Source organism: Lycium ferocissimum, chromosome 12, assembly GCF_029784015.1.
Source record: "Lycium ferocissimum isolate CSIRO_LF1 chromosome 12, AGI_CSIRO_Lferr_CH_V1, whole genome shotgun sequence".
In the NCBI taxonomy this organism is placed as follows: Eukaryota; Viridiplantae; Streptophyta; class Magnoliopsida; order Solanales; family Solanaceae; genus Lycium; species Lycium ferocissimum.
Window position 1 is genome coordinate 63,018,956 of NC_081353.1, and position 72,089 is coordinate 63,091,044.

Sequence of the window (72,089 nt, forward strand, 5' to 3'; positions counted from 1 at the left end):
TCTAAATTTCCATATAGATAAAAAGAGACAACACAAAGAGAGATGGAGACAGAGAGAAACAGGCAAGAAACGCGAAAAAATGAAAAAATGGTGAAATAGAAAAGGTTCAATCAGGTAAGGGTAATTTCGTCCGAAAAGTTCCATTAAAATAGGCGGAAGGGTAAAATTAAAAGCCACGTATAAGAGAGGAAAAAATTAAAGACCATCGCGTTCGAAGGGCAATCCGAGCAACAAAAAAAAAACCCTAGCTCTCCAAGCTTGTAAGAATGGTCAAAGATGAAAATAATATCCTCCAAGTCTTGCTTTTATAGGTCCTCAACTTTTCCAAATCAAAACATGACTAAATAGACTCACATTTTTGGAATTTAAGATCTGGCCAGTTTTTGGCGGCTATGGCCAATTTTGCCATTTTCTTCATTTTAGCTCTTTTTTTACTTGTTTTCATTTGGTTTTTTTCTCGATCATTTCTAAATCACATAAACCTGTAAAATGAGGGTGAACCAAAGTAAATGCACTATATTCTCAATTTAATATAGCAAAAATCTAAGATTAAAGAAGAGATAAGTGGATAAAATACCAACTCATTGTATTCTCACTGGGTATAACTGAGAGACATGAATTAGAGGGGAAAAAGAAAGCCGCATGGAACAATACAATATTAGTATTTTCAAGAATCACTGGTTGGATATGATACAAAATCTAGCATGTTGATCCTTTTTTGCCACCCTTTATTTCAACTACTCTAGGTATGTGCCTTAACTTTTCTGGTTACTCATATTATTGATATATGACTCGAAGATTTGAATAGAAATGAGTCTGAAACTCTTCTCTCAGATCTTTCAGAAAACAGATGGTGGCAGGTGTTTGATAAATCAAACTTAAATATTTCTAAAATGGGAAAGAGAAGAAACGGGTTGAGCTTTGTCAAGAGTCTTCTCATTCTGAGACAGAACCAACCGCTGAAAAGGTTGAATTTCAAGATTAATCTGTTGCTTACTTGTGAGTTATCTAAACTGGAAATTATAAAAAAATCTTTGAGAAAGAAAAGAGATGGAAAAGTTTTTTTTTTTTTTTTTTTTAAGATGGAAATATTGCTTTTTGACGTTGAGGAACTGTCCTGCCATAGCAATAGCATCAGCAGCTTAGCAACCATTAACGGAGGCGAAGAAGAGCAGAGGAAATGCTGTCAATGCTGCTGCTGCTCCTGCTATCCGCTTAATGAATGCTCCAACTTAACTCTAACAAGCATCCATTACAATCCAAACTGCTTATCACGCTCACTTCTTAAGCATTTCTCTTCAATTTTTCCATTATCATAGTTTTTTGACTCATACAATTTCATTTAAATGCAGCATGTTGGAAACTTACTTAGTGATTCATCACAAACTTAAAGGGTAATAAGGAAAAATCTGCAGTCATTGCTCTAAGAGTCATGAAGATCTTCATGCACCCAATTATTTATAAGACTAATAAGTTTCAAGATTATTCAAATATTTTGTTGAGAATTTAACTAGTACTTAATCTTGTAACTATTTTAAAGGCCAAAGAGTCATCTTGAAGGTTATTGCAGATCCTTGTTTATAGTAGAGTGCGAGGTAGATTTGGCTATAGCGGGTAAGGCCTGTGATATGTTAAACTAATAGCCTAGTGCTCTACCAACTTAGCTACACACCTAAAAAACAAAAAAAGATAATCTAGTAAATAAGGATAAGTACGGAAAAGTGGCTAGCTCCTTTCTTCTCATCATATTATAGGAGCGCGACTATGTATGAGGCATGTGCACTCTCTTTTTGCCCTTTGGCTGTTAACCATATCAGCTGTAAGGTGGTCTATCACCTCGGTAGGGGAGAGAAGCTTATTCATCCGGGGCAGAACTACAATATTAGGTACGGGTGCAGAGGTACAAGTGGCTTTTGATTAGACCCTATATTTGTATTAGGAATTTCATTAAATACGTATCAATATTTAATTATGAAATTCAATAACTAAAATGAGGTATGGGTTTAGAAGCAAGTTCAGAACCCATAAACTTCATATCCTGGCTTCACCTCTATTTTTGTTACACCTCGAAAAAATTACATGTCGTCGTGTGGTAGATAGACTAACGCAGGGTAAGATGGATATGATGTCCCTAAAAGTAAGAGGGGTACTTAATGATTCTAATTAAGATTCCAAAGACATTCGAGGCAAGAGAAGGAAGTCCGTTGAAGAATGTAAAGTATAAGTTGTGTTTGAAAAGGGTTGCAAAGTACCGAGCTAATGTTGATTTAATAATGTCTTGAGGAAAAGTTATAAAGCTCCTTAGATTGTTAATGCAGTGTTAAAGAAGTGCTAAGAAGGTTCCATAAGGATTGGAGATCAAACGAAACGACGAGATTAACTTTAGAAAAATGGAGTTATACGACCAACATACGGTTCGTATAACTTTATACGGTCCGTATAAGGGTCCATATAACCTTACGTGAAAAGGGATCTCACGATGGTGAAATACAGTCACTTATACGGACCGTATAATATTGTACGGATCGTATAAGGGTCCGTATAACTCCCATCGGGCTGAGTATTTTTCAAGTATAATTATATGTTCCCACTTCTAATTTTTCATTTTTTTTCCAACTTCTCCACTTCTCTCAAGACCTCTAGAAGGTTCCACATATTTCACTAACATAATTTCAAGGGAAATCAAAGATTAAATACCAAAAACTAGTAGAATCAAGTGCAAGAATGCTAACTAGGGTTGATGGAAGCTAGAAATCTCTTTGGGATTGAAGCTAGGGTTTTCTCCAAGTGAAGCATTTCCATCCAAAACCCATTCCTTCACAATCAAAGGTGAGTTTTATGTTCATTTCATGCTATTAAGAATATTGAGTGGTTGAAAGACTTGGATTATAGAAGAAAGTAGAAAATGGGTTACAAATATGAGAATAGTGGTATTCTTGACTAGTAGTTTGACATGAATCATGATTCTTGACATGTTATGAGTATAATCTTGTTATAAATGGTATTAAGAATATTGGAGAAGCATTATATGAGGATGAATGTGGTGTTATATTATGGCTATGGTTATGAATGACTTTGGGAGGGAATTGTGAGAACTGGATAATGCCGAACTTGTTGAAGTTATTGATTATGGTATTATGAATGTTGTTATTGATGTTTAGTAGTTGTTATATTATGTGGAGAAAGTTACAGGAACAAAGGAAGTGCTGCCCAATTTTTATTAGCTTTAGCTTAAGCTTAAGTATGTTTCCGAGTATCTAATCTTAGTACGAATTCTCTTGAATGTAGAATCGTGAACATTGGAGGGAAGCATTTAATTGATAAAGTTAGAGAGACGTAAAGGTATGTAAGGCTAGTCCTTTCTTCTCTAAGGCATGATTCCTACAACATGACTTCCCTTATCTTTCCATGACTCTCTTATATTCCGGAAACTATGAGTCTATGATTATTAAGAGCTTCTCATGAAATAAAGGTTAGAGATGCGTTGTGAATATGACAATGATGATGATGAGTCTAAGTCTAGAGATTCCAGGGCTTATGATATGATATTCTTAGGAAGCTAATGATTCCGTGATGTTATTCATTGTTGCTAGACTCACCTTATAATGCTAGTTCCTTCAAGGTGAGGCATGATGATCATGACTAAACCATAATGGAATTGGGGGTTCTCGACCTTACGTCACCCCGATAGAGTTATAGTTTGTACTTGAGTTCTAATGCATGCTTTATGATAAGTATATGATAATGAGATTACACCGTGCCTATATGGCGGCGGACACCGCGCAAGGCGGGCGCATATACACCATGTCTAGATGGCATGGCGGACACCACTTTAGTGGGCGGCATGAGATGGTTACCCCCGACGCGAGCTAATGATGATCATACCGTACCTATATGATCGGGCAGCTTATATATGCATACTTGATATGATGTTGTTTATGATGTAAGTTAGCATGCATTATTCCGTCTTAAATGACATTCGATTCATGTGTTGTTTCCTTACTTGATGTTTCCTTATCTCTTCGATATGTTATTATTGTTCATGCCTTACATACTCAGTACATTGTTCGTACTGACGTCCTTTCTTTTTGGACGCTGTGTTCATGCCCACAGGTAGACAGGGAGGCAGCCCTGATTCTTAGGAGCTTACTCAGCAGATTCACAGGAGCACTCCACTATTCCGGAAGTGCCATTTGTTGATACATTCTTTTGTGTATATATTTGGGCACGACGGGGTCCTGTCCCGACCTTATGTTTCAGTACTCTAGTAGAGGCTCGTAGATACGTATGTGTGGGTAGTAGTTGTCTCATGAATACATCAGTGTATATTTTTGTATATCATTTTTGCAGCCGTGAGGGCTTATATGTGTGTGTGTGTGTGTTTGTGTGTGTGTGTGTGTTGCCTTGGAGTTGTGTCTGTTCAGGTTGGGTATGATGATTAGCATAATGAGTGGTGCTCGGTAGTCAGCTCCGAGTACCCGTCATGGCCCCCAGCCAAGTCGTGACATTTTTGTTGTCCCTCTCCGCTTATTAAACTCTTCTCTTATATAGCTAGGCATTTTTTAAAGAATTTTTGTTGTGTTTATGGCTACTTATAGTTCTCTTCCTTTTTGCTGAAATGAAGTTATGAACTGGTGGCTGATCTCTGCTCTTGTGGAATGTTGTGCAGGCCAAGAAAGCATTAAGTGCTCTAAAGGGTCTTGTGAAACTTCAAGCAGTGATTGTGAGAAAAAGACTCATTGCCAAATTGAAGTGCATGTTGCCACTTCAAAAGTCAGGAGCAAGAGTTTATCAAATTAGACTCCCTACTTTTGAAGATTATCATGACAATAATGACAAGAAACTCATCAATAGCCCAAGGGGAAAGTATAAAACCTAAAGAACAAGGTAAAAGAAATCATTCAGCTTTTCTCTAATTAAGGTTGTAAACATGGTTCAACTATTAAATCTATAAAGAGACCTACTAACGCAACTTATAATGACTTTTATGTCTGGATATTTAAATGGAAATTGGACTTGCTTATCCAAAAGATAAGATTTATCTAGTGTTTGCAGTTTGAAAGTTACAATGCCCTCTGCGTTTATATTTGTAATATGGTTCTGGTCGTTGGCAGCTTAAATGCATGAGCAACCGAACATGGGAGTTCAACTTGGCTTCAGAACAAGACCTGAAGCCTTGTGGTCAAGAAGAGAAAAATTCATTGACAAAAGAGAGCATTTGATGAAATACTCATTTTCAGATCAGGTAACTTCATTTACGCTTGCATTATCAATGTATTTGAACATGTTGTAGCAGATAACCTACTTTATTTTCTAGATTAATAATCTCACATTTTATCTATAATATCTTTTTAGATGACCTGATAGTGTAAAATTTCTCACATTGTCAATGTGTATAGCAGTTAAAATGTTTACAGTATATTGCTTCTTTTCAGGAGAGACGAAACGATCAAACTTTACAAGAACTACTAACCAGCAAGCAAAATAGAGGAAGCTGCAGGTTTAATTAGTTGGCAGAACTCGAGGCACCAAGAAACGCAGGGTTTGTTGAGAAATTAAGATTATTTACAGACTCAAATGTTTCTCTATGCGACATGAATGGAATGACACAACTTCAAGTGAGAAAAATGCATAGAGCAGATTGCATAGAGGACCTACATTCTCCTCCTTCGTTTCCACGAAGATCATTTTCTAATGTAAAACGAAAATCAAACGTTGATCTTAACGAAAATCAAACGTTGATGTTAACTCCTTACCAAGTTCTACAATATTTCCTGCTTACATGGCTGCCAGAGACTCCGCAATGGCTAAAACAAGGTCAATGAGCACACCGAAGCAGCACCTGAGGTTACACAACACATTCAGGTCAAATTCTCCTTATAACCTCAAGATTTCTTCTTGGAGATCGATTAATGGTGAAATGAATGACACTACCAGAAAAAGCAGAATTTCCAGCAGATAGCTCTGAATGTTCAAGGGATTTACCAAGGTTGAAGAACTAATCCTTTTAGATCCCATATATTTGCTATCAAAGCTTATTCTAGATTCAGGACTGCTTTGTTACAGCTTAAGAAAATGTGAGTGACTCGGGCGCAGGAAAAACTGGCTCTTGAAACATCATTGTCGGACATCGTCTTTATACATATATATTGGCAGTGTTCAAGCCATCTTGCTCTCACTCCGACTACTTCAACGATTGCTGCTACTTCCTACCGGTAGAACTACCTGGTGACCCTGTCCACCAAAGATGATTGTCGTACATTATTGACTTGTTTATCCAGTTACTTCCAACAAGGAAGCAGAAATCCCTAGACATGAAACCAATCAGAAAAGGGAGCTACAACTGGAGCTTGAAGCTGCTTGAGTAATCTATCCAAAGTTGATTGGTGAGAGCCAGTGCACATCCTTTATTACTGGTTAAACACATCCAAAGAGTTGCCACAATGTGTATTCACTTTAACCACTCTTTCCCTCTGCTTGACAGTTTTTATTTGGGTGAAACTGGAAGATACACACCCCTAAGAAGTTTATCACGTTTGTTCCTAGTGGCAGTGAATTAGTTGAAGAGCCATTACAGTGATACAGAGCAGACTCTCGCCATAGTGACAAACACTGAATGCACTTGGAAGAAAGTAGATAATTCTGCTCATTAATTACACAACATATGGAGACAAGTACTACTTGAAGGAGAGTCCACATAACTAGCACACGGGGTAGGAGCTTTTTGTACATAACAGAAAAGCGAAACTACTTACGAGTCAAATGTGCTTGCCTACAGAAAAAAGGAAGTCCTAAAGTTAGCTATTCTAGTTTTGGTCCACTAGCCGAGGGTCTATCGGAAACAGCCTCTCTACCTTCACAAGGTAGGGGTAAGGCTGCATACATACCACCATCCCCAGACCCCACTTGTGGGATTACACTGGGTATGTTGTTGTTGTTGTTGTAGTAGTTTTGGTCCACTTCTGAATCAGGCTGTTTTGAGGGAACTGTAACACCGCCATTCATTCTTGCACGAGCCTCAGCAAACATCCTCTGCTGCTCAGCTAGTGCTTCTTCTTCAGTCATTTCAGCACCATTGCTGCACTTCCCTGCTCTCACCGTGTCCTGCGGGTGAAAATACACCAGAAGGAAATGCATTAATCAGACTCTGCTTTTCTGAAAAGTTACTTCACTCGGATAAGCTACATGTTTGGGTTCATGGAGTGAGGGTGAGAATCAGAAACTGATTTGGAAAATAAAAAAGAATCAAAAAGATAACACTAAGATAACGGCTCAATGGAAATAAAAAAGAAACAGTGGCTCAATAAATACGGCTCAATGGAAATAAAAAAGAAACAGTGGCTCAATAAATGCATAAGTCTCGCTCTTTTTCGTCGATGAATAAGTCTAGCTATTCAACCGGAAATCATTGAAGCATCCTACATAACAGGTCAAACTAAAGCAAGAAGACACAAAATGAGTAGTTACCACGGTCTCTAGTCTGTGTTGTTCGTATGCAGCATAAACTTCTTCAATATATTCCCCAAAGCCAAGAACCTGAGAAATCATCAATTAATATAAGTTGTGAATGTCAATTGCAAATAATTATCAGAATGTTATGATTAGCAAATCAATTCATTCTCTCTCAATCTTAGGATACCATAAAAGCTTTTACATGCTTATGTATTAAAAGATGATGAGCCTCAAGTTATAAAAACTTATTACAGGAGGCCAAAATAAACAATTGAAAAACTTAGTAACTGTCTCATGTACTGGGGTGAAAGGGCAGGGCAGTTTCAGGGAGATATTCAGAAAAGTATTTTCAAAAAAAAAAGGGAAACCTTTTGGGAGAGTCTAGCCTCTCGAATGTCTACAAGTGTCAAATCCGTGTAATCTCATTGTTATGTACTGTATAACTGAATGTCATTCATGATATGACCCTACTAGGCACACTTCACTTGAAGGCTCACATTGAAGACCAAGGCATGGGACTCCAATCCATTCAAGCTAGGAGGATGACCAAAGGAGCATTGGAGACCCATGGAGAGGCATACAAGCCCCATAAGAAGGCCTATGAAGTGTGGAAAGTAGCTTGGAGAGGAATGGAAGAAGAAGCTACAAGAAAGAAGGCCAACACTCAAAAGTGGCTAGAGGCGCAAAGGGGTAGAAATGCAAATGTGGCTAGACGTGCAAAAGAAGGAGCATAGATGCAAAATGGTCACAATTGCAAGCTTTGAAGATTGGATGATGGCTATATGTGCAAGAAGGAGCCTTTTCGAATTCCAAGCCAACATCCAACTAGCCAAACAAGGCCCTTGCCTCATTAAGGGCAATAATGTATAGCTAGGAGTCTTCTTTTTCCTGGTAGTATAAATAGGAGGTTTGACCTCATTTACAATTAGATTATGTTGAATGATGAAACTCTTATGAGAGATTGTAGTTGATACAACAACAACAACATACCCAGTGAAATCCCACAGTGTGGGGTCTGGGGAGGGTAAAATGTACGCAGACCTTACCTCCATCTCGGAAGATAGAGAGGTTATTTCCGGAGAGATTGTAGTCGATAGCTTTAGATTAATATAGATTGCTTGGTTGGATAACCAAGTGTTGCTTCCTAGTTGTGAAGTGAATTGGTTTTTTCATCGAATTCAATGTTGCTCATTTGTGGATTCATTTGAATCGTTTGTTGATTCGAATTGCTTAGGTTCTAGGGTTTGTAAATCCAATTGGAAGGGCTAGGGTTTAATATACCCTTTCTTGTCCATAGATTTCTTGCTCTTGGGTCAAGTATCTATCCATCTACCCTTCTCCCATTTCTAACCTTCATCCATCCTTATTTTTGTTTTTGATTTTTTTTTCTTGTTCTTCAACATTTCTAGAGTTTCCTAGGTTAAATCTTATCATTTGGTATCAGAGCTAGTTTAGAAGAGTGTTCTTACATTCTTCAATCCTTGGTTCAAAGAAAATTCAAAAAAATATATATATAGAAAATCCCAAAAAAATCCATATTCTAAAAACCCAAAAATTTTGTTCTTGTTTCTCAAATTTGAAGTTATATTTGAGTTTGTTGATATCCGAAACCCCTAAACCCAAGATTTGAGTTCACTTGGTTAAGTTTGGAGTGAATCAATATTGGTGAGCTTTGAAGCTTTGAAAAAATCAAAAGTGGGTTTGGTGATTGAGTTGAAATTGAAGCTAAGTAATTAGTGGGCTTTGTTCTCCATATCAAAGGGAGCTTGGATCTGAAAATTGGAGCAAAAACGAGTTGAAATTAAGGTACTTGGAAATTTGAATGTTCTTCATGTTCTCGAAGACATTCATATCTTCATCTTGAGAAGAAGACCAAAAGGAAGGTTGAATCAAAAAAAATTCCAAGTACAAAAGAAAAGTTGTTTGTTGGGCCAAAAAGGGCAATTCCTAGGTTGTGTGGGGCCCAAAACATCACTAGATCCAAGAAATTCGGCCCAAAGTTCGAGAAATTCGTCACAGGGATTCCCGCATCCGACCTGCATCGCGCAAGGATCGCGCGAATACAGGACTCGCGATCTGTCCGCATCGCGCAAGGATCGCCTGAGATCCAGAAATTTGTTTGGTCCGCTTTTCATCCGCGAAGCGGAAGAAAAGCCTGATTTCCTGAGAGCCTAAGATCCAGAAATCTGTCTGGTCCGCTTTTCATCCGCGAAGCGGAAGAAAAGCCTGATTCCCTGAAGAAAAATTGAACCATGCCATTGTCGTAAGGAGAGCCATGGGGGCCTTGGCTAGGGAAAAAGTCGATCAAAGGGAAAATCTCTTTCATGCTAGGTGTAAAATTTTGGACAAGGTTTGTTCCTTGATTATTGATAGTGGGAGTTGCACTAACGCGGTTAGCCAATTTTTGGTTGAAAGTATGAAATTCCCAAGAAAACACCCTACCCTCAAGCTTAGCTGGTTCGACGAAAGTGAGAAATATGGGTGACCGAGCAAGCGATTATCGAACTGAGCATTGGAAGATATGAGGATGAAATCTTATGTGATGTGGTGCCAATGCAAGCATGCCATATTTTGCTTGAACGACCTTGGCAATGTGATGTGGATGCTCAACATAGTGGGCGGACCAACAAGTATTCTTTTGTGGTCAAAGGTAAAAAGTATGTCCTTGCTCCATCGACTCCACGAAGTGTGTAAAGACTATGAGTCATGAAAGAACTACGTGAAAAGATGAAAAAGGAGGAAATGGTTGTGAGTGAAAAGGAGACATTAGTTGCTCAAATAGGACAAGGTTCGACCCAAGAGAAGAGTAAGAAGTGTATGGTCGCTAGAGGAATGTTAGGAGGAGAGGAAAGGTGTGGTTAAGAGAAGGACTTGGTGCCAAGTCAAGCTAACCCCTCTAACCTTTCTATTTTCTAGTTGTTTTGTTCCTTTTGTAGGTACTTATATGGGTGATCACACCAAAGAGCAAGTGGACCCGAGTTTCCAAGTCCCTTTGGAGGGTGAAATAGTGCAACCCTCTTCCAAAGAGGAAGGTGACAAGGAACTTGACCAAATTAACAAAGGTGATATGCTTCAACAGAGAGGTAACAAAGCTAACCCTTCTACTTAAGCAAATATGGATCACTTTGTGCTTGATGAACAATTGAGTAGAGGTAAAGTTTCGCCTTGTGTGGGAATTAGTGACCCTTTGTTAATTGATAATGGCTTGGTAAAAGGTGCTTACACACTAGTTGATCCTTTTGATGACTATATTGGCTCTTCTTACAAGAGTAAATTGTGTCCATCTAGTGGTAGCACTAGTGTTAATATTGATCCTTTTGAGAGTGAACTTGCTTGTTTTGGATGTGATCTTGTGATTGAACCTACTCTCTTCAAGGATGATATTTTGCTTGATAGTGACATAGTGGATGATTGTGAAATGCATGGCTTTGTGTTTTGTGATGTTGAAAATGAAGCCCTTCTTTGGAATCACACGGTTACACAAAGTACCACTATGGTATGATGATCCATTTCTTAGTGAGAAAATCCTCTTGAGGGAATATGACTTGATTGCTAAAATGGATTATCTTGAAAGGGAGGGTAAAACTTGGCTACAAATTGCTAACAATATCTTGTGTGATATCTTTCCTTATGACCTCTTTGCTTGTAAAACCCTTTGTATGATCTTGCTTAAGCTTATGATAGGTTTGCAAGTGGAATGTGTAGACCGTGACTTGAGGCATATCTTTGTTTATGACCCCGGTGTAGTGTCCTTTTGTTGTGTCTTGGTAGTGACATCAGTGTTGAAAGAGACTAGTGTAGAGAGTTGGGCTCTAGGTTGGAATAACCTTACTTTACATCTTACACTTAGTCAAAATGAAGGTAGAACTTGCTTGGGGAGTGAGGAATTAATGTGCTTTATCTCTTTGGGGACCAATGTGGTATCCTTTGTTCCCTATTCTAATAGCATTAGTTCCTTCATATTACCCTTAATTCTTGAATCTTAGGAAAATCACCTTGTTGAAATCCCATGTATGCACTTACTATGCATGATTACTATTGATGTGTGGTTGTACCACAAATTTGTTCATCTTTGGCATGATTATGTGGATATTATTGTGTGTGCTAACCCTCAATCCTTGAGGAGTATGTTGTCTTCCATCTTCCTTTGGCTTTTTGCAGTGTTCGATTCGAGGGCGAATCCTTTTCAAGAAGGGGAGGATGATATGACCCTACTAGGCACACTTCACTTGCAGGCTCATATTGAAGACCAAGGCATGAGACTCTAATCCATTCAAGCTAGGAGGATGACCAAATTAGCATTGGAGACCCATGGAGAGGCATACAAGCCCCATAAGAAAGCCTATGAAGTATGGAAAGTAGCTTGGAGAGGAATGGAAGAAGAAACTACAAGAAAGAAGGCCAACACTAAAAGTGGCTAAAGGTGCAAAGGGGTAGAAATGCAAATGTGGCTAGACGTGCAAAAGAAGAAGCATAGATGCAAAATGGTCACAATTGCAAGCTTTGAAGATTGGATGATGGCTATATGTGCAAGAAGGAGCCTTTTCGAATTCCAAGCCAACATCCAACTAGCCAAACAAGGCCCTTGCCTCATTAAGGGCAATAAAGTAATAGCTAAGGGTCTTCTTATTTCCTAGTAGTATAAATAGGAGGTTTGACCTCATTTACAATTAGATTATGTCGAATGATGAAACTCTTATGAGAGATTGTAGTTTATAGCTTTAGATTAATATAGATTGTTTGGTTGGATAACCAAGTGTTGCTTCCTAGTTATGAAGTGAATTGTTTTTTCATCGAATTCAATGTTGTTCATTTGTGGATTCATTTGAGTCGTTTGTTGATTCGAATTGCTTAGGTTCTAGGGTTTGTAAATCCGATTGGAAGGGTTAGGGTTTAATATACCCTTTCTTGTCTATAGATTTCTTGCTCTTGGGTCAAGTATCTATCCATCTACCCTTCTCCCATTTCTAATCTTCATCCATCCTTATTTTTGTTTTTGATTTTTTTTTTTCTTGTTCTTCAACTTTTCTAGAGTTTCCTAGGTTGAATCTTATCAACTCATGTCTTAGGTTGTAATTTAAGGTGTTAGCAGCATTTGACTGGTTGTTTTCAGATTTCTTGTTGTAATATCAGTGTATCTAGTGTAAAACATTAGTAACTGTTCCTTTATTTACTGTTTTTCGCAGAAAAGTTTATCAAATTTGGTATCAGGGCGGTAACGTTCAGGCATGGTGAGTAAAATGGAGGGACGAGTTGAACAAGTGGAGACTAATTTGACAGGGGTAAGAGAAGATGTCCGAAAACTAGAAGGACGGTTTCAAGAAATGAGAGTCTCTCGCCAGAATTGAAGCACCAGGGAACACTGTGCTAGCACACGCATCACCTTCTCAAACCAGATCCGTCGGAAACCAAGAAGAGGGAAGCAACGTCAACTTGGCTGGAGAAAAAGATGGGAAAAAGTTTCGGAAACTACAATTACCAGTTTTCGAAGGAGAGGATCCTTTGGGATGGATTTTCAGAGTGGACAGATCCTTTGCCGTGAATGAAATTTCCGAAGCGGAAAGGTTACAGGCAGCAAGTGTTTGTTTGGAGGGCAAAGCCTTAAATTGGTATTATTGGATAGAGTCTCGGCAACCGATAATAACCTGGGAAGAGTTCAAAACCGAGTTGCTGAATCGGTTTCATCATTCTCAAAAGAACAACCAATATGCTATCTTAATGGGGCTGAAGCAGGTTACCACGGTTTCCGCGTTTCGTGAAGAATTTGAAAAGGTGTCAGCATCTATGAAGGATGCGTCTGACGGAATGTTATCTGGAGTGTTCTTGAATGGGCTGAAGGAGGAAATTCGGGCAGAAGTGATGCTTTTACAGGCTCACACATTGAGGGAGATAATGGATATGGCTCAAAAGGTGGAGGACCGAAATTCTGTTTTGCAGCAAGTCCAAGGTTTTAAATCTGAACCAATTAGAGGAAGTTCAAGCAATAAATCAGTTGGGTTAGACCCGATTATCCTCGAGTCACAAACATACTTGAAACACGTGACTCAAGAGCTGGAGCAGCAGGTCGTACCACTGATTCTCCATTGCATACTGCCGCAAAGTCTACTGGCTTCAACGAGACTTTAGTAGCAAAATCCGAGGGACAATTTAGAAGGTTGTCTGATTCAGAACTAGCTCGAAAAAGAGAGCTAGGGTTATTTTTCAGATGTGATGACAGTCTCAATCATTGATGTATTAGATTCAATATAGGAGTAGGACATCAGTAAGTAGGAGTAAGTAGGAATACCTCTGTAAATATGGTTCAGTACAACCCATGTACTGTTTTGCTCATGATGAAATATAGATACAGTTACCAATTTCCAAAAAAAAAAAAAAAAATGGCCCGAAACGTCACTGTAAATATAGGCAGCTTAACCTATTGATTATTTCAGAGGCACCCAACACAGATGAAGATGATACAGAAGAATTCTTTGAGCCTACATGAGACGTAGTTGAAGGGGAAACCAAGGCTACTATGATGGTGTTGAATATGAATTCAGTTGTGGGCCCTACAGGGGGTAGAACAACGAAACTCGTGGGAAAGGTTCATGGGCACAACGTGATAGTTTTGGTGGATAGTGGAGCTACCCATAATTTTATATCTTCCACCCTTGCTCATCATCTGCAATTACCTATTCAGAAGACCAACAGATTTGAAGTAATGATTGGTAATGGTCACCAGGTTGGCGGGAGTGAAATATTCAAAGGGGTAAGGTTGGACGCGCAAGGGGTCCAAATTAACCAACAGTATTTTCTACTTGAATTGAGTGGAACTGATGTGGTACTGGGGATGGAATGGTTAGCCACATTAGGTGAGATGAGGGTAAAATGGAAACTTCTTACCATGAAATTCAAAGATGCGAAGATCGGTGTGGCTTCGAGGGGATCCAGCTATGGTTCGAACAGTGGTGCCACTCAAAGCCATGACCAATTTGTTAAAGAAGGGGAACCAGGGATTCTTGGTCAAGTTGAATCAGGCAGCAAAAACTGAAGATGAAGCAGCTTTATCATCAATGGAGATTCAAAAATTATTATCTGATTACCCAGAAGTAGGTGAGCAAGCCTCAGGCCTACCACCACGTTCTTGGGATCATGCTATTACTTTTCAATCTGGAGCACAACAACCGAACATTCGTCCGTATCAATATCCTCATTCTCAAAAAGCTGAATCGAGCGTCTGGTCAAAGAGATGCTGGCTACTGGAATAATTAGGGCTAATACTAGTCCAGTATTACTAGTTAAGGAGGATGGAAGTTGGCGTTTTTGCGTAGATTATCGGGCTCTTAATGATATCACAATCCCCGACAAATTTCCAATACCATGCATTGATGAGCTACTTGATGAGTTAGGGGGGGCCACCATATTTACCAAGTAGGATCTCAAGTCAGGTTATCATCAAATTCGCATTCAAGCTGGAGATGAACAAAAAACAGCTTTCCGCACCCACAAGGGGCATTATGAGTTTATGGTCATGCCATTTGGCTTGACCAATGCACCCTCGACTTTTCAATCACTGATGAATGATATTTTCAGGGATCATTTGCGAAAATTTATTTTACTATTCTTTGATGATATTTTGATTTACAGTAGACTATGCTTCACATCTTGAGCATTTGAAGGTTGCCTTGGATATTCTCAAACAGAATCAGCTAGTAATCAACAAGAAAAAGTGTGTTTGGTCAGCTTAAACTTGAATATCTGGGCCATATTATCTCCTCTGAAGGAGTGCAAGCCGACGTCTCCAAGATTGAGAGCATGATATCTTGGCCAGTTCCTAGAGATATCAAGTCTTTGCGGGGATTTTTGGGACTCACTGGATATTGCAGAAAATTTGTCAAAGATTATGGAAAGATTGCTACCCCTTTAACTGATTTACTGAAAAAGGATGCTTTTTCATGGGGAGAACAAGCTCAACAAGCATTTGAGGCATTGAAGTTGGCTATGACTCAAGTGCCCGTTTTAGCAATGCCGGACTTTTCTTAGCCCATTGTAATTGAAGCTGCTGCTTCGGGATTTGGTGTTGGTGCAGTTTTAATGCAAAATGGTGAACCTACTGCCTATTTCAGTCGAATGCTTTCTTCTAGAGCAAGGCAATGCTCGGTATATGAACGGGAGCTAATGGCTATTGTGTTAGCCTTCAAGAGATGGAATCACTACTTGATGGGTCATCGTTTTCTCTCCTCAGATATGAACCAGATTTTATATCCTAGCATCCAGAACCTTCTCCAAATCTCTCTCTTCGTTCCATTCTGATCCAGTAACTTTTCCGGCCACCCAGAACTCTTTCCTCTCTTCTCTCCCTCTCTATAAGCTTTTCCGACCTCACTCCCCACACCTGCGAGTTCTGGTACCCACAATTCTATCCATTTCATCATCTCTCCCAGCTACCACACTCTATGGTAGCTCTCTTCCTCTTTTCTTCTTGAGTTTTAATCCTTCTATTCTCTGCTTGGTTGAGTTTGAGTTTGTCTGGCATGGGAGAAAACAGAATATATTTCAACGCGGGCTTCAAGTCTTTTGACATTACTAGATGGTCAGTTGGCAGAGACACCTGGTTCGAATGGGTTGAAAGAAGCCGTAATATAATGAGAAGATCCACCATGAGTATGTTGATTATGAAGTGGTTCTGTAACATCCTCAAAGAAGCCTCCAAGGATGGGAAGAATACAATCAGGAGGTGGAAAACTAAGGAAAAACTAACAGAACTTTTCTGTACTAGAAAATACAATGATCATGGCAGATATAGTATTCTCTCACTTCATGGAATGGAAAGATCTGTTATTATAATCCCTGAGCTGGACTTAAATGCAGGGTGGAGAGAGATAGCACTTAAGATAGAAAGGTTCATTAAATGCTCCAAACAAGTGATGATTAAAGAGCCTCCTAGAGCATTTAAGGAGGACTATCCTTTCGTCAAAGCAGTCCAAGAAAGTAAATGGCAATCCAATACCCTTCGAGAATCAACAGTCACATCGAACAGAGGAGATATTCGAATCACAGAGCCGCAGGGGGTAAAGGATAATGGCCTGTTCAAAAGGTGTATTGTTGGAGCTGTTGGAGAAGAGGAGACAGAGACTCCCACTCTATCAGACATCAGGAAGTGGTCCTCTATCACATGGAAGGCAGTGATTGGGATCAATATCTACGAGATGACCGGGAATATGTTGTTGTTCGAGTTCCCAAACAGAAACATGGCGGAACAGATCATTCAGAAGGAGTGGCAGTAGAACCACAAAACCTCAATATTCAGGAGGTCTTTCCAGTGACGATGACAGAGGTGAGGGACTTGACACATGCAGGATTCAATAATTATGGGGAAAGAGTATCAGCCGAAGAAGGCATGCAAAATAACATGTCTACATCTTAGACTGTAGTGAATTCTGCAGAAGGGGCACAAAATCCTGAGGAGCAGCACATCACGGTGATTGATCAAGATGTAGTAGGAACTAAGAATGGGTGGTGGAAGATGCAGAACCAATCCAAGATGATCAGAGTTTAATTCTTCAAAAAGAGAAGGCTACATCAACATGGGTGCGACAAAACATGACTAAAATGGGAAAATTTTTTGGGGCCGACTTCCAGAGGCATGAGGAGGAATCACAGGAATTATTGATGCAAATAGATAGCTGCAGACAAGCAAGGCTCATGGAGACAGAGGCATCCATCAAGAGGCCTAGATACAAAGGGATACAAGAATTAAAGGGGCTCATCTCTTTTGATGTTAATTTCAAAAGTGATGGGAAAAGAGTCAGGGGAAAAGATGGAAACTTTTTACTATGAATCTCAAATTGGTATCATGGAATGTAAGGGGATTAAACAACAGGGATAAAAGAAGAATTGTGCAGAGTCTTTTGTATAATTGGAATGCTGATATCATATGTCTTCAGGAGTCTAAACTGGAGGGGGATGTAAAAGAGATTGTCAAAGAATTATGGGGAGGGAGATGGGTGAAATTTGCACTAGAGGGGGAATTTTGATGTTGTGGGATAGTAGAGCTTGGAGAGGGGATATTCTGGAAATTGGATCATATACTCTAACCTGCAAGTTTGTGGCACTTCTTCAAGATTTTGAGTGCCACATAACTGGAGTATATGCTCCAAATTGCAGATTTGAGAGGGAGCATGTGTGGGAGGAAGTAGGAGCTGTTAGGGGTATGTTTGAGGGTCCATGGGCTGTCTGTGGTGACTTTAATGTCACAAGATTTCCATCGGAGAAGAGGAATTGCAGAAGAAGAACCCCTGCAATGGAGGAATTTTCAGATATTATAGAAGACATGGAACTTTTGGATCTTCAACTAGGAGGAGGATGTTTTACTTGGCTAAAGGGAGATAATAGTAGAATTGCTTCTAGAATTGACAGGATTCTAATCTCTCAAGAGTGGGATGACAGGTTCAGGAATATCAAGCAATCTGTATTGCAGAGACTGGAGTCTGATCATTTCCCTATATATATCACTTCAATGTGGAATCTGGGAGCATAACAAGTCATATTTTAAATTTGAAAATTGGTGGCTGAATACAGAAGGATTTGTGGAAAGAATCAGACATTGGTGGAATTCTTTTATTTTCACAGGCAAACCCGATTATATTTTAGCTTGCAAAGTTAAAGCATTAAAAGTCAAGCTAAAAGAATGGAGCAAAACTTGTCAAGGAAATCTGGGAATGCAAAAGGCTCAACTTTTGAGTCAATTGGCTACCTTTGATGCAATACAAGAGAATAGAATTTTATCAGAAGAGGAATCAGTTTTGAAAGCTTCTCTTTTGATGGAATATGATGAACACATTAAAAATGAGGAAATCTCATGGAGACAACGATCTAGTGCTTTATGGCTCAAAGAGGGGGACAAAAATACCAGTTTCTTCCACAAGGTGGCCAATGCACACAAGAGAAGTAACAATATTGACCAGCTTGTGATCCAAGATGAAGTTGTGGAAGATCCAGTAAGAATCAAGGAGGAAATTGTTGATTTCTACCGGAAACTGTACTCTGAAACTTATGAATGGAGGCCATCATTGACTTTGAACAATTGTCCTGTCATCACTGAAGAGGAAAATGCCGTTTTACAAGGTGAATTTAGTGAACAAGAGGTGTTGTCATGTCTAAAGATGTGTGCCATGGACAAAGCCCCTGGCCCAGATGGCTTCACAATGGGCTTTCTCATCAAATGTTGGGATGTTTTGAAGCATGATATCATGGAAACTTTCAAAAACTTTCACACTCATGGAGTTTTTGAGAAAAGCTATAATGCAACCTATATAAGCTTGATCCCAAAAAAGAATGGAGCTAAGGAGTTGAGAGACTAGAGACCCATTAGCCTTATAGGCAGTGTCTACAAGTAGATCTCAAAGGTGTTAACAGAGAGGCTGAAAAGAGTAATAAGCAAGCTGGTGGATGTCCAACAGATGGCTTTTATTAAAGAGAGACAAATAATGGATGCTATTTTAATTGCTAATGAAGCTGTGGATTCCAAAATCAAACAAGGAAAGCCAGGAATTCTTTGCAAATTAGACATTGAAAAAGCATATGATCATGTCAATTGGGGTTTTCTATTGAAGATTCTGTCATGTATGGGCTTTGGAGAAAAACGGATAAAATGGATAAGATTTTGCATCTCAACTGTCAAGTTTTCCATCCTAATCAATGGCTCATCTGAAGGTTTTTTCTCATCTCAAAGAGGATTGAGGCAGGGTGACCCTTTGTCTCCTTTCTTGTTCATTCTAGTCATGGAGGGCCTGAACAATATGATTAAGGTGGCAAGAAACAATGAATTGATCAGAGGTTTTGAGGTGGCCACAAATTCAAATTCAATTGCCAACATGGAAGTCACACATCTCCAATATGCAGATGATACCTTAATTTTCTGTGATGCTGATGAAGATCATCTGAAGATATTGAGATTAATCCTGGTGCTATTTGAAGGAGTTTCTGGCTTACACATTAATTGGAGAAAGAGTCACATGTATCCAATCAATGTAGTGTCTAATATGGAGGAGTTGACTGGGATTTTAGGTGGAGAAGTTGGATCATTGCCGACCACTTATTTGGAATGCCCTTAGGTGCTAAATCAAAATCTATGAGTATTTGGAATTCTGTGATTGAAAAGTGTGAAAAGAAGTTGATTAGATGGAAATCACAATATATTTCTCTAGGAGGCAGAGTCACTCTCATCAACTCCGTGTTGGATGCACTGCCAACTTACATGATGTCCTTATTTCCCATTCCAGTGGAGATCATCCAAAGGCTTGACAAGATTAGGAGGGATTTTCTGTGGCAAGGTAATCAAGACAAAAAGGTATTCCATCTAGTCAAATGGTGTGATGTTATGTTGGGGAAGAAACAAAGTGGATTAGGCATCAGGAATCTCAAATTGCAGAGTAAAGCTCTTAAACCAAAGTGGTTGTGGAGGTATGCTCAAGATAATCAATCTTACTGGGGAAGCATCATCAAGACAAAGTATGGTGAAGAAAGCAAATGGATGACCAAAGAGGTGAACACTCCTTATGGAGTTAGTTTGTGGAGATCCATAAGAGTATTATGGCCTTTCCTGAGGAATCATGCAACAGTACAGGTAAACAGTGGAGATAAAACATCATTTTGGGAGGATAAATGGTTGGGCAATAGAAGTTTAAAGGACCTCTTTGCTGACATTTATGGGCTAGCTGTACATCAACAAAAAACTGTAGCTGAAACATGGACTCCTCAAGGATGGAACACTCAGTTTAGGAGGAATTTTAATGACTGGGAAATTGATCCACTGACTGAATTCTTTAGAAAGCTGGAAGAATTCAAAGGCATTCATGATGGAGTAGATAAACTATGGTGGAAAGAAGACAGTAAAGGCATATTTAAAGTGAACTCAGCATACACATTTTTGAACCAAGGTAATCAACAGGTGCAACATGGCCTTGGAAGCATATATGGAAAGTGAAAATACCATACAAAGTAGCTTGTTTCACTTGGTTGTTGGCAAGGGAAGCTGTTTTGACCCAAGAAAACCTTAAAAAGAGGAAGTTCTCTCTTTGTTCCAGATGCTATCTATGTGGAGAAGAGGCTGAAACAGTCAGCCATCAGTTTTTACAATGAAAGATAACAGATCAGCTTTGGAGGATTTTTGTTAACCTTAGGGGCTTGGCTTGGGTAATGCCTAACAAGATTACTCAAGTACTATATACCTGGGAGGAAGCAGGATTAGGAGCTGCAGACAGAGATAGATGGAGGGTTGTTCCAGCCTGTATATGGTGGACAATTTGGAAAGAGAGGAATTCAAGGTGTTTTGAGGACATCAGTAATGAAGCACAAAAGATCAAACTGAACTGCATTAGACTTTTTTGTTTTGGGCGTAAGCAGATATATCCAGAAGATACTGAGTCCATTGTAGATATTCTAGGATCTTGTTAGAATGTTGGATCAGTTGTTTTCTTTTGCCTGATGTAAATATGGTTTTCAGCACAACCTATGTGCTGGTTTACTCTATACATACAACTGTTACTTTCTCGAAAAAAAAAAAATTGATGGGTCATCATTTAAACTGACCAAAAAGCCCTTAAATTCTTGCTGGAACAGCGAGTTATGGATCAGAATCAGCAGAAATGGGTTTCCAAACTCATGGGTTATAAATTTGAGATCAAGTACAAATTGGGTGCTGAAAATAAAGTGGCTGATACGTTGTCCAGACACGGGGAACCTGCAAAGTTATCTGCCTTTTCGGTTTGGAAGGATGAAGATAAGGGAAAATGGGACCAAGAAGTAGAACGAGACAGCAAAATGACATCTATATTGCAAAAGTTAATCTCAGGACAGCAAACAGATGAGAAATACAGCTTGAAGAATGGATATCTACTATTCAAGGGACGTTTGATTTTTCCAAAAGGATCATCTAGAATACTAGGGCTCCGAAAGGAGTTCCATTCTTCTCCAATAGGAGGTTATTCGGGGTATCTTTGCACATATAAGAGGCTATCCGAGAATATCTACTGGGAAGGTATGAAGAGGGATGTGCAAGGCTTTGTTGCCAAGTGTGAAATTTGTCAAAAGAACAAGTCTCAAACTTTGAGTCCGGCCGGATTACTTCAACCTTTACCTATACCTCATCATGTGTGGGAGGATGTAAGCATGGATTTCATTATCGGCCTTCCTAAATCCCATAGGTTTGATAGTACATTGGTTGTGGTGGAGCATCTTACTAAGTACGCACATTTTTCTCCACTTTCACACCCTTTTAATGCTAAAGCTATGGCTACTGTTTTCATTAAGGAAGTGGTTAAATTGCATGGATTTCCTAAATCTATCGTGTCTGATCGTGACCCTGTGTTCATAAGCCAATTTTGGAGGGAATTGTTCAAAATAGCAGGTACTATCTTACGTTATAGCTCTTCCTACCATCCGGAGACCGATGGGCAAACAAAAGTGGTGAATAGGAGTTTCAAGACATATCTTCGTCGTATGGCAGGAGAAAATCCTAAACAATGGTCCCACTGGTTGTCTTGGGCTGAGTATTGGTTTAATACATCTTTTAATAGATCTGCAGGTATGACATCCTTTAAAGCATTATACGGGACGGATCCACCATCAATTTTTCACATGGATGACACTACTTCAGCAGTGGAAGAAGTAAATGAGCAGGTGCGCACTAGAAATTTGATCTTAACTGAATTCAAAGATCATCTAGTACAAGCACAACAAAGAATGAAGTGTCAAGCTGATCAACATCGTAGAGAAGTGAATTTTGAGGTCGGCGAAATGGTGTATCTCAAACTTCGGCCCTAGAAACTACGTTCTTTGGCTAAGAAGATTAATGAAAAACTCAGTCCCCACTTTTATGGTCCTTTCAAGATTCTAGATAAGATTGGTCCCGTAGCTTATCGATTGGAGTTACCTGTTGGTGCATGCATTCACTCAGCGTCTCATGTTTCACAACTGAGACAATGCTTACTACCAACTACTCCTATTCAAGACTTACCTCCATTTCTTGCAACAGATTTGGAGCTTCAAGTTGAACCTGAAGCAGTTAGGGAGACCAGGAAGCTAATCAATGGTAAATGGGAAGTGTTAATCAAGTGGAAGAACTTGCCAGAATTTGAGAACACTTGGGAGGACTATGCAATCATCGATCTACAATTTCCAGACTTTCACCTTGAGGACAAGGTGACTCGTATAGGGGTGGGTAATGATGAGCCTCAAGTTATAAAAACTTATTCCAAGAGGCCAAATTAAATAATTGAAAAACTTAGTAACTGTCTCATGACAGTTACTCATGTACTGGGATGGTTTTTTCTGTAGAAAAAAGGGCAGGGCAGTTTCAGGGAGATATTCAAAGAAGTATTTTCAGAAAAAAAAAAAAAAAAGGAAAATCTTTAGGAGAGTCTAGCCTCTCGTATGTCTAGAAGTGTCAAATCCGCGTAATCTCATTGTTATGTACTGTATAACTGAATAGCATTCATGTCTTAGGTTGTAATTTAAGGTGTTAGCAGTGTTTGACCGGTTCTTTTCACATTTCTTGTTGTAATATCAGTGTATCTAGTGTAAAACATCAGTATTTGTTCCTGTATTTACTGTTTTTTGCAGAAAAGTCTATCAAATTACAGTTACTCATGTACTGGGCTGGTTTTTTCTGTAGAAAAAAGGGCAGGGCAGTTTCAGGGAGATATTCAGAAAAGTATTTTCAGGAAAAAAAAAAAAAAAAAAAAGGAAACCCTTTGGAGAGTCTAGCCTCTCGAATGTCTAGAAGTGTCAAATCCACGTAATCTCATTGTTATGTACTGTATAACTGAATGTCATTCATGTCTTAGGTTGTAATTTAAGACATTAGCAGCGTTTGACTGGTTGTTTTCAGATTTCTTGTTGTAATATTAGTGTATCTAGTGTAAAACATCAGTATTTGTTCCTTTATTTACTGTTTTTCACAGAAACTATCAAAGATAACCTAAAAGGATATAAATTGATTAAAAGTTCTTGTTTGTCAATGAAAATAACTGTGAAAATACTATAAAACTTAAAACTGTTTCAGTTGGTCTCCATGGTGAATATCTATTCCTTTTCTAAGGTGGTGAATATTTATTCCGTGAGAACTAGATAAAACAAAACAATATTTCCACATAAATGTGGACATCAGTCTAAATCATGAAGCCCATTTGCATTTGATGATCATATATGTGGCCCAATGTCACCTCAGAGGAAAACCAGATTTTAAAGGTGTGGGCAAATTTACATTTTGTGTCCTCCCCACTCTATTGTCACCTCAAAGGTAAAAACTAGGTTTGGAATTCCTTATATTCCTCAAACTAAACTCATACATAGCACACTATAAAAGTGATAGGCTGCAGAAAATTGTAAAACATCACCAACATGAAGAAGATGGCACGAAAGAAGAATTGCAAGATCAAGTGTAGTACCTCCAAAGCCTTCAGTACATGTTCTGGTGCAATTGTCCGTCTCTCTTCTCTATTACAAACTTCATTTGATTCTGATGAGATTAGATTAATGAACTCTGCAGAAGTACAGAACATACCAAAAATTATTGCAAATTAAAAAGAGCACCACAGTACAAAGATTGAATCAATTGTTTTGTCATCTAATCATGGTTTGTGAATAGATAACACTCAATTATATATAGAGGGAAGAACAGAAGAAGGGACTTTAATCCTGTTCAAGCAGCAGAGACATGTTACAAGTCAAAACATCTATGAAAATGACAGCCAAGAGACAGCAAGTTTTTACATAATGTTTCCATCCATCCCAAAATAGACCTTGAATAAACAAGGAGAACAGCGAAAACTGACAGGTTAGTATAACTGAGTACGTTCAATTTTATTGAACTAACTTTCCCTCTCGCCTTTGGCGAGAGGCGAGCGCCTTCTCGCCTTGGCGAGAGGCGAGGCAAGGCGTGGCTGCTGCGCCTTTCATGGCCATGGCGAGCAGACCTTCAAAAGGCGCGCCAATGGCGAGAAAGGCGAGGATGGCGCCATGGCGAGGCGAGCAGCTAGGGTTTTAAAAAAAAACAAATAAAAAAAGTGGAGGACTAAATAAAAATAGCAGCTAGGGTTTTTTGTTTGCCTCCTCCTCTTTCTCCTTCAAGGTTTCAGGTATGTCTCTTTCTCCTTCTTCTTTTTCTTCAGTTCTTCTTCTTTTCTTCTTTCTTCCTCCTGTATTTTCGACTTCTGCTTCTTCATCTGTTCTTCTTCTTTCTTCTTCTTTTTTTCCGGCGACAACTGCCCTATTTCCGGCCACCTCTGGTTTTTTTTTTTTTTTGACTGATTCTATTCTCTTCTTCGTTTTCTGGTTTTTCTCCTCTGTTTTTTTACCCTCAGTTTTTTTCACCTCTGTTAATTGCTGTTTTTTTTCTCCTCTGTTTCTTCCTCTGTTTTTTTTTTCTCTGTTTGGACCAGTGAGGCATTGGTTGTTTTGCTCCTATTTTTTCTGTTCAATAATTGTTTAAATTTTGTTACACAGTTATAAACTGTAGGTTCAAATTCAATGGAATCGTCGGACGCTAGCAAAAAAGACATAGGTTGGAATTATGGAATTTTGAATTGAAATATTTGCTAATATGTTATTGCTAGTGAGATTTTGATTATTTACATATGCAATTAAATATTTTAATTTTTTGGTATTTATTGGCGCCGCACTTCAAAAAGGCGAGCGCCTCGCCGCGCGCCGCGCCTTAAGGCGAGGCAGGCCCTTGTCGCCGCGCGCCGTCCAAAACACTGCTCTGACCATCACGAGTTCTCTTAGAATAAGCTCCAAATGTGTCAAATCAGCTTCTTTTAATATATAAACCTACATAATATCTTATACAAGTTTTGTGCTCATTAGTCACTACCATGCACTTGTACCATACTATTCTTTCATTTCTTCTTTTTTTTTTTTTTTTGGTTGATAAGGTAAAAGCTTGTACCATACTCTTCTTACACCATAAAATATCTGACTAGACGACAACTTTAGACTCACTTTCCCTTTCAATTCATAATCCTTCACCAGAAATATTGATTCTTAGTCATGATACTTATTCCCTTAAAACTATACAGAAAACCAGTTGCTATTATACGAGAACACCACTAACAACAGCAAAGCCAGATAACAAAACTTAAAATTGAACCCATAAACTATATCATCCGTTTCAAAATCAACTCACCTACACAACATTCAATCAAAAGATCTTGAGTATCTCGAGCAACACGGACATCTGGGGGCAACATTTCTTTAATAATTTTTGTCATAGTTGCTGAAAAGAAATAACACCAGTATCAGCCAGCCAAAGAATATATCATTATATAAAGCATCAAACAAACTCATTCATCCAACTTTATAACGAACTTCTGCCAAAAACTAATAAGCTTTTAGAGTATAAGGTGAACCCAGAAGCAATAATAATTCCAATAATACCATTGTTCGCAATTGAGATCATCAATCTCATCTGCCTACCGAAATTTGAAGAGAACATACTATATTGTAGGATACACAAGAGAGAGAGAATGACAAGTAATACTCTATTATCTCTCTCTGAGGAAACAAAACTTCAGAAATTTTGCTTATCATATATAAGCAAAAATAGAGAAAGTTAAAACATATAAGAAATAATTTAGAAAGTGTTAACTGCTCAACCAATTTCTCGACTCTGCCTTCAACCATGACACGGAAACCCCAACCGCTGGAGAAACGTTATACAATGTTCTTGCAACCATTCAGCTGAGAAGGTTGTCTTCGACAATCTTTAGGGAAACATGGCTAAACCCTCTACTCTAGCTTGAACACTCGTCCACATCAGGAGTAGGACTGCTCACTGTATGTTCCAATATCTCAAGAGAGCTAATGTTATCCTCGAGGAAATATAGGAAGGTCCAGCTATTATACAATACCTCTATTTTTTGGTCAAATGAAATTCAATAAATTTTGTGCAAACAAATCTGAGCAAAAGCATTGACATCCACATGTGCTGTTTCAAGTTTTTTAAATTTACTTGCCCCCAGCGGTTCACAGGGAGGCCGTACATCTTAATTACTTCAGTCAATGCAAGTCAATACCCTCTTCATAATGAAGTAAATGCATCTCTCAGATTTCACAGGGTATGATGTTGTTGTTGTTGTTTTTGCATCTCTCAGATTGCACAAAAAAATAAAAAAAATATAAACCTCTCTGCCTCATAAAATTCGCAAAGGCGCGCAAGTCATCCTAATACCTTCCACTCAAACACTTAATCATCAACCTCAGCTTACACCATATTCGTCCACTCAAAAGCTCTTCAATTACAAACTATGCTAAATCCCAAACTAGTTTGGGCGAATCCTCAATATACATTTCCCTCCATTTGACGCCGTTTCATTTTAATAGTCAATGATTGTCCTTTCTTCAGATCAGGTATACAAAATATGAAACAGAAACAACAGGAATATTCATCAGCAAAATCCTTGAAAGCAGAACCACGATTAAACAATGTAATCAGAGGGCGTGTAAATCAATTCTGAAACACAATTATGCAAAAGCAAAATAGATCACGGAACAGGAAGGAGGAAAAATAACCTTTGGGAAGTGAAGCGTCCTCCTTCGTTTTACCGACAATATCCATAGGTTCCATACTAACCCTACAAAACAAAACACAAAACCTCGAATTCAATATACAACAACAATAACAACATACCCAGTGAATCCCACAACGTGGGGTCCGGGGAGGGTAGAGATGTACGTAGACCTTACCCTACCTTAGGGAGGGAGGTCGTTTCCTAAGACCCTCGCAAGAAAAGCATAGGAAAGGCCAGACACGGCAAACAATTCAAAGCAATTATGAAAATGAAAACAATGAAAGTAAATAAGCCATGATAAACCAACAAATACTCGCAGAAATCAAGGGACAAGAAACTATAAAGCAATACAACTACTCGTAAGAAAGGATAAACGCGATTACCTACTAGCCTTCTACCCTAATGTGAGTCCTCCATACCCTCTTATCTAAGGTCATGTCCTGGTAAAGGAATGCGCCATGTCCCGTCTAATCACCTCTCCCCAATACTTTTTCGCCTACCTCTACCTCTTCTGAAACCGTCACTAGCCAGCCTCTGGCACCTCCGCACTGGGGCATTTGCATCTCTCCGCATCACATGCCCAAACCATCTCAGCCTCATTTTCCGCATCTTGTCTTCCACCGAGGCTACTCCAACTTTGTCTCGGATGACTTCATTCCTAATCCTATCGCTCCTAGTGTGCCCACACATCCATCACAGCATTCTCATTTCCGCCACTTTCATCTTCTGAACATGAGATTTCTTGACTGGCCAACACTCCGCCCCATACAGCATAGTTGGTCTAACCACCACTTTGTAGAACTTGCCTTTAAGTTTTGGTGGCACCTTCTTGTCACACAACACTCCGAGGCAAGCCTCCAGTTCATCCACCCTGCACCAATACTGTGACGTCATCATCAATCTCCCCATTTCCTTGTATAATAGACCCAAGATACTTGAAACTATCTTTCTTCTCGTATGACACCGGGTGCCAAGCTTCACTTCCTCGTCACCTACGCACTATATCACTGAACTTGCACTCTTAAGTACTCTGTCTTGGTCCTACTCAACTTGAACCCTTTAGACTCCAGAGTTTGTCTCCAAACTTGCAGCTTAGCGTTAACTCCGCTGCGAGACTCATCAATCAGGACTATGTCATCCACAAGTAACATACACCATGGCACCTCACCTTGAATTTGTTGCGTCAACATCCACAAGTAACATACACCATGGCACCTCACCTTGAATTTGCCGCGTCAATCCATCCATCACCAAGGAAAATAAACGGGCAAGAGTCGATCCCTAGCGCAACCCCATCACCACCGGTGCTTTTTCGAGTCTCCTCCCATATTCCTTACCCCGGTCTTGCCCCATCATACATGTCCTCGATCGCCCTAATGTACGCCACAGGTACACCTCTAACCTCCAAGCATCTCCATAGAACCTCTCTCGGCACTTTGTCGTATGCCTTTTCTAGGTCGATGAATACTATGTGCAAGTCCTTCTTCCTCTCCCTACACTGCTCCACCAGTCTCCGTACAGGATAAATAGGTTCTATAGTTGAGCGCCCCCGCATGAATCCGAACTGGTTCTCTAAGATAGACACGCCTCTCCTCACCCTCATCTCCACCACCCTTTCCCACACTTTCATAGTGTGGCTTAGCAGCTTGATCTCTCTGTAGTTGTTGCAACTTTGAATGTCATCCTTGCTCTTGTACAATGGAATCATTGTACTGCATCGCCATTCTTCGAGCAACTTAGCCGACTTAAAGATGACATTAAATAACCGAGTCAACCACTCCAAACCTGGCCTCGCTCAGCCTTCAAAACTCCCCAGAATCTCACCGGCCCCGCCGCTCCGCCCGACTCATCCTACGAACAAAGACCCTTAACTTCCTCAACCTTTATACTCCTACAATATCCAAAATCACGACACCTCTGAGTACTCTAAATCTCCCAACACAATGTCTCCGTCCCCTTCGTCGTTCAAGAGCTTTGTGGAAGTATGACCGCCATCTCCGTCTAACGAGAGCCGTCCTCCACCGCACCTTTGTCATCCTCGTCCTTAATGCACTTCACCTGATCCAAGTCACGCACCCTCCTCTCCCTCGCCTTGGCTAGTCGATACAACTTCTTATCCCCGTCTTTGTCCTCTAATTCTTCATACAGGCGTTCAAAAGCTGATGTCTTTGCCGCCGTAACCGCTAACTTTGCCTCCTTCCTCGCTATCTTATACAATTCCCTATTCATCCGCTTCTCCTCATCATCCTTGCTGTCTACCAACTTCGCATACGCCACCTTCTTTGCTTCCACCTTCTCTTAAACTTCTCCATTCCACCACCAAGCCCCCGCCGACCATGGCTACCCTTCGAGACCCCCGACCTCTCTAGTCGCTTTTCCCACGAACCGGTCGTCCTATCCCACATGTCGGTCGCCTCCCCACTACTCTCCCAAGCTCCCATAGCCCTCAACTTCTCCCCCATCTCCAGGGCACCCGTCATGGTCAAACTCCCCCGTTTGATGCTAGGCCTATCATCCACGACCCTCTTTCTCTTCCTCATCTTGATTTCCAAATCTATCACCAAGAGCTTATGCTGGGTCGTTAGGTTCTCACTCGGAATCACCTTGCAGTCTTTACAAAGACCTTTATCATCCTTCCTAAGGAGTAAAAAGTCTATCTGCGTGTTAGCCACCGAACTATGAAAGGTTACCAAGTTGCTCCTCCTTCTTCGAAACTCGAATTGGCTACCACCACCCAAAGGCTTTTGCGAAATCCAACAAAGGCAACTCCTCCTCCGTTCCCCGTCCCCGAAACCACAACCTCCACGCACATCATCATATCCCCGAAATCGACCCAACGTGCCCATTGAAATCTCCTTCGATGAATAGCTTCTCAAAAGGGCGGTATACCTCCCATCATCTCGTCCAAATCCTCCCAAAAATGTCTTTTCTCCTCCTCGCCTGCTCCCGCATGCGCGTAAAGACTAATAATGTGCAAAATAAACCCTCCAACGACCAGCTTAATCGTTATCATCCTATCACTGACCCTCTTAACCCCTACCACCTGGTCTATTAAGTCATTATCTACTAAAATGCCAACCCCATTCCTATCCCTCGACCTACCTCAGAACCATAACTTATACTCGTCCACATCTTTAGCCCTGGATCCTACCCATTTAGTCTCCTGGGCACAAGCTATATTAATCCTCCTCTTCTTAAGAATCTTAACTAGTTCGATGGACTTCCCCGTTAGAGTCCCAATAATCCAAGACCCTACTCGCAGACTAGAGACTCCTTTAACCCACCTACCCCCTCCAACCCTCACCCCCGTCCGAGAACATGACCCTAGTCTACCATCGTCCCAGTAAAGCAAATATAAACTACTCAAATAGGCAGGAATCAATACTAAAACCCAAGTTAGCAATAATCTAGATGAAAGTGTAACTACTACGACAAGAACGATATAAGTAATGCAAGAATGTAAATTAGCTGCAAGGATAAAAGACAGAGAATTAAAAAATAAAATTAAAAAAAAAAAAGGCAACCGGAGGTACCAACTCCAGTTAGACAGAACCTGCTCACGCGACTTCACTGTTCACGCCAGAATCACTGTTCACGCTGGAAAACTCGAATCTGTCGGACCAGGATTCGCGGGCCCCAAGAGGCGAAAAAAAGGAGCTGGGAACACCGCAGAGAAAAAGGGCGGGAGAAGAGAAAGAAGACAGAGAAGAAGAGGGCAGGGGTGGGTATGGGGCTACCACAAACCCTGAGAGAGACAACTTACCTGCAGAGCCTCCGGGAGGTCTTGTCGGCCGAGTCGGGGGGTGGGAGCGGGGTGAACGGGGTCGGGGGACGGGAAAAAGACCGTCTGGGTTATCTTCTTGGGAGAGAGAGAAATAAAGACAAGACGCGCGACGAATCCAAGTCATAAATAAAATGGCTGACACTGAGCACTAAATGTTTCCCGGCTAGCATGCCATGGGGAGAGGAGTTTCTGTAATATGCAATATTGCCCTTGCATTTCTGCAAAGAGACTATTTCCACACCTTGAGCTACTGACCATCCAAGTCATAAATAAAAGGCCTGACACAGCTGCACTAAATCCTCCACGACCAAGGCACAGTATGAGACACTGAGCATATATAGTATGTACCCAAAAGGGATCTAGGGTTTCTAAACATGGGTGCACCACTAAATAAAAGAGAAAAAAGAAAGGGATCTAGGGTTTCTAAACATGGGTGCACCACTAAATAAAAGAGAAAAAAGAAAGTAATAAGTGTGAATTGATCCCTATTCCTCTAGGTATATAACTCAACATTCAACCTGGTGCACCATTCAGCTTTTTAGAGCATGGAATATTAGATCAACTCTCGAAAATATGTACATAAAATAATTAGTTTAGTGCAGAGACCATGAGTACACGTGCACCATAAATCAGGCTATAAATCCGCTCGTGTATGCACCATCCCTCTGTACTTCTACAAGGAGACTATTCTCACACCTCGAACCCCTGACCATCCAAGTCATATATAAAACGGCTGACACTTTGCACTAAATCCCCAGCCCTGCCGAACTAATCCGGGGTAGAGGAGAGTGGCTATGGTTGTATATAGTAGGAAACTTTTCCCTTGCATTTATGCAAAGAGAATATTTTCAGACCTCAGAACCCACAAACATCAAAGTGAAAAAAAGTAAAACAGTTGACCCCGTCCACTAAATTCTCCTCGACTAGTCCGGAATGGGGGAAAGTTGGAATACCTAGCCTAGAAGACAACATTCTCCTTCCATTCCAGCGAAGATTCTATTTTAACACCTTTAACTCATGACCATCTAAGTCATAAATAAAATGGATACTGACGCCACGGAATAAATACTCCCCAACTAGTTTGGATATATAAGTGCACAACATTCCACTTATCATTTCTGAAAAAGAGACAATATTTTCTTTTCATGCTTGTTTTCCTTAGAGCCCTGGGGTTCAAGCCGTGGAAGCAGCCACTGATGCTTACATGTGGGTAAGTAGGCTGACTACATTACACCCCTCAGAGTGCGGCCCTTGCTCGGACCCGGCTAACACGGGATGCTTTGTGCATCCCCCTTTGTTTTACTTATTTTGCTATGCTAATTGCTAAGAGTCGTGGGTCTATCGGAAACAACCTCTCTACCTTCACAAGGTAGGGGTAAGACTGCATTCAAACCACCCTCCCTAGATCCCACTTGTGGGCTTTCACTGGGTATTTATTGTTGTTGTAAACTATTTTCACACCTCCAACACCTAAACTACGGGTCCGTTTTGCCATGACAATTATTCACTCTTTTTCAAAAAACAATTTCACTTAATTTGAAAATCAGTGTTTCACCGTGAAAATCCCGAACGAATTTGGAAAACACCTAAAACCCTGTTTTCACCTTCGGTACATTCCGAATATATTTATTGCAAAAACTATAACCAAACACAAGTCCAACTTGATAAATTCTTAATAAAGTGAAAAAACATTTGGTTTCAATGGCCAAACGCCTACTACAAGTAATACCAAACTAAGAAACTCTACCACCAAGGATCATCCTCAATACACAAGTCAAAAATACTACTAACAGATAAACACATAAACAATAACATATAAATCGTAAAAGAAAAGCTGTTCACCTTAAGAATTAGAAAATCACAACTGGAAGATCTGATAAAATACACTCGCAGATGAGCCGATTGGAGAATTATCGAATCGAGATGGATGCAGGTGATCGGAATCGGAAACGGTGGTTCATCATGGTGGATATTTAGAGAGGGGGTTATGAGTTTCCCAGATGACAATGGGCTAATTTTTAACGGCGAATGAGGGAGGTGTGGTTCAGAATTATGGTGGGCCCCACAAGGTGTTGAATGATGATTCGGCCGTGGTTTACAGGTAGGATTTGGGTGCGTGAGAGGATATGTTTGGAAAGCCACCTGGCAATTGGAATTGGTGTAATTACTACCCTAGTAATTACACAGCTTAGTAATTACACAGTATTATAATTACAACGATTTGTTTGTTTGTCATAATATAATTATAGTGTAATTACAAGCGTGTTGTTTGGTTGCACAAGTGTAATTACACGAAGTTTAATTTAAAACTAAAATTTAATTATAAAAAATTTAAAAAATATGTGCCTTTATAAATGATATTAGATTAGTTATTTAATAATACATTGTTTCTTGAAAATATGTTAATTAATAATCATATATTTGTAATTAATATTGTAAAAAATAATTGATATATAATTTCAAATTAATAATATTTTAATTTTAATTGATTATAAAAATTAAAAGCATACTTTTTTTGTGAGAACATCATGGGATTAGATGTTCGACAAAAAAAGAATATTTATAAATATAATGCCATAACACTATTCAAATATTTGACAATAATTCTATCAACTGTAAGTGATAAATAAACAACATGCAATGTGAAATAACAAGTCAATACTACTAAAGCAAATATTTTTAAAATCGAAACTATAACCTAAATTCAAAATCCGAAAGAATATTTTTAACATAATACTCTTATGTCAAATTCTAACGTTACATAAGTAAATTTCAATGTAACATAAGTAAATACTCCTATAATTCAAAGGAAAGGGAAAATATAAGTCAATAACCTCATTCACAACGAAATTCTACTTAATAACGTCATTTTTTATATGTCAAGTTTGCTAATGACTCATTCTTTCTAATATTAAGAGATGTAGTTTCAAAAATTAGAATATTAACATGGTTATGCTAAATGAATAAAATTAAAAATTAAAAAAAAATACGAGCAATTACATGGAACTACAAGAAGTAAAGGTTGGGAATGAGAAGAAAGAAAATCAAATATAAATTCTATAAAAAGAAAAATATATTTTAAAAAATACAAATGATTAAAAAGTAAAAATAAAAAAGAAATTAAATAATAGAAATAAAAAATAAATTAGAAAAGAAAAGAAATTAAAATAAAATAAAATAAAAAATAAATTAAAATAAAATAAAATTGACAAGAATAAACTAAAAATTAATCCTGTAATTACAGGGTGTAATTACACCCACCTCGCCCCCCCCCCCCCCCCCCCCCCCGAGAATTGGAGAGTGTAATTACACCCTCTCAATTACACCCAATTCCCACCTAACTGTGTAATTACCTGGTCAAACAAACAGGTCAAACTGTGTAATTACACCAAATTCCAATTACCTGGGTGGCTTTCCAAACAGGCCCCAAGTGATCTTCCAATTGAGGTCTAACACATACGTCCCAATATGGTAAATTTTGGGGAAAAGAACACTAATATCCACTACCTATAAAATAATGGGAAAAGGGTCAAAAATATTCTTCTATTTTGTTTCAATGGCTAAAAATATCGTCCGAACTAATTTTGAGTCATTTATGCCCTGCCATTATGAAAGTTAATAAATATACCCTTCATTTGACGGAAATCCCAAATTAATTCAAATAACCCGATTCCATAAAAAATAACTCATTCTCTTATTATACCCGCCCCGACCCACCTCCTAAAATAACTCATTCTTCCTTCTCTCTCATATTTTCTCCTACAATTCTCAAGCTGTCGATTCCATCAATTATAACTAGAAGGAAGATTACAAAGTGGGTTTTGAAACCAGAAAACATTTTAAATTTCATCTTTGTCAAACATATAGAATTTATAAACCTGTTACTGATTATTTGAATAGAAATTTTATTCAAGCTCTTCCCTTAGAAAGAAAAGCAAAGAAAGACGGAAACAATTGACAATCATTTTGAAAACAACCAGTATATACCTTTAAATAGTTAGTACTGTAGAGCAACCAACTAAGCAAATAAATAGAGCACTAACTTATTACTAACCTATGACCAAAAGTAATAGCTAAAAAAGTTGACCCCATTACCTAACTAATTTCAACATAATTAGGACTCCGAAAATGACTTAATTGAAACATAAAAACTGTAGCTCCTAAAACATGACACTAACTTTTGAATCAGTCAACGGCTAAGGAGAATGTAAGAAGTCAACGGCTAAAGAGAAAGTAAGCTAAAGAGAAAGTAAGTCTCCATCGACGGATTGATAGCTGGAGGAGAAAATGTAAGAGAGAAGGAAGAATGAGTTATTTTAGGAGGAGGATCGGGGCGGGTAAAATAGGAGAATGGGTTATTTTCTATGAAATCGGGTTATTTGAATCAATTTGGAGATTTCCGTCAAATGAAGGGTATATTTGTTAACTTTTATAACGGCAATGGCATAAATGACCCAAAATTAGTTCGGATGATATTTTTAGCCATTAAAACAAAGTAGAGGGATATTTTGACCCTTTTCCCTAAAATAATTAATTTTTCATGTCCCCTCACTTTCATATCCCAAAACCCATTCATCCTTTGTACCCATAGTAGCTTTGGCAGATAATTGTCTCTTTTTTTTTTTCCACTTTTCTTCTTTATTTCTCTATTTTTTATCTTCTTTTCTCGTTTTTTCTTATTTCTCCTTTTTTGTTCATTTATTTTTTCCCCAAATCATAATATTTTTTATTTTCTTTTTCACCTTAATCTGATTACATATTTAATTATAGTTCCTTTCTTTTCACTTTTTTCTATTTTCTTTTTTTTTATTTCATTTATTTCTTTTTTTTATCTCGATAATCAAATCTCATTCATCTTTTTTTCTACTTATATTTATTCTTCTTTTTTTATTTTTGGCGACTTTCATTTAATTTTTTTTCAAATTAATTTTTCTTTATTTCCTTTTTCTATAATTCAAATCTACACACTTTTTAGGTCCTTTATTTTTATTTTTTTTATGTCAACAAAAAGGATAACTTATATATTATCTTTCAGTTAATTTATTTTTTCTATATCTCAAAAAACAATTTATTCTAGCATATATTATATCAAATTAGTAGCAGTTGAAGTATATTTGTTGCAGTATACTATGATACCCACATGGTATATATCATATACTACAGAGTATCATAAAGGACTGGCGGTTCATTCCTTTAAGAAAAAACACTCAGAGCTCTATGATACCATCTGATATATATCATATACTGACATAGTATCATAAATGACTGATTCATCCCTTCAAGAAGAAAATAATTCAATCCTCTATGATACCTGCAGGGTATATATCAAATACTAACAGAGTATCATAGAGGATTGATTCATTTGTTCAAGAAAAACACTCAGTTCTCTATGATACCAACATGATATATATTATATACTGATGGGATATCATAGATGACAAATTCATTCTAATATTACTCAGTCCTCTATCATGCCCACATGGTATATATCATATACTGATAGAGTATCATAGAGGAATGGTTTGTTTCTTTAAGAAAAACACTCCACAGTCCTTTATGATACCCCCATGATATATATCATATGCTGATAGGGTATCATAGAGAACTGGTTCATTTTTCAAGAGAAACACTCCTCAGTCCTTTATCCCCATGATATAATCACATACTGACAGGGTACCATAGAGGGATGGTTCATTCCTTCAAGAATAGCACAACTTATATACTCTCTCCATTTCAATTTATATGAACCCATTTGACTGGGCACGACATTTAAGAAAGAGGGAAGACTTTTGAAACTTGTGGTTCAAAATAAGCCTTGAAAATTTGTGTGGCTGTAAATCATTCATAAAGTGAATTTGTTTCTAAATTAGGAAAGAGGTCATTCATTTTGGCACGGACTAAAAAGGAAATAGATTCAAACAAATTGAAACAGAGGGAGTATATATATATATATATATACACACACACACACACACACACTAACAGGGTATCATGCATGAATGAATCACATGATATATCATATACTGATAAGATATTATAGAGGACTGACTCATTTTTCAAAAAATGAGCTTAATAGTCTATGATACTCACACGGTATATATCATATATTAATAGGGTATTACCGAGATTGATTCATTCATTGAAAAAAAAAAAAACACAGCTCAATCCTCTATGATACCCCCATGGTATATTATATACTGATAGGGTATCACAGAAATTGACTCATTCCTTCAAGAATTACACAACTCAATTATCAATGATACCCACATGCTATATATTCTGTATTGACAGGGTGTCATAGAGACTAATTCATTTCTTATAAAAAAAATAAAAAAAATCTCAATCCTGTATGATACTCACATGGTATATATCATATACTGACATTGTATCATAAAAGGTCGATTCATTCCTTCAAGAAAGAGCTCAATCCTTTATGATACCAACCTAGATATATCATATATTGACAAGGCATCATAAATGACACATTAACTCCTTCAAAAAACACTCCTCAATCCTCTTGATACCCACATGGTATATATCATATATTAACAGGGTATGATAAAGGTCTGGAGTTTCTTCACTTTAGAAAGAGTATAATCATAATCTTTTCTTTTAAAATATATCCTCAAAATTTAAAGAGTCAATTTGAATACATCTCCTCGAACTTATATTTCGGGGAGTCGGGATGAGTCCATGAGTGAACTGTAATTATTTTAAATTGTTGGTAGCTAGAGTGTTAGTGTCACGACCCAATTTCATAGGTCGTGAAGGCACTAACTGTTATATCCGGCAATTTTGCGTATTTGGAAAACTTGGAATTAACCTTGACTTGTAAGGAATAAGGTCATGTTTGGATTTTTCTTAATATGGGCATGCCGGTTATGGAAGTATGGGTGTGGAAATATCGAGCAAGGCTAAGGACAAAATTGGAATTTTGAAAAAAATTGGTTTCATGAATTTCAAGTTTAGCCAACAATTGGGCTAAAAAAAAAATAAGAAAATGAGGCCCAATTCAAGGGGGCTTGGCCGGCCACTTCATGGCCCAATCCATGGATTTTAATTAATCCATGTGATGAAATAAGTGAGAGGGGCTATATAATATTATGAGCTCTCTAGAATTCTCAAGAAACCAAAAACAAATCAAGAAAAAAAAGAAAAGAGAGCCATTCGGCCCTAGAGAGAAAGAAGAGAAAAAAAAAAATAAAAAAATCTTGGAGCTTGGTCTTTGATTCAAAAATTTGGTTCTTCTTGGATTCTTACTAATCTCAAGGTGCTCTCCAAGTTGGTATAATTTTCAAGGCAAGAAAGTGCTCCTTTTGGCAAGTGGAAAGAAATTGGAAAAGGTAAGATTCTTACTTTTATGTTGGAGGAATTATGTATATGTTGTAGCATATGTAGAGTACATGAGAATTATGGAAGTGTTGCATGCATGTGCAAGCCGTGTGGTGTGTGGTTGTGTTGTAGCCGTGTGTGTGTGTGTGTGTGCATGTTGCATGTTTATGGTGAGTTGAAGTTTGTGTCGTGTTCTAGTTGTGGTTATGGTGGAATTCATGTTGGAAGTGAAAGTTGAATGAATTTGGTTGAATTTGGAAAAGTAGGTGTTGGCCGTGTGGTACCTTATGGAGAAATGAGGTTGAATTAATTTTGTTTAATATGTTGGTTGTGTTGTTGTGAATCTTGTAATATAAATGAAGGTAAAATAACGTAAGATTGCATTGAAATGGAATGTAGAAGCTTATGTTGTTTAAGTATGATTTCATGACCTTATGGAAACTAAGTTGCTAAGATGTGAATTATGATTATAGTTGATGGAACTAGAAGATGAAAACATGTTATGAATAAGTATGCCAAAAATTAGAAGGGTTGGAGGAAGTATGGCTTTGGTGGAAAGTTTGTATATTTTATGTGTCTTGAGTATATATTGTAGAAACGCTATGAAATGCTTCCGAATAGTATTGTAATGACCTTGATTAGTAATGAGTGAGAGCATGTTAGTGTTGATTTGAAAGTGTGAAGTCGAATTGGGAATTATTGCATTATGTCGGGAAGCAGACAAATTGTGTTATATTGTAATTTGTGTTGATCGTTATTGTTGTGGTGTTGTTGTTGGGTTGTTGTTGATTGTTCTAGCCGAGTCAAATTCTCGGGGATGCTATATGTGTAGGGGAAATGCTTTGCCGAAATTTCGGTAGTCTAGCGTGGATTTAAGTTGAGTTCATAAAGCTTAAAACTCACATTTGGTAACAATGACCATTTGTAGATTTTTGACGAAACGGGAATCGAAATTGGACGAGCGTAAAGCATAACCAAGGTATGTAAAGTTTTGTCTTTCCTTCTTTGGCATGTTCTCAGTGTAATAGGCTTGAAAGCGAGCCTCGAACGCACTTCTGCTCCTCACGCTCCGAGATTGAAAATAGTTCAAAATCGTTCGAAGATTGAATTGTTCCTTTACCTTTTGTCGGCAAAATTGCCTACATGTGTATAATTTCCATAAATGGAGGCGGTACACCCTAAGATGGTTATGGACGACTCCCTAAGGTTTATTATTCATAATTTACGTACGTCACTATAGTTGGGTCCGAGGTGGGCCCACAAAACCCCGATAGTTCTTGTAAGGCATAAATTGACTCCGTTTTGTCCGATCTTCTTAGTTAGTTCTTGGCTATCGTTCTGCTATCATACGATAAGTTTTATGGTATCGGTTTTACGAGTTTCATAATATGGTATGACATCCGGAGCGGTTCGAATATACGTTCGAAATAATCGTCGTGCCATCCCAAATGACACGTATGCGTATCCATTATGACTATAATCCGATAATTACGATTTGACCTATCTTACGAACTATTTCGGTTTCATTAAGTGTATGTCGGTCCGTATGTATATGGTTTCTCATTGATCCGTTCGTGGATGCCTCGATGCTTCCTTCCGCTGCGCCGGGCCGGTTCGTGATTCGTGCACTTCCACCGCATTGTTCACCGCGTCCCTCGGATGTGCGGGCGGGATCTATTTATATCGATTATGATTTGATTATGTGATATTATGGGGATGGCGGCGGATGGCATTTGATTTGATCTGTCCGTCCACCGCGTCCCGTACTAAGAGGGCGGGTTCATTACGCGTCCCTTATTAAAGGACCGGGATCCGATATATGATATGTATGTCTATATATGCTATGACTCGCATGCATGATGCGAGACTCGATTTGGATAAGGATCTCGTTCGTCACATTTACGCACGTCCGATTTGGACTCGATTCGTCCGTCATACTTCGAGTTCCGGATTCGTTTGAGAGTCTGTCTGTTACACCTCTGTATCTCGGACTCTGTTTACGATTTATAATCACACTCTGTGCATCTGATTTGCGTTGTGCTTCCGTCAGCCACATTTTGTACCTCTGGTCCGTATTGAAACTTCGTCAGCTACACTCCCTAAATCTGACATATTATGATTCTGTCTGTACACTCTGTAAGTCTGAGCTCGCTACGGATCCGATTCTGTCTGTTATGATTTTACATATTTGACTCTGATTATGATTATGTATGTTATAGTTCCGCTTTACATACTCGGTACACCTTCGTACTGACCCCATGTTCTTCGGGGGCTGCGCTACATGCCCGCAGGTACAGGCGCACCTCGAGATACGCCACCGGCCTAGGTACCGTTACGCTTTCGTTGGAGAGTGCTCCTTTTGATCCGAGAGCTGATATTTTTGGTATATATCTTCTCGTTGTTTGTTTATGCTTTGTACATATGGTCATTTGGGTACGGCGGGGCCCTCGTCCCGTCTTCGATTCGTTCGTATGTTAGAGGCACCGTAGACATGTTTGTGGGTTGTGGGTTGTCACTGTTCTAATAAGTAAGTACGAGTCTGCGATTTGAGTAATTCTGCTTACTATGATAGCCCTAACGGCTTATGTACAGGTTTAAGTGTGTATATATATATATTTTCGTGCGATGCATTTTATATCTGTATGAATTTATGTATGTCTAAACGGAATTAGCTGTTTGGTATGCCAGATCTGTCAGGTAGGTACGTATGGGTGTCCAGTTAGGACACCGGTCGCGGCCCACGGGGTTGGGTCGTGACACTAACTTCCCGAGTTAGTAAGCCATTCACAACCCAAATTAAAGCAAAAAAAGAAAAGAATAATGCGGAAATAAACATACAAGTCAATTTTAAGTCTTGAATATCCTCAATAGCCCAAATGCGGAAAATAAAAATACAATCATCTCCGAATCTGGTGTCACTAGTACAAGAACGGACTAAGATAGAGTATAAGTCTGGGATACATCCCGAAAATAGAAGCTGTCTAGAAATAAAAGACAGAAAGTAAGGATAGCAAAAAAATCCAAAGGCCATAGATCACACTAATGGCTCACCTCGAATCGTCTAGATGGTCTCCTCAACAGTCAACAGCGTCTTGAGAACCATTCGTGCTAGGAATAAAATCTGCACACAAAAAGGTGCAGCAAGTGTAGCTTGAGTATGGGAAACAACGTGTACTCAGCAACATCATCGATTGACCCTAACGAAAACGGAGACGAGGGTTGGCCCACGGTTACTACTTTCACACTTAACCGCTCTTAGTCCACAAAACAACATTCACAATAATATCAGGGTATAAGCCTAGGTGAAAGCTCCTAATCCACAAGTCCGTCAAGTTTCCAAGTAGGCATTTAAGTAAATCAAGCAACAACTCAAGCAACCGTAACCAAGAAATCAATGAAGTAATATGATGTGCAATGATATGAAATGCAATGCAATGCAAGGCCTTTTCGATCTCCCATTAAATACATGTTTCAACATTAACAAATCGTGACCCATGGGGGACTCGCGAGGTCCATATACGAACCTGACATTCTTAGATCTCCCAGATCACATCGGGTCTCATCATTTTAGGCTTCCAATCACAATACTCGGCCCTTAGCCCCACATTACCCGTCATATAGTTAATATGGCGCACAATACCATCATCACTCCGTCCGGAATCATTTCCCATCGAACCTTTCACAAGTATCCTCAAATGCGCATGAGATACTATAATAAGCATGAACATGACATGAAAAGCAATGAGAAATCAATCTAAGCAACAAAAAACTCAATCTTTAGCTATTTTTCACTTTTAAACGAGTATCTAGGAGTGATGAGAACACATAGTCAAAATGAGACGGGTAAAAGCATAGAAGCAGTAAATAAGGGACCTCATATCCCAATCATAGACACAAATCAATCTATGTTATCAGCTAGTGCCCAAAGCATGGCATTCAGACCAGACTGTACAATTGAAATTATGCAAATACCCTTATCATGGCACCTGTACCCGATACAAGTGCTTGTCAACTCACAAGTATCGAGACCCCTTTAATTACCACATTTTCCTTCTTATTAGTCCAATTTAACCAACCACGATGCTTAAGTTAAGGTTCACAGTCTCAACATGTCTGGAATAGGAGTCCGACTATCACAGCAATGCCTTGCCCTTTCGTAGAGCCTCCGAACGATCCCAATCTGTTCAAACACTGATTAAGTAGGTGTCATCTTCCATGTTTAATAATTTGACAACTTGTGAAATGGAACGTGACACTCCTTAAAATTAGTTTTAGTTTATTTCACTTGGATTCTATGATTAAGAACTTTGACTTTTTATCAAAATTTTAACAATAGATTTGTGATTATATACGGTTTGTAGATCCAATGAATTAACATGTTTGCATGCAATTTACAAAGAAAAAGTTCTTGGGATATCATTATAATTATAACCAACATAAAAGGGATTTTTAATTTTTTAGTTCCTATTTAATGCAAAAAATAATTGTCTTCACCATTTTATTAGATAATTTTATTTGAACTAGCTTATTAATTCACCTCTGTAGAAGTAGAATATTATTGGCAATGTGACGCTTCAATTGAGGCAAGTATTGATACTAGTACTCAGTTTTTAAACTGGGTATTAATTTTAGGATTTATTTAGTTTATTTTTATTTTGCATGATCAAAAGGGATATAGACTAATTCGGTTCTATGACTTTTGAATTGAAAATTTTACATGGTTGCATAACTATGTAATTGAAAGTGGTTAATGCGATTTCCAAATTATTAATTTTTCATAAATATGACGAATAAAGAAAATTCACAGCAACAATATAGTAAATCTATTATTAATCCTTTGATATTATTTGGCATGTGATTTTATTCTATCTTATTTTATAAATGAAAAATGTCAATAATTTTCTCTTCCTATTTTGCATTATTAATACGGAATTCAAGGGCTTAGTTCGTTATATCTAGTATTTAAAAAAAAAAAAAAATTAACTTGAAAGTAACACTTTCAGCAGGTTAAAGTTCAACTTTATAATTGATGTTAATGCATTTCCAAAAATAATTAATCATAAAATCTGGAAAAAAATCAGTTATTTCAGCAAGCACATTAAAATATTCTCTAATTCAAGTTAAAATTTTAGATTTGGTTACTTTTAATGCATGTTGAAAGTTTGATTTTCATTATCGATATTCATTAAAACATGGGAAAAGGGTCAAAAATACCCCTCTACTTTGGAAAAATGGCTAAAAATATCCTCCGAACTTATTTTGGGTCAAAAATACCCCTCTCATCCTTAAAGTTTTCAAATATACCCTGTCTTGTGAAATTATCCCCCAAAATAACCCGAAATCGTTATTTAAACCCGTTCCATCATTTAAAACCCGACCCAACTAAATAATAACCCATAAGATCCCTTTATTCCCCCAATTCCCTCAAACTTCAAACCTACGTATTGGGGGAATAAGGGGATTTTATGGGTTATTATTTAGTTGGGTCGGGTTTAAATGATGAAGCAGGTTGCAAAAATGATTTCGGGTTATTTTGGGGGATAATTTCCGTCAAGACAGGGGTATATTTGAAAACTTTAAGGATGGGAGGGGTATTTTTGACCCAACATAAGTTTGGAGGATATTTTTAGCCCTTTTTCCAAAGTAGAGGGGTATTTTTGACCCTTTTCCCTTAAAACATTTACTATTCAAGTTAAATTTTCAATTATATTCAAGGTCATTCAAAATTATATGGATGTTAATCCATGCAAAGATCTATTTATGTTTAAAACTTTAAGTATTCTAATATATTTCCCTTTTCAAGTTATATGGTAAATTTATTTCTATTTGTGAAAGTGCAAATCTGTTTTTGTTACTGTAAAAGATTTGAAAGATTTTGGTATGTAATTTCTATTTGTGCAAGTGCAAATCTGATTTTGTTACTGTCAAATAATTGAAAGATTTTGGTACGTAACTAATGTTCAATCAAATTATATTCAAAATGGTTTATCACAATTGGTAAGTTTCATTGTCACGACCCATTTTAGCCTAGGTCATGCGGGCACCTACCATTCCCATCTCGGTAGGCGAACCCTTAACTCAACGTTCACAATCAATAAATATAATAAAATAGCGGAAAAAGTAAATGACGTAAGTCTCACAATATAATATAATATAGATAAATGCGGAAGTAAATGAATCCATCCCAGTATCTGGTCTGGTCATACAAGAGCATCTAAATCCGAATACTAAGGTCTGAATAATAATACGTAAAGTGTCTCAAATCATGTCTTGAGTGAAAAGTAAGACATAAGCAACAGAAGAGTCTTCGAGGTCAGCGGACACCATGCTCACCCTGGAAACTCAAGTAGAAGCCGAGAGGCGATCGACCACGAGTCGAGAAGAGACCCGATACTCGCATTCATAAAAGAATGCGCAAGTGCGGTCGGCCGACAAACAACGAGATCGGTAGGCATCATAGGCCGACTAAGCATAGTTAACACAATTCAGAAAATAACGCAGATAAACAAGTAAACCAATCACGCGTGGAACAATATAATTGTAACCGAGTATCCATCAGCATCTATGTAAGTATCTAACCCCAATATAATAAGTCTGAGTATATCTAATCCTGGAACAATCAACACAATAGAATCAACAACACAATCGTCACAATACAGTCATCACGACATCTCACTCAAGTCATAATGCAATGCAATGCAATGATGGTATGAGTGTGATGCCATGCCATGCTATGCAAATGAGATGTACACATGTACTCTGGACGGAAATATCGACGTCTCGGTAGTACAACCCAGTGTGACTCGCGAAGTCTAAGTGCCACCCGTCCTGGATCTTTGCCAAACGTACGGATGGGACCACCGGCTAATTGCTCACAGGGGGAGTCTCACCGGCACCACTCTGGGGGACCCGCGGAGCCCATGCACTACAATCGATCTAGAATAACATCAGAATCAGCCATGCAACAAACGATGCCTGAATATAACCATCCGACATCGGCCTCCTCACAATCACTCAAAAGAGTTATCAAATATCAGTTTCATAAATCAACGATTCCGGAATTGAACCTCGGACATCGGCCTCCTCACAATCACTCAAGTAAAAGAGTTGATCAAGTATCAGTTTCATATAAACAACGATTCCGAAATGGATCTTCGGACATCGGCCTTTTTCACAATCACTCAAGTAAAAGAGTTTATCAAATATCAGTTTCGCTCAATCAACAATACCGGATCATCACCGGATATCGGCCATGCATGATAATATGAGAGAATGCATGCAATGCATATGTCAATCATTAACAAGCAAGCTCAATATCACAAGTACCTCAACGGGGTATGCCAACAATGTATCACATCACATTACCAACAGTGGGTATGCCAACAGCTATCAATAACTCAAGCACCAACAGTGGGTATGCCAATAATGTATCATAGTACAAATACCAACAACAAGTATGTCAATCCTATCCAAATCAGGACAACAAGTGACATTCGCTATCTACCAACTACACATGGCATCAAGCCAACACAATTAAACAATCAAACACATATAACGGGGTGGCTAATCCTAACACACATCAGGGCCCAACCTAAGGTAATATCTATCCCAACTTCACACCCGAAGGTTCACATGCTGTCTCCGATATCATAATCTAAATATGTGATTCACTATACTAAGTCTTACCAAAGGTAAACCATAACCTACCTGGACTGCCGAACTGCAACACCAACAAGTCACTCTAGCGCCTTGCCCTCCTCCTCAAGCTCGTAACCAAAGTAGTCTAAGCATAATCGAATTCTAAATTAGAAATCATAAATAATGATACTAGTATTGCTATGATATCAATTAGGTCCATTTTAACCCTAGAAATTGGGGAAACGGGCCCACAAGGGCGAAATGGGAAATTCACAGGTAAATTACGAAATTGAATCCTAGGTAATCATAACCCAATCATTAATTGTTGATTTAACTCAAGAATTGTCCCCAAATCTGATTTCTAGTAAAAACCCCCAAATTGGGTATGAACCCTAATTCTCCAAATTCGAAATTCAACATTAAAAGTGGAAGATATATGATTACTAATCCTAGATTCATCAAGTTTTATCTTTAACATCATCCATTTATCATATAGGACCCTCAGGGAAAATCTCCCAAAACCCTTCTTCGAGTTCCAACTCTAAGGGATTGTAAAAAGGAAAGGGGAATTCTAAGATGATTGTGATTAAGGAAGAGTAAAGGATTGGACAGAGTTTACCTCTAAGAGTTTCTTCAAATTATCTCCAATAGAACAGTTTCTCTAAGCTCCAATACCGAGATATGAAATAATGAGGGTCTAAGACTTATTTAAGACACATTTAATGAAATGTCACTGCCCGTCACCGCTACGGCTGTTGGAATGCCGCTACAGCGGTGCCGCTATGGCGGCTGGGCTACCGCTGCAGCGGTATGGCCTATATTACCCATCACCGCCCCAGCGGTCATCACACCGCCACAGCGGTGCCGCTGGGGCGGCTCTGGTGCCGCCATTGCGGGCACCAGACACCAGATTTTCCCGAATTTCTCTAAGTCTTCAATCAGATTTTCGGGTTATTCCCGAGGCCACCTGCTCACAACTCGACCACCTAAACCTATACAAAAATACGATGTGAACGCACTCGTGGTCTTGAAATTTCCAACGGAGGTCTCGTTGACCGAGTCAACCACCGGTGCCTACTTCTTATTTCCCATCCAAAGTCCCGAAATGCACCAAAATGCATTGGCAACCGAACAAATCATACATACAAGTTCTAAACAATCATCTGGACCTCTCGGAGTTGATGAAACTCCGAAAAAGGTCCGTTCGCCAAAAAGTCAACCTCGGGTCAAAAGTGAGTCAAACAATGCTCGAAAGTGGCAAAAGTGCCAAAAGAGCTATAACGACCAAACGGGTCATTACATTCATTTAGTATATTAAACAGTTTACCTCTTTTAACTTAAAATTTCAAATTGATTATGTTACTTACGTAAAATTCAATTTAATTTTCTACTATAACTTTCAATATGAAGAAAAGATTACTTTCCATTGCAATGTTTGGCTAGAAATTCAATTACCATTGTTAAAAATAATTCAATTTATTTATATAAATACTCATGATATTCCAGGGTTTTTTTGCAAGTCACATTTCTCTAAAACATTGATCTTTAGATTTTATTGTATTCTAGCATGGAGGGGAAGAAAACTGCAGGATGCCAAAAGATCCCATTAGCAAAAATAGAAAACAAAGTTGATAGAAACACCACATTCTCTAAACGTCGTTCGGGCTTATATAAAAAAGCCAGTGGGGTTGTTAGAGGATGTGACATTGACATCGGAATAGTTCTTTCTTCGCCTACTGGTAAACCATTTTGTTTGTTCATCCAACTACTAATGCGGTCATCGATTGTTTTATGAATCCCACAGTAGATTTAGGTGTTGGTGCACAATTCACAAGCACGTAACAATGTAAATCAACACAATGATAGGTTAAATGAATTTGATATAAGAGAAAAAATTACAAATGAAAAAATGTGTTCCTTAGACCAAACGAACAAGACTAGAGATATAGGTTGGTGGGAGTCCCTCGACCAGTTTAATAAAAATGATATAACCGAGTTTGATACTTGGTTAACTTCCGCTGACTTTATCATGAACTATCGATTGAAGCAACTAGAAAACGGAGCTTCATCCTCCCCACAGGCCCCAGCAGAGGATGCAGATAACTAGCCTACTGCTACTTGAGTCATCTTCGGATAATATCACTTATCGAAGCTCCATGCAATACAATGAAACTTTAAATTCATATTATTTACGTGTGTTTTTTTTTTTTGGTTATTTTGTTTCAATGATGGTACGTACTACATGTACTTTGCAATGATTTCTATTAGAGAAATATATGGCTGTCAACATTTGTTGTCTCCTAAATGTTAGGTCTATTAATATTGTATTATGAGTTTAATTTATATGCATTTTAACATACCGATCTCTCAATGTATCTTAGACTATATTTGAAGCACGTCATGTCAAAATAGTTATTTGAAGAAATAATGGCAAGAGATATGTGTGAATGAAAATGACTCAAATACAAAATGATTTAACTCTGCACGACGAAAGAGTTAGATCACGATATCTGAAGGAGAATCTTAAGTCTCCAACTCTTATTTCAAATATTTCAAAAAGTTCGTCATTTGGATATTCCTATACAATCATATAATCATTTTATTATAAATGCGCAATGCTTAACAAAATAAATTGTTATGGGTATATATAATTTCTATTACTAATAGTCTGTTAGGCCAAACTTTTGAAGAGCCAACAATGATTATTTTATTATTTGATAAAGTATTTATTGGTTTGGTCAAGATTTTAAGAAAAAAAATAAGTGTTTTTGAGTAGTAACAAAAACTATTTTTCAAAAGCTGAAAAGAATAGTTTTCCCCAAAAGCACTTTTGAAACTTTGATCAAGCACAAATTATTATTCAATATTGGTGAAAGTGTTTTTCAAATTGATTAACCAAACACAAACTGTTACTCTTCAAAAATACTTTTTCGAAAAACACTTCTGATAAATTAATTTCTAAACTAAGCAGATTTTGAAAGTTTGGTTAAATAAGCTAGAAGTGTCTTTATTGTAGGAAATGATTATGGGAAAATCACATAATAATACCACTTCAAGTTATATATTATAAATTATATTAACACTTTTCCTTATTTACAAAATATGCAATTTTAATTACTACATATACCGATTTTAGTTTAATGTGTAGTGCCTTGATTTTAGGCTTTTAATAAGGAAAAAATCTGCATTTAATAATTTTGACTTTATTGTTAGATACGATCGGTTTTACACTTATCAAAAAAATTTCTCTCTCATACGTTCAGTTTTTCACATTTATCAAAAAGGCCTTTTTTGTCTCTCTCTCTCTTTTCTCTCACAAACTCCCTCTCAAACTCCCTCTCTTCCATTTTATACTGTGTTTATAAAAAATTTTAAAAAATCTAAATTCCATTTTGTTTCCTAGTAAATATCGATTTCAACTTCCAGATGTAAAATTATACACTTTTTTGTGTTTGTTTGCTCATATGAAATTTTCTAAAACTCTCATTGTTTTCTAGTTTGTTTATTCGTCTTCGTTGTTTGAAGCACACGGTAAAAAAAGATTCAAATGGGGACTTGACTCCTAAAATCAATCGGCTTTTTGCTTCTTCCAAACAAGATTGGGACTAATGCTACATTAAACAAATACAATATTACCAAGTACATCTTCATATAAAATTCTACCAAGTACATTTTCATACATTAAAGATACACTAAACGGGTAAGATTTATACAAAATAAAACGTCATATATACATCTATGGTACATACATTATTTATACAATATTGATACACTTAAACTTTTATGCCGGACCGGCATAACTTTGTGAAGGAATTATCAAAGTTATCTTGACCCGCATACTTATGCTCAAGTCCGCCCATAAGGCATAAGTATGCCGGGTCCGGCATAACTTTGGTAATTCCTTCACAAAGTTATGCCGGTGGGGCATACTTTTAATGGGCAAACTTTTATGCCGGATCCGGCATAAACTTTTGAATGAATTATCAAAGTTATGCGGACACCGATACTTATGCCAAGTCCGCCCATAAGGCATAAGTATGTCGGGTCGGCATAACTTGGTAATTCCTTCACAAGTGTATGCCGTTGGGGGCATAGCGAAATTTAAACTTGCCTTGCGAATTTTTTTTAAAATTTTGACTGCGCGTGGGTTCGAACCTGGAACCTATGGGTTTTAGCCGAAGGGCAAAATTTAAAGATTTCAAATATGAGGGGCAAAATTTAAAGACCACCCCAAACGAAGGGCAATTCTGCGAATTGCCCTATAAATAATGTACCACATAACATGTTTCATATAAAAAGGAAAGTGTTATGTTAGCGATAAGAAAATTCTTTTTATGGTATCAATATTGTATAAATAATGTATGCACCATACATATATATATGACGTTTCATTTTATATAAATCCTACGGTGTTTAATGTTTCAATAATGTATGAAAATGTAGTTGGTAGAATTTTATTTGTTTACATGGCATTATTCAATAAATACATATATTAAATATGTATGGAAATTGTAGCATTAGTGTATCATTATTGCTACAATTATGAAATTATCAACTCCAGTTAACTGAAGTTTCAAGACTCTTGGATCGTGATGGTGAAAATATGGTTTCTACTTTAAATTGTCGTGGATTCTTTGAAATGCGGGAGAAAAAAAAGGGGAGAGAAATTTATGGGGATTCATGTACCGTGATCTTTGGGTTTTCTTGTACCGTATCTTAACTGCTTTTTACCGTATTTATTTACTTTGTATAGGGTTTGTAAGTTTTCTAATCTTATTTTTTGCAAACTTGAAAGTATTGGTATTTTTTGTAAATACACCCTCTATATATGTATATATATGTAGTCAGCCCAATGATTATTCGATATAAGCCCCTAGTTGGAGTCACGAGGAAGCTTGGGAAAATGAATAGACTGGAAGAAATCCCAATTTGGGGCTTTAAATAGGTGAAAAATATTAAAGATATACTTGTTGCGCGAGCCAAGCTTACGTACGCATATGACCTTCGGGGAGCAGAAAATGCTCTTAGTTAATGTGCATGTTGTCCGGGCATATTGAAAGTGCCCCCGCAAAACCTGCAGAGATCGTAAGATCCTACTAACGCGCGTTGTTCGAACATACATGTTTGCAACTCGCCCACTTAGTCTCCTTGACATAAGTCTAAGTAAAATGATTTTTATTTTTTTATAGTAATTAACATAAATAATAAACCATAAAGCCAAATTCTTCCTATATTAAGAGTTGTACAATTTTTTATTTAGGTCTTGTTCTACTTTGGATATCCTCTCCAATGACGTTCTGCAACAACTCCAAACTATCTTTTCAGAAACATAAATTTAAGTATCACACACCTTTTTAATAAATTAAATACATATTTGCACTACTTCGAAATGAAAGTAAAAAAGTCTTATTTTCATTATTGTTATTCATTAAAATATTATTATCCAAGTTAAATTTTTGATTATATTCAAGGTCATTCAAATTATAGTGATGCCTCTAATATTGGATATGGAGGATTATTGAAACAATATTCTCCAGATGATAAATAAGAATATTTGGTCCAATTTTATTCTGGTAAATGGAATAACAATCAGAAAAATTATGCTATTGTGGCTAAAGTGTCACGACCCAACCCCGTAGGCCGCGACTAGTGCCCGAGCTGGGCACCCGTACACACCCATTAATCAGAAATAGCACAGGAATAACTTATACGAAATACAAATGACGTATATATACAGAAAAGTGGAACGTCGCCCCGAAGCTGTCACGAATATATATATATACAGATTATAATCACATCTTTCAACAGATGATATCACACATAAGCCGGTAAGGCTATCATAGTATAGGGGGCGTCCAAATCACAAATCACACAGACACAGCTGGACAGTGAGTACCCACAACCCACACATATATGTCTACAGACCTCTAAGAATAATAACAGAATCATATGACGGGACAGGGCCCCGCCGTACCCGTGAATAACATATACATGTATGCAATAACAGAAGCTGGATCCAAGTATAGGCTCCAGAACAAGGGAGCGCTCCAAAACAGCTGAACCGGAATCCTAAGCTGGTGGGTCATCCAAATAAGTGTCTGTACCTGCGTGGCATGAAACGCAGCCCCCGAAGAAAGGGGGTCAGTACGGAATATGTACTGAGTATGTAAAGCATGGAATATAGTAACCAAGATCATAATCAAAACCATAAGTACAGAAAGTAAATGCAATATCGAAAATATTAAAATGCTTACTCACAAAACACAAATCATGCATGGGCTCTTAGAACTATGGTCGCCCTCCGACATCGGCGCCATAACACATCATACTCCAGAAGGTTTCATATCTCCGTATCCCCATCACACATCATAACACATCATAACGCCAAATATACTCGGTACCCGGCCCTTTAGCGAGGGCTCGGCGAACCGGACACATCATACTCCGGAATATATCATAGTGCGCACGAAACATAACCAACCCGGGACTCGGTGGAGGAGGTAATAATAGAATGCACGAGCAGAGTCGTGAGCAACTATATGCAATTTAAAATACTTTCAAAGACTCAATAGAACATTCAAAATGAATCATCATTTAAAAATCAAGACGATAGTCAAATCAAGTTTCTTCCGAATGTCGTTCGAAGGTATATCAAATGGAACTTTAGGACTCATAGATACGTATCAAACCATACGAAATAACTTATGAGAATTAGGGGCATAATCGCCATTACAAACTTAATAGAGAAGTAAGTGATCGATGCTCGAAGGTTAAAACGATAGTCACACTAAATCCTTTCAAAAATCGTGAGTACTACACGGGGGAAAGTCTCGGGGTCCACGGACGAGTATCAAACCAATCCGAGTCCATCGATGAAAGTTGGAGACCTTATTTATTATAGAATCTCCTATGAACGTTTCGAAGCGATCCGAGCTCGTCTATGAAAGTTACGGTTGTTCGTAGTTATAGAATCCTTTAAAAGCAATATTCTTTATGCAAAATTTGAAATCCAATTGTGCAAAAGACTTAAGAACCATAAGTTGACCATATTAAGGACGTTAACATTAAGAAGTAAATAAGAATCGTATACGTGCTCGGATCTTAAGAATGAAGTTTCCCCCGAGACTCGTACTTACACTGGGACATGCCAAAAGAAAGAAAAGTTAGGCTTTACATACCTCGTCCGCTTCCTAAATTAATCCAAACTTACGTCCTGGCTTCTCCAAAATCTACAATAACATCATTAGATACCAAATATTAGCCATAGGCACTCCGAAATTCAATTCTAGGCTAGCACTTTATCTACAGAAATTTGGACAGCATTTTCCCTGTAAATTCAACAACCCCGAGAATTCAACTCGGCCAAATCTTCAACAACAATACCAATAACCACACTAACAACATCAACAATTAATTCAAAATGCATTCTAACGTCAATAACTCTTTTCTACATAATTCGACAACATTCCACAAACCCGAAACTTTCCAATTGGTATAGGGATAACAACAACATATTTCTTTCTTCCAAATTCATAAACTACACCAACAATCTACACATTGACAACATTAACCTCAATAATACAAGAAATTATGATAAAATCACATTACCTTCTCCAACAACATACAAACGATTACAACTTCAATTTGAATCATTAAACCATCATTCTCATCATAGAATCCATACAACAACAACCAAAAATACTAAATAAAATTTAGTTCATTCCTTGTCAAAAAACAGCCCATACTCACGGCTCAACATCAACATACAAAGTTTCATGAATTTCATCCATTTCTACACACTATTCCCTCCGTTCTAATCCGTTAAACTCTGAATAAACTTGTTAACAATGAAAAGGAACCTTAATCTTACCTCAAGTGTGCAGCCACCACGTCCACCCTCTTCTTCTTGGTTGATTTTTAGCTCAAATTGAAGGCAACGCGACGTACGACACTTTTCTCTTCATGGGCTTCGGAATTCGGGGCGCGGATTTTGGTCAAAATTAGTTTTTCTCTCTAGGCTCTCCTCTCTCTTTTTCTCCAGAATTTTCTGAGTGTTTTGGTATGAAATATGAGGAGAAAAGGTTGATATTTCATTTAAAAAGGTGTGGGTAATGGGTCGACCAAGTTGGGCTCGGGTTGGGCACAGCCCTTGTCGATCTTTCGCCTTAAAACGTCCATATCTGCTTATCCCGATGTCGCTTGTGAACCCACGACCTATGGTTGGAAAGATATTTCAATTATCTACAACTTTCATTCTGGGAGTTTTCCCAAATTCCAAACTCATAATGCCGTTTTGGCCCCTCGAAGTCAGATCACCCGAAGGCGTTTTCTTAAATCGTCCTTTTGGAGGGCTTACACTCATTTTTAGATTATGGGTCCTTCTTAGGACTTGCTCAACTTCACATGTACTACTCATATATCTCTTCATATGTCCTTTATAAAATCCCGACATGTGGGTCCCACCTTAACGCACGGCCACTTTGGCCTTTTCATGAAATTTTTATTTCAACTTCTAGCCCCTAATTTCCCTTAATATTCCATACCAATAAAATTCATAAACAACTTATGCATTAAAACAAAATCGAAGGTCAAAAATCTCAACCTCGCATCCCGGAGTAGTCTTGCCCTTAACTTATCGTGGTTAGCCCGGAATGTCCCAATGCATAAAATTCGGGATATAACATAAAGAAATTCTTGCTATAGTAAAATGTGTTCTTAAATTTCAAGGAGATTTATATAATCAAAAGTTTTTAATAAAAACTGATTGCCAAGCTGCTAAATTTGTGTTTAATAAATATTATAAGCATGATGTTTCTAAACAAATGTTTGCAAGATGGCAGGCATTATTACCCCCATTTGATTTTGAAATTCATTATAAAAAAGGGTCAGATAATAGTCTCCCTGATTTTCTCACCAAAGAATATTTGAGTTCATAACTCTTATTTATCTTATTTGCAGGATGAGGCCGCAATTTAACCCCAACTCTAATAGAGTACGGGGAGGTAGAGGAACAACATCCAAAAGAACAGGTAGAGGCACTGTTCTTGCCCGAATGGGTAACAAAAGGCTAGTAGCCGATAATATTACAGGATCTTCCAGTAATGCTAAGGATGAGATTACTATCAGCAATATCTGGATTTTATAAAATCCTATAAAAAGGATTTATTGGATCGTCTCCATAATGCTATCATATTTTTTAAATTTGATTTAAAATCGAGATATTGGAAAATTCAAATTGCCGAAGCAGATAAATACAAAATTGCTTTTAATGTCCCTATTAGGCAATTCGAATGGAATGTTATATATGCCATTTGGATTAAAGAATGCCCCTTCAGAATTTCAAAAAATTATGAATGATATTTTTATGCCTTACAGCAATTTTATTATTGTTTATATAGATGATATTTTAGTATTTTCAAATACTATAGAAATGCATTTTAAACATCTTGATATATTCAAGAAAATCATTATTCAAAATGGTTTGGTTATATCTAAACAAAAAATGTCTCTTTTTTAAACAAAAGTCAGATTTTTGGGTCATAACATTGAAAAGGGAAGAATTATTACCATTAATAGAAGTATTGAATTTGCTTCTAAATTTCCTGATATTATTATTGATAAAACTCAGCTTCAAAGATTTCTTGGAAGCTTAAATTATATTTCACCATTTTATAAAGACTTGGTAAAAGATACATCTATTTTATACGATAGATTGAAAAACAATCCAAAGCCTTGGACTGATGATCATACTCAAGCAGTTCGCAAATTCAAGGAAAGAGTTAATAACCTTCCTTGTCTCACTTTAGCCAATCCTAGTTGGCAAAAAATTATTGAAACAGATGCATATGATATTGGATATGGAGGAATATTGAAACAATATTCTCCAGATAATAAACAAGAATATTTAATACAATTTTATTCTGGTAAATGGAATAGCAGCCAGAAAAATTATGCTACTGTAGCTAAAGAAATTCTTGTCATAGTAAAATGTGTTCTTAAATTTCAAGGAGACTTGTATAATTAAAAGTTTTTAATAAAAATGATTGCCAAGCTAAATTTATGTTTAATAAAGATTGTAAGCATGATGTTTCTAAACAAATGTTTGTAAGATGGCAGACATTATTAGCCCCATTTGATTTCGAAATTCATTATAAAAAAGAGTCAGATAATAGTCTCCCTGATTTTCTCACAAGAGAATATTTGAGTTCATAACTCTTATTCATCTTATTTGCAGGATGAGGCCGCAATTTAGCCCCAACTCTAATAGAGGAAGGGGAGGTAGAGGAACAACATCCAAAGGAACAGGCAGAGGCACTGTTCTTGCCCAAACGGGTAACAAAAGGCTAATAGCCGATAATACTACAGGATCTTCCAGTAATACTAAGGAAGAGATCACATATCAGCAATATCTGGATTTTATAAAATCCTATAATAAGGAGGCGTGTGTTGACCATATATCACCTATTGTTACTGCAAAGCATATTAATAATATGCTAAAACAACAAAATTATGCTAATATTTACATGAATATCTTGGGTGAACAAATTCTTTCACTTCATGATAGAATTGACAAACTATTTTCTCATATAGAAAAATTGCATGATTCTACCCTTAATAAGGGAAAAAAGCAGGAAGTTGTTGCTACTCCAAGTATACAACCTCCACCTGAAATCAAAGATTTTAAATTAAAACCTTTTCCAGAATTAGAGCAAATGCTTGATGAGAAATTCAAAGGTTTGAATATTAGTCCTTTAATAGCAGAGGATGATGATAAATTTTCCTAATATGGACTACAAGGTCAAGGTTGCAGCAGATATTAATAAAATAGATGAATATTATGCTAATAAACCTGCTCAAAGGATGTACTATTATCCTAGGCCTACTCCTCAAGAAGTTTTATTAGAAGAACATGAGCATATTATTACCAATAGTTATAGTGGTAAAGAGATATATGAATGGAACATAGATGGTTATAGTGAGAGACAAATTTTATTGTACCATACATAGAATGTTGATGTATAGTACGATAAGTGAGGTTAAAATAATAATGAGCAAACTATTGCAAATATTATTGCTGGTTTTACTAGTCAATTAAAAGGTTGGTGGGATAATTATTTAACCCAAGAACAACGTGGTAATATCTTAAATGCTGTAAAATCGGAGCAAGGAACTTCTCAAGAACCAGTCCTAGTTCCAAATGTTGTTTATTCATTGGTTATTAATATTATAGAGCATTTTTCAGGAAGATGGTTGGATAATAATGAAACCATTAGAACCATGCTTCAGAATTTAAGATGCAAAACCTTACTTCATTTAGGTGGTATAAGGATGTATTCCTTTGTCGGGTTATGGAATAACCTGAGTGCAATGACACTCATTAGAAATTCAAATTTATAGATAGATTACCTGCCTTTTTGGCAGAAAGAGTTAGAAAAGCTCTTGAAAAAGGGGAAGCTACTATCAATTATGATAATTATACTTATGGAAAGTTGATAGGAACGTGTATGCAGGAAGGCTTAGCCTTATGCAATGAGATCAAGCTGAATCAGCAGATTAAGAGACATGGTCTAAATGAAAGACAACAATTAGGAGAATTCTGTGGCCAATTTGGTATGGATATTCCACAAACCAAAGCACCTCATAGGCGCAAGAAAAAGAAGAAAGATTTTCAAGTATGGAAAGAGAAACACTTGCAAAAGAAAGCAAGGCGGAAAAAAGAATTCAAGAAGAGAAAGGATAATGTTAAATCCAAAAATCCAAAAGCCTGTTATAAATGTGGCAGAGTTGGTCATTTTTGCAAAAATTGTAAAGTCAAGGAAAAGATTAAGAACCTTGATATTGATGATGACCTAAAAGAATCGTTATACAAGATTTTATTAAATTCAGAACCGGAAGATTCTGGTTTTGAGTCTGATAATTCGAAGGACCCTTCGTCAAATGAAGATCTTAGAGTTCTTGAGAATGAGAGTTATACCTCTACCAGTTCAGATGAAGAATGTGCACCATGTCAAATGGGACAACCATGTACTAGCAAGGGTAATAGGGAAGAAGATGAATTTTATAATCTCTTCTCCCAATTCTAAGATACCAATATCAATGTTTTAGATGGTAATAATCTTGTGGATTTGTTAAAAATTATTAAAGATCCAGAGCTTAGATCTCAAATTATTGATAAGGAGAATGAGGCACCCAAGAAGCCAGAAATGCAGACTGGCATTCAGATACAGGAATCACCAAGTCCATACACCATGTCAGAAGTTAAAAAACTTCTTTAACAAAGGAGAAATATCATAACTACTCTAGCCACAACCCAAGATTTGGAAAAAGAGATTGATAATCTCAAACAGTATATTTCCACCCTCAAACAACATAATATGATTCTAGATGAGAGAATTTCTAGAATCGAGGACAGAGGGAAACAAGTTATGGAGATTCCAGCAGATCATATTATAGAAAATACATCTGTGGAAGGAAGTACCAGTAAAGAAGGAGAATTTCTGAAAACTCCGAAATTTATTACTTCCCAAAAGTTTATATATATATATATATATTTTTTTTTTATTTTTTTTTTTATTTTTTTTTATAAAAGTCACTCTCTTAATAGATTATAATTTCAAAAAAGAATTTACGGCTCTCGTTGATAGCGAAGCTGATTTAAATTGTATCCAAGAAGGATTAATTCCTTCAAAATATTTTCATAAAACTACCCATAGTGTTAGATCTGCTAATGGGCAGAAAATGGGAATTACTTTTAAATTATCCAAAGCTTATATCTGTCAAGACAAAGTCTGTATACCAGAAAGTTTTGTGTTGGTAAAAGATATTTCAAATCAAATAATTTTGGGAACCCCATTTTTTCAAAAAATATTTCCTATCAAAAAATGGGATACTAAGGGGTCGTTTGGTGCATGGTATAGGCTGGGATATCCCAACACTAATTTTTTGTACCGTGTTTGGTAGGAGGAATAAATTTATCCAGGCTGGGATATCCCAGCACTAATTTTTTGTACCGTGTTTGGTAGGAGGTATAAATTTATCCCGGGATAAATTTATACCTCCTACCAAACACGGTACAAAATGAAGCATAATCCCAAGGGTGGGATATCCCACCTTATCCCACTAAGGTTGGGATTATTTTATCTCATCTTCCAGATGGGATAAAATAATCTCAAAAGGTGGGATAAATTAGTCCCGGGATTATAATCCCGGGATAATTTTGGCTACCTACCAAACGACCACTAAAGGTATTATAGGAACCTTTGAAGGAAAAGGTATTGAATTTCAGTTTTTAAGCAACCATTTTCAAGGATTATAAATGAAATCAGCGACATGTTGATGAATAAACATCAACAAGTCAATTTTTTAAAACAAGAAATTTATACTCTTAATATTGAAGAGATTTTGCAAAATCCTAAATTACAGGAAAAAATAGATTTTATAAAAAAATCAATTTTCATTGCAAATTTGTAGTGATCATCCCAATGCATTTTGGGATAGAAAAAGACATATAGTTACTCTTTCATATGAAGAATCTTTTTAATCCCTCTTTCATGGCCACGTATCTTTCCGGCTAAGGAATGGGAAATCTTTCTCCTGTTATATGAATCCAATTTTCATTTCATCCGGGAAAAGCCATCTTTTTCTCAACAATGTCTTTGTCATTTGATCTAATAGTTGTCCATTGACTACGCCTTTCGGCCTGATCTTAGGCCATGACTCACCCTCCGTGGACGAACCTTGTGGAGGAACCCTTAGATTTTCGGGGCACTGGATTCTCACCAATGTTTGCATTACTCAAGCCAACATTCTCGCTTCCATTTGAAAATAATAACTCTACAAAATCAAGACCATGTCAAATGAATTCTGAATATTTAGAATTATGTAAAAATGAGATTTCTTCTCTTTTACAAAAGGGTCTCATAAGATCTTCGAAATCTCCATGGTCATGCACAACTTTTTATGTTAATAAACATGCTGAACAGGAACGTGCAGTTCCTAGATTGATTATTAATTATAAACCTCTTAATAAGGTTTTAAAATGGATTCGATATCCGATTCCTAATAAAAAGGATTTATTGGATCGTCTCCATAATGCTATTATATTTTCTAAATTTAATTTAAAATCGGGATATTGGCAAATTCAAATTGCCAAATGATAAATACAAAATCGCTTTTTTAATGTCCCTATTGGGCAATTTGAATGGAATGTTATGCCATTTGGATTAAAAAATGCCCCTTCAGAATTTCAAAAAATTATGAATGATATTTTTATGCCTTATAGCAATTTTATCATTGTTTATATAGATGATATTTTAGTATTTTCAAATACTATAGAATTGCATTTCAAACATCTTGATATATTCAAGAAAATCATTATTCAAAATGAATTTCAGTTATATCTAAACCAAAAATGTCTCTTTTTCAAACAAAAGTCAGATTTTTGGGTCATAACATTGAAAAGTGAAGAATTATTCCCATCTATAGAAGTATTGAATTTGCTTCTAAATTTTCTGATATTATTACTGATAAAACTCAGCTTCAGAGATTTCTTGGAAGCTTAAATTATATTTCACTATTTTATAAAGATTTGGTGAAAGATACATCTATTTTATATGATAGATTAAAAAAGATCCCAAAATCATGGACTGATGGTCATACCCAAGCGGTTTGCAAAATTAAGGAAAAGGTTAATAACCTTCCTTGTCTCACTTTAGCCAATCCTAGTTGGCAAAAAAATATTGAAATAGATGCTTTTGCTATTGGATGTGGAGGAATATTGAAACAATATTCTCCAGATGATCAACAAGAATATTTGGTCCAATTTTATTTTGGTAAATGGAATAACAGCCAGAAAAATTATGCTACTGTGGCTAAAGAAATTCTTGCTATAGTAAAATGTGTTTTTAAATTTCAAGGAGATTTATATAATCAAAAGTTTTTAATAAAAACTGATTGCCAAGCTGCTAAATTTTTGTTTAATAAAGATTGTAAGCATGATGTTTCTAAACAAATGTTTGCAAGATGGCAGACATTATTAGCCCCATTTGATTTGGAAATTCATTAAAAAAAAGGGTTAGATAATAGTCTCCCTGATTTTCTCACCAGAGAATATTTGAGTTCATAACTCTTATTCATCTTATTTGCAGGATGAGGCCGCAATTTAACCCCCAACTCTAATAGAGGACGGGGAGGTAAAGGAACAACATCCAAAGGAATAGGTAGAGGCACTGTTCTTGCCCAAATAGGTAACAAAAGGCTAATAGCCGATAATATTACAGGATCTTCCAGTAATTGTTACACCTCAGAAAATTTTCCGTTGATGCACAGTGAATAGACTAGCGATGGGTACAAAGTATATGGCATTTCGATAAGTATGAAATAGCATTTGATGACATTAAGTAAGATTTCAAAGACATTCGATGTTAGACGAGAAAGATTGCCAAGAGAAGGTCAGGCTTACGATAAGTATCGGAAAGAATTTATGAGTAACGAGTTAATGGTGACTTAAAGATATTTTGGAGAAGAGTCATAACGTCCCTTAGATTGGTATTGAGGTGTTAGACAAGTGCCAAGAAGGTTCCATAAGGATTGGAGATCAAACGAGTCAACGAGAACAAGTTTGGAATCATTTGGGCATTATACGGCCGGACATGCGGCCGTATAAAATTCACGGACCGTATGTCCAGTAGTAGGTTCAGCCCGAATGGCACACCTCGGTTGGACCAAACATACGGTCCGGACATACGGCGGTGAAAAATACACGGACCGTATGTTGGTCCGTATGTTCGGTCGGACCGAAATTGTGTTATTTAATAAGGATCCAAGTTTCATTTCATTTCATTTCCTTTTCACTCCCTTCTCTCTAAAACATCTCTCCACATTTCTCCCACAAGTTTTCAAAGAAATTAGTGTTCAACTTCATCAAACCAAGTGAATCAAGTATAAGAAACCCATTAAAGTTCATCCAAAGCAAGAAATCCAAGTGAAGGAAAAACTAGGGTTTTGCTCAAGTGAGGTATTTGCACCCGAGGTTCAATCCTACACTATCTAAGGTAATTTTTATGACATTTCCTTGTTGTTTAAGGTATTTGAAAGTTGAAACACTTGGATTACATAAGGAAATAGGAAATGGGTCATGAATGTAGAAGTAGTGTCACTTTTGAGTAAATGTTTGGGTTGAGTTACGATTCTGGATACATTACGACTATAATCATGTTATAAATGATGTTGAGAACATGGAATGGACATTGTATATGAATGAACGTAGTCATGTGATATGACCATGAATATGGATGATTGGGAATGAATTGAGAAGTAAGAATGATGTAAGTGATTAAAGGCTATCGTATGACATTGTGCTATGATATTAATGATGTTTGGGAGTTGATATGTGATATGAGGGAAGTTGTATAAATAAAGGAGATGCTGTCCAATTTTCCCTAGCTTTAGTCATGAATGCTAAGCTACAAATTCTCTAATGTTAGTAAGCACTTAATGAAGGTAGAAACGTGAGCATTGAAGGAGCACGTGCAAGCAATAAAATAGTTGAACGGAAAGGTATTTAAGGCTAACCCTTCTTTCATGAGGCATGGTTCTTGGGCCAAATATTTATCCTTCTATGAGCTTATGATACTCTTCAATGATCCTATCTCTAAAAGCTACTAAGCTTATGATTCTCAATATGACACGATTGTACTAAGTTCCTTATACGACGAGAAATCCTCTAAGGTTAGAATGTAATGAATGTCGATAGTAAAAAGGCTAGAGATGCTTATGAGCTTATATGTATGTGTGCCCATGTGTGGCTATTATGGAACCCCAAGCTTACATGGCGGGGTAGAATAAATAGGTATACGTATATATATATTACGCGCGCACCACTGCAGTTGGGTACGGATAACACTGAGCCTTGGTAGGGCCAGGTATGTGTGACACTGAGCCTTGGTAGGCTAGGTATGTGAAACACCGAACCATCGTGTGGTTAGGTATGTATATATAAATGCGATGTATATGACATCAATATGAGTACGAACATGTTATGTATATGTAAATGTTATGTAAAGGCTATGTATATGCAATGTATACGAGATGTAAATGGAAATATGAATACGAATATGCAAATAGACACGAAAGGTAAACGAGTATGGATATGGACGTATGTACACAAATACGCAATAGAAATGGAACGACCCTATGGAAAGCAAGTAAGTGATATGACGATGATGCTATTGTCTCCCATCTTATGTTATTTCATATATTGTCTGTTATTCTTCCATATTGATATTGATCATGCTTTATATACTCAGTACATTCTTCATACTGACGTCCTTTTGTTTGTGGACGCTGCGTCATGCCCGCAGGTGGCCGGGAGATAGACTTGACCCATAGTATCTTTTCTTCGTGGACTACATAGTGGAGCTCCACTTCATTCGAAGCTACGCCTTTGGTATGCATTTTTGTGTACATATTCATGGGCACGGCGGGGTTCTGTCCCGCCTATATGTTATGATATGACGTATTCTTCTTAGAGGCTCGTAGACATGTGTATATGGTTAGATATGTTCGGCCTTGTCGGCCTATATTTTGGGATATTGTTTTGATAGCCTTGTCGGCTTGTGTACATTTATATGGGCATAGTTGTTAATGACGATATAGATGTGTTGTTGCCCAATGAGATTAGAATGATGATGAATGAAAAGCATGATTTAACTATGTGGCTCACCTAGATATGATGGGAAAGTATGTTAAGAGGTGCTCGGGTGGGATAGCACCGGGTGCCCGTCGCGGCCCTCCGGTTGGGTCGTGACAGTAATACTAAGGAAGAGATTACATATCAGCAATATCTGGATTTTATAAAATCCCAGAAACAGAAGAATAATATGCCACTCATATTCCAAAGGTTCTTGCAGGACATGATCATGAGGACACTAATTCATATGAACAAAATGATAACAGAGAGTTAATAATTCTCATAGAAAATGAAGACCTCCAATGGAGCGATGAACCTTTGCAAATAATGCAAAGGTATTTTGATGCAACGTCATACCCTACAATTACTTATAAATATCGGATGAATTATGAGCTAGTTCTTTCATCTTTAGGATCAGCGAAATTTTAACATTTCTACCCGACTAATAGCAAAAAAGTTTATAACTTTTCCAAAATTATTATTAAAAAGATTTTCTCTCCAAATGAATTGGGAATAAGTACTTTGAAGGAAAATGATTATATCCATCCTGATAAAAAATTTCAGTTAAATTTAATTATTGGGATTATGTTGAAGGCTTTAATAAAGTCTTATTATATGAAAATCCTAATAGGAGACACTCATGGTTTACAAAAATATGTGCCAATGTTTATAAATAAGGCATTCCAAATTGGTTTTGTCAACGGTGGATCAATTATGATCCAACTGTAAAATTTTTACCAGAACCCTTTAAAAGTTTATATACTAAATGGGTTGAAGTTTCTCCAAAAATTATAGATTTGGAGACTAATACTACATTCTTTGAAGGAATTACTAATGTGTATTTCTTCATTGAATTCTCAATCCCATGGATCATAAAATGGTCTGTAAAAGTGGGTAATACCCCACAAAATATTCCTTGCCTTCACAGGATTTTTTATATAAAATTCTGGAAGAAGTTAATACAAAAATCTGCTGATGGAACTATTCCTGGACAACAGCTAATAGACTAGATTGAGACTATAATAGCCAGTTATAGAGACTCAATATTCAAGGTCGTTCAAATTATATTGATATTAATCCTTGTAAAGGTTTTATCCATGTCTAAATTTCAAAAAACTTTAGATATATTAATATATTTTCCTTTTCAAGTTAAATGGTAGATTTTTTTCTATTTGTGCAAGTGCAGAATATGATTAGTTATTGTAAAAATAATTAAAAGATTTTGGTACGTCAATAATCTTCCACCAATGTATGTTCACAATTGTTATCAGTGCTTGGTAAATCATTATGTATATTAAAAAATTTACCACTTTAACTTAGAATTTCAGATTTTATTGTTATTGATGTGAAAATTATATTCTAAGTATCAAATCAATTTAATTTTCTACCATAATTATCAATAGGGATAAGGCATAAAAACATATCTAAACTATGATGAAATTTTCAGCCATGAAAACAAAATATTTTTCACTTTATTTGGATTTTTGAAGTTGGAGTTGAAGACGGAGTTGTTTTGGTTATACACTACACACCTAAACTATGTAAGGATCCTATGACACTCCTAAACTTATTTTTATTTCTTCGTATTATTTATCCGCTTCATGAGTTTACTAATACTAATTTTTAAATGCTCTCAACGTAAACCCTAGTTCCATGCAAAACCCTAATTTTTATATCTTAGCCGCCAGCAATATGGCCATCATGGCCACTGGTCAGTCATCTCTGGTGGCTGGCCAGACCTTTACATCTACTTCTACACCTACTACAACCACGAAAGACTCCCATAATGAACCCACAATACCTAAGATGGTTTATAGACATATACGTCAACCAGAAAACCCTAATCCCATGCAAAACGTTACGTCGAAAATCTTTGTTAAAAAGGTGGAATATCGCAGTGGTGTTCATGTATTGTGATGGATTGAGAGGGAGGTGGATCGGATGGAGCAATTGGAAGATTTGAAGCATGCAGTCGTTGTTAAATTTTCATATGGATGGCCATCATTAGAGGAACTAAGAACTATCATCCCTGCTCAATGTGGGATGAAAGGGAAGTGCACAATTGGATGGTTTCGTGATAGATATGTGCTTATTAGACTTTCGACAAAGGAGGACTTTGTTACTCTTTGTTCAATAGGTGTTACTATCTAGAGATGGATATTTGTACCAAATGAGACCTTTGATGTATGATTCTAAGTGTAAAGTTGATCAACGAAGCATTATTTTCACTTGCATCTGCTGTTGGTATACCTCTTCATGTGGATCTTGCCACTATTAATCATACAAGACCAAGTTATGCAAGAGTCAAAGTGCTTATAGACTTACTAGCAGATCTACCTTATTATGTTAATATGGAAATTGAAGATGAGGATTCTAGGGAGGTTCGAGTTGAAAAAGTGAAGACACAATATGATTATCTTCCAAAATATTGTAAATAATGTAAGTTACAAGGGCATAGTGAGGTTGAATGCAGGAGACATCATCCTAAACTAGCAGTGTTTGATGAGCATGTAGTGAAGGAGCCTGAGAAAGTGAAAAATGATTCAGTAGAGAAAGGTAAGGCTATTGTGATGGATGGTGTGAAACATTTACAATCATACTAAATCATACTTTTCATTCATCATCATTCTAATCTCATTGGGCGACAAATTCATTTATATCATCATTAACAACTATGCCCAAATAAATGTACATAAGCCGACGAGGCTTAACAAAATAATATCCCAAAATATAGGCCGACAAGGCCAAACACATCTACCCATATACACATGTCTACGAGCCTCTAAGAAGAATACGTCATATCATATAGGCGGGACGGGGACCCCGCCGTGCCCATAATATGTACACAAAAGAATCGATACCAAAGGCTGTAGCTCCGAATGAAATGGAGCTCCGCTATGTAGTCCCTGAGTAATGAAGCTATGGATCAAGTCTATCTCCCTGGCCACTTGTGGGCATGACGCAGCGTCCACAAACAAAAGGACGTCAGTACGAAGAATGTACTGAGTATGTAAAGCATGATCAACATCAATATGAAAGCATAATAGACAACATATGAAATAGCATAGGATGGGAGATAATAGTATCATCGTCATAGCACTTACTTGCTTTTCATAGGGACATTCCATTTCTATTGCGTATCCGTGTACATACATCCATATCCGTATCCGTATACGTATCCGTACTCATTTACCTTTCGTATCCATTTTCGTATTCGTATTCATATTTCCATTCATACTCATATTCATATCATATACATTGCATATACATAGTCTTTACATAGCATTTACATATACTTAGCATATTCGTACTCATATTGATGTCATATACATAGCATTTATATAGCATACCCGACCACGAAGGTTCGGTGTTTCACATACACAGCCCTACCAAGGCTCGGTGTCATACATACCGGCCTACCAAGGCTCGGGGTTATCCGTATATATTATATATATATATATATATATATATATATATATATATATATATATATATATATATATATATATATATATATATATACCCGGCCATATAAGCTCGGGGTTTCATAGTAGCCACACATAGGCACATATACATATAAGCTCATAAGCATCTTTAGCATTATTACTATCGTCGTTCATTACATCTATCCTTAAAGGATTACTCGTCATATAAGGAACTTAGTACAATCGTATCATATCGAGAATCATAAGCTTAGTAGCTTTTAGAGATAGGATCATTGGAGAATATCATAGGCTCATAGAAGGATAGATATTTGGCCAAAGAACCATGCCTTATGAAAGAAGGGTTAGCCTTACATACCTTTCCGTTCAACTATTCTATCACTTGCACGTTCTCCTTCAATGCTCACGTTTCTACCTTCATTAGAGTGCATACTAACATTAGAGAATCGATAGCTTAGCATACATGACTAAAGCTAGAGAAAATTGGACAACATCTCCTTTATTTATACGACTTCCTCCATATCATATATCAACTCCCAAACATCAATAATAACATTCACAACATCATAACAATAGCCTTTATTCACCTACATTATCCTTACTTCTCAATTCACTTCCAATCATCCATATTCATGGTCATATCACACGATTACGTTCATTCATATACAATGTCTATTCCATGTTCTCAATATCATTTATAACATGATTATAATCATAATGTATCAAGAATCATAACTCAATCCAAACATTTACTCAAAAGTGACACTATTCCCACATTCATGACCCATTCCTATTTCCTTATATGTTCCAAGTGTTTCAACTTTCAAATACCTTAAACAACATGCAAATGTTATAAAACTTACCTTGTATGGTGTAGGAATGAACCTTGGGTGCAAACACCTCACTTGAGCAAAACCTAGTTTCACCTTCACTTGGATTCTTGTCTTGGATGAACTTTAATGGGTTTCTTATACTTGATTCACTTGGTTTGATGAAGTTGAACACTAATTTCTCTTGAAATCTTGTGGGAGAAATGTAGAGAGATGTTTTAGAGAGAAGTGGAGTGAAAGGGGAAATGAAATAAATGAAACTTGGTCCCTTATTAATAACACAAAAACTCCCGACCAATTCTACGGACCAACATACGGTCCGTATAATTTATACTACCGTATGTCTGGCCGTAGATTTGGTCCAGAGAGGGGTCTCAATCGGGCTGAAAGTATACGGCTGAACATACGGTCCGTATGTTTTATACAGCCAGTATGTTTGGCCGTATAATGCCCAATTCCGAACTTGTTCTCGTCGACTCGTTTGATCTCCAATCCTTATGGAACCTTCTTGACACTTGTTTATCACCTCATTAACAATCTAAGGGACGTTATAACTCTTCTCCAAAGCATCATTAAATCATCATTAACTTGTTACTCGTAAATCCTTTCCGATACTTATCGTATGCCTTGCCTTCTCTTGGCAACTTTCTCGTCTAACATCGAATGTCTTTGAAATCTTACTTAAGGTCATCAAATGTCATTCTTTACTTATTATGACACCGTATACTTCGTGCTCTTCGTTAGTCTATTCACTGTGCATCAACGAAATTTTTTTCGAGGTGTAACATTCTTCCCCCTTAAGAACATTCGTCCTCGAATGTTAAGCACTCGGGAATTCTACGAAAATTTCGCCAGAGTTTCCCCTATAATATGGCACTACCATCCTGTCACAACAACCCATAATAACAATGCCTCACAGGGCCACAACATAATAGCAATAGAATTTGGCCACACACGACCCAAATGCATAAAAAGAAAACATACATACCTTATGATCTTGATGTCTCATCTTGGCCCTCTTCCGGGGGCTGAAATAAGTGCGGATACTTGGATTTCATGATTTCTTCCGCTTCCCATGTCATTTCTTCTCGGTTATTGTTTCTCCACAAAACTTTAACTGAGGCCACTTCTTTGTTTCTAAGCCTCCGTACTTGCCTATCTAATATGGCAATGGGTATTTCTTCATAAGTTAACTTTTCGGTCACTTGAACATCATTTACTGGAACGATCCTAGTAGGATCTCCAACACATTTACGAAGCATCGAGACATGGAAAACTGGATGAACTGACTCCAAATCAGGAGGTAGATCTAATTCGTAAGCCACTTTGCCTACTTTGCGCACAATCTCATAAGGCCCAATGTATCGGGGACTAAGCTTCCCCTTTTTGCCAAATCTCATAACACCCTTCATTGGCGACACTTTCAAGAATACCCAATCTTTAACTTGGAACTCTAAGTCCCTTCGACGATTATCCGCATAGGACTTTTGACGACTTTGGGCTGCTAATAACCGATCTTGTATGAGCTTAACTTTCTCTATGGCTTGTTGGACCAAGTCGGCCCTATCAATTTAGTCTCTCCTACTTCAAACCACCCAATTGGGGATCTACACTTTCGCCCATATAAAGCCTCATACGGTGCCATTTGAATGCTAGAATGATAACTATTATTGTAAGCAAACTCAATGAGTGGTAAGTGATCATCCCAATTACCTCCAAAATCTAACATACATGCCCGTAACATATCCTCGAGAGTCTGAATGGTACGTTCAGCTTGTCCATCGATCAGGATGAAATGCGTGCTAAGGCTCACATGAGTCCCCAAACCCTCTTGGAAGGACTTCCGAAAAATTAGCCGTAAACGAGTTCCTCTATCGAGATAATAGATACGGAACACCATGAAGTCGCACTATCTCTTTAACATAAAGCTTTGCATAATCTTCTGCTACATACGTCGTTACGGCGGTAAGAAATGAGCTGACTTCGTGAGTCTATCCACAATCACCCATATGGAATCATACTTACGTCGAGAACGGGGTAAGCACTGTAATGAAGTCCATGTTAATTACTTCCCACTTCCAAGTTGGGATTTCTATAGCTTGCAACAATCCGCCCGGCTTTTGGTGCTCGATTTTCACTTGTTGACAATTGGGACATTGAGCTACAAATTCCGCTATATCTTTCTTCATCCCATTCCACCAATATATAGACTTAAGATCATGATACATTTTCGTTGCTCGGGGTGGATAGAATAACGGGAACAATGAGCTTCTCTCAATATTTGGTGGCGTAAACTGCCACATTAGGAACACATAATCTACCTCGACATCGGAGAACTCCGTCTCTGCAATCTCAAATGATGACTCCTCTTTTCGAGGGAGTGTATCTCTGTAATGCATTAGCATGGGATCTTCGTATTGTCGCTCTTTCACTTCCACTACTAGCGACGAGGCTGCTGAATTCTGAATGGTAGTTCCCCTGCTACCTGAGTCCACTACTCGAACTCCTAGGCTAGCTAACTGCTGGAGCTCACGAGCCATTTCTCTTTTCTCTGGTTGTACATCACACAAACTTCCCATAGATCTACGGCTAAGAGCGTCAGCCACAACATTTGCCTTTCCGGGGTGATATAGAATATCAACATCATAATCTTTTAGCAATTCCAACCATCGTCGTTGCCGCAAATTCAACTCTTTTTGCTTGAAGATATATTGAAGGCTCTTATGATCTGTGTAAATATCTACATGGACACCATATAAATAATGTCTCCACATCTTTAATGCATGAATCACTGCAGCCAATTCTAGATCATGAGTTGGATAATTCTTTTCATGTTTTCGTAATTGCCTTGAAGCATACGCAATCACCTTACCATGTTGCATCAATACACAGCCTAGCCCAACGCACGAAGCATCGCAATAAACAACATAACCTTCCAATCCCTCTTGAAGTGTCGGGGACCGGTGCGAAGTCAATCTATCTTTTAGCTCTTGGAAACTACGTTCACAAGCATCCGTCCATTGAAACTTTGCCGATTTACGGGTCGGCTTTGTGAGTGGTGCGAAATAGATAGAAAAAAACCTTCAACAAATCTCCTGTAATAACCCGCTAAGCCCAGAAAGCTACGAACCTCCGTAGGAGTTGTGGGCCTTGGCCAAGTCTTCACGGCCTCAATCTTTTGGCTATCTACCCGAATACCATCGGCTGAAACAATGTGCCCCAGAAATGTCACTGAGTTCAACCAAAACTCACACTTAGAAAATTTTGCAAACAACTCTCGAGTTTGAAGAACTCTAAGGACGGTACGCAAATGATCCGCATGTTCTGCCTCGGATCTAGAATACACCAAGATATCGTCGATGAATACAATCACAAACAAATATAGGAAGGGTTTGAACACATCATTCATCAAATTCATAAATACTGCCGGTGCATTAGTTAGCCCAAATGACATCCCTCGGAATTCAAAATGGCCATTTCTTGTTCTGAAGGCTGTCTTAGGGATATCTTTCTCCCAAACTCTCACTTGATGATACCGGATCTCAAATCTATCTTTGAAAACCATTTGGCACCTTGTAATTGATCAAATAAGTCATCAATCCTCGGAAGAGGATATTTATTCTTAATCGTCACCTTATTTAATTAGTATAATCAATGCACATTCTCAAGGAGCCATCTTTCTTTCGGACAAACAATACGGGTGCTCCCCACGGGGATGAACTAGGCCTAATAAAGCCTTTCTCAAGCAAGTCTTTCAATTGCTCCTTCAACTCTTTCAATTCTGCGGGAGCCATTCTATAAGGAGGAATAGATATAGGCTTGGTGTCCGGCAACACATCAATAGCAAAATCAATCTCCCGCTCGGGAGGAGGCACAGAAGCTCTTCCAGGAACACATCCAAACTCATTCACTACGGGAACTGACTGAAGAGTCGGCGGTTCAGCTTCTACATCTTGAACCCGAACTAGATGATAAATGCAACCTTTTGTGATCATTTTCCTTGCCTTTAGATAGGAAATAAACCTACCCTTTGGTGACGCCGTATTTCCTTTCCATTCTAAAACTGGTTCTCCCGGAAATTGAAAACGAACCATTTTCATTCTACAATCAACATTGGCATAGCAAGAAGCCAACCAATCCATGCCCATAATAACATCAAAATCCACCATTTTTAACTCATGCAAGTCAATCATAGTACGATGATCACAAATCACAATTACACAATTTCTATATACTCGGCTAGCTATTACCGATTCACCAACGGGTGTAGACACCTCAAAAGGTTTGATCGACTCCGGTTTGACTCTAAACCGACCCGCAATATACGGAGTAACATATGACAATGTGGAGCCTGGATCTATCAAATCA

General features: G+C 37.5%; 1 protein-coding gene and 1 pseudogene across 1 annotated transcript; one reads left to right on the forward strand and one right to left on the reverse strand.

The window, feature by feature from the left end:
- Window positions 1–1,082: 1,082 nt before the first annotated feature.
- On the forward strand, window positions 1,083–5,962 carry LOC132039508 (protein IQ-DOMAIN 12-like; annotated as a pseudogene).
- A 638-nt stretch (window positions 5,963–6,600) lies between these two features.
- Window positions 6,601–32,822, reverse strand: LOC132038909 (protein Dr1 homolog). The gene is made up of 6 exons (XM_059429399.1): window positions 32,632–32,822; window positions 27,007–27,068; window positions 25,622–25,711; window positions 23,883–23,977; window positions 7,468–7,536; window positions 6,601–7,104 (listed from the first exon to the last, which is right to left on the reverse strand). The coding sequence occupies exons 2-6, from the start codon at window positions 27,059–27,061 to the stop codon at window positions 6,802–6,804; spliced, it is 612 nt and encodes a 203-aa protein (XP_059285382.1). The 5' UTR covers window positions 27,062–27,068; window positions 32,632–32,822; the 3' UTR covers window positions 6,601–6,801.
- Window positions 32,823–72,089: the final 39,267 nt, after the last annotated feature.

What these genes read in the sequence shown, in the direction of transcription:
- LOC132038909 (XM_059429399.1), bottom strand. Translation starts at nt 27,061, where the DNA reads ATGGAACCTATGGATATTGTCGGTAAAACGAAGGAGGACGCTTCACTT. An exon ending in TTTGATTGAATGTTGTGTAG is followed by an intron (nt 23,978 to 25,621) that starts GTGAGTTGATTT and finishes GTACTTCTGCAG; the next exon opens with AGTTCATTAATCTAATCTCA. An exon ending in AACACAGACTAGAGACCGTG is followed by an intron (nt 7,105 to 7,467) that starts GTAACTACTCAT and finishes TTTCACCCGCAG; the next exon opens with GACACGGTGAGAGCAGGGAA.